The sequence below is a fragment of the Lagopus leucura genome, unplaced genomic scaffold (assembly GCF_019238085.1).
Source record: "Lagopus leucura isolate 7727_CA_CO unplaced genomic scaffold, USGS_WTPT01 Super-Scaffold_100002, whole genome shotgun sequence".
NCBI classification, from domain to species: Eukaryota; Metazoa; Chordata; class Aves; order Galliformes; family Phasianidae; genus Lagopus; species Lagopus leucura.
In genome coordinates this window covers 52,105,556-52,177,644 of record NW_024962263.1, presented here as the reverse complement: position 1 = coordinate 52,177,644, position 72,089 = coordinate 52,105,556, and the positions used below count along the sequence as shown (strand labels likewise).

Here is a 72,089-nt window from a genome sequence, read left to right as displayed (position 1 = left end):
ATATGAGGTATGCTGTCAGTAATGTATCTGGAGTCAGTACTGTCAGCAAAGCACTTCTTTGTGCCCTAAAATTGAAGTACCCTAAATAGAGCCCCTCAGACAAAAAAAAAAAAACAACCAAAAACAAGCAAAGCTTAGAGCTGCAGTAAGATTCTCAGGTCCTATCAGTATTGCTCTAATGTTTTTTTGCAGGCTGCTCCTTAGAGTTCCCACTGCAGGCAGCTCTCATGTATACCTGAGTAGACTGGGGTCTGCATGTCAGCAGTATGCCTCATCAGGGTCTTGAAGGAATAACCCATTTTGCACAATCATTGTCATGATGGAAGAAGAAAATGTACTGACTTTTTTTCCTTTTTTTTTTTTTTTTTTTTTTCCAGAAGACTCATATTCTTTGCAAAACATATTCTTTTCTCTACCTGGGACAAATTTGTAGAAGCAGATTTACTGAGAAGAATTCTGACACTTTCCTGGCAGTGATGCTTAGTGAAAGCAGTTAAATTTTTGCTGTAGATGAAATTTGTAAAAACTCACGAAAACAGTTTTTGAACTCATCCCCTAAAGACAAGTCTAAACAGAAATGTTAGGATTATAATTTTTTTATTTACTTCAGGCACTGTGTTCAGTGTACACTCCTTACAGTTTAATAGTAAAATAAACTTATAAATAAAATACATTAAATAGTAAATTGAATCTTCTTTTCACAGAAAAAGAACATGACTTTAACTGTTGCCTCTGATTTTTACCTTTCATAGAATCATAAAATAGTTTGGGTTAGAAGGGATCTTAAAGAACGTCTATGTGTTGTGGGCAGGGACACCTCCCATTCTATAGGGTTGTTTATGGTTCCGTCCAAACTGACTTTGAACACCTTCAGTAATGAGACAGCCAAAGCTTTGCTCAGCAACCTGCATCAGTTCCTCACCATCCTCTGAGTAAAAAGTTTCTTTCTAATGTATAATCTAAATCTACTGTGTTTTAGTTTGAAACCATTCCCCCTTGTCCAATCACAACACTTCTCTGTTCAACTTTTCAACAAGCTCCCTTTAGATACTGGAAGGCCACAAGGAGATCTCCTCAGAGCTTTCTCTTCTCCAAGCAAAGCAACCCAGGTCCGTTAGCCTGTCTTTGTTGGAGAGATGCTCCACCCCTTTGATCATCTTTGTGGCCCTACTCTGGACCCATTCCAACAGCTCCAATGCCCTTTCTGTGCTGGAGGACCCTGATCTGGATGCATTGTTCAAGATGGACCTCACAAGTGCAGAGCAAGGATGGACAATTACCCTTCCCTGCTGGCCACCCCTTTTCTGATGCAGCTCAGGATATATTTGGCCTTCTGGGCTGCACAAACAAACTGCTGGTTTGTATCCAGCTTTTTTCCACCTTTGCCTCTGCAAAGCAGCTCTCAATCCTTCCATCACCCAGTTTGTATTGGTGTTTGAGGTTTTAAAATTGCCTGAACAGGATAGCTGTCATGTGACTTTGTCAGGAGACAGTTTTGCTTTTAGTGTTTTCAAGTTGAAGTCTTCTCCAAAATCTGGCAAGAATGGACAAAAATGGCAGATATGCCTGTTTAGCCCAATTCCCCTGAAACAGGTAGAAGAGAGTCAAGCGTAAAGCTAAGGGCTTTACTCTTTACTGTCATGAGCTACAGATCATTCCCTACCATCATTGGTAACAATGAAGGCTCACGATACAGAAACTATTAGAGGAAATCAACAATATTTAGGGCTCTCTAGAGTAGCAGAAAACTCTGTGCTAAGAGGAGATCTAGACGTGGTACAATCTGGTCATTTCTGCTATATAAACAAACTTTTGTTTTTGTTTCAGTGAGTGCAGCAGTTTCAGAGAAAGTTCACAGGCAATTTTCATCGAATGAAGCAGCATCGAATGAAGCAGGGAGTTCAGGCTGTCATATCTGACAAAACTCACTTTCAGTGCAATGATTTTCATATACTCTGTCTCCTAAATGAACTTTGGATGCCTGTCATTTAATTTCTTCATGGTATAATCAGTTAAAAGCTGCTTCAGATGACAACTTAATGAAGGCTGATCTTGTGAAAACAGAACTGAACAAGGTGACAAGAAATTAGAATGCTATTCTTGGTTTCCTGCATTTTGTCTAATTCTGAGAAATTTGTTTAACCTTGCCAATCCTCACCGTACTCTCTTTAAAGTATGGATAATGATACATGCCTATTCTACAGAGACCTGGGAAGATAATTATTTTTACATTGAAAAGCTGTGGGAATGAGAAGTATCATTACTTCTCTCTTATTTAATTGTATTAAAATTATCCTTCAACTTCTGTTAGAATCTTTGGCATTAAACGTAACAGAAGTGGATAGAAGTAATGAATGCCATGGTCCTTTATTTTCTCTATGGATGTAGGTGTTTGCATATGTGAGATGACTGGCAGATCTAGGACCTTTTAGAAATGCAGACCATATCTTCTGTTGAATAGAGGAAGAATCTCTACCAAATTCATATAACCTTTTGAGTTTACATTCTTCCCAGACAGTTCTGGGAGCTTTTGGTCTTTGCGAGCATTATGGTGCTGCTCTGGTATTTGCACTGTGAAGAGAAGTCATCTAAAAATAGGCTAAAGGAATCAGTTCTCCTAGCATTAATGTCCCAGTTGGAAGAATAACAGCAGTAGGGTGCCAACTAAACACAAATCTCTCTGCAAGATTTTAATAAACTTTCCTTACTATTGTGCTGACATAAATATTTCAAAGGTGGTTTTGTGTTTATTATGATTCAATTTTAAGATCTATCCAAGATTTCACTGAAAATTAGTAACAATTATGACTCATGTGACATATCTCCCTCCTTTCTTTATGCTAAAGACCATGTTTCTCAAAGCAATTCTCATAAAATCAGAAGACATGTCAGCATAAAGATTACCACAGACATCAGAAGGTCAGAAGCCATTTGATCTGTTAAAAGACAACACTGATAGCTGAGATACATGGGTGAGATGCAATAATAAAAATATATAATGATGTCCCTGACTTCAAGAATTGAAGTGTTACTGACCTTTGAAATATCACTACCTTTGGGTGTTACTGGCTTCTACTTTAACAAAAATAAATTGTGTGTAAGAAGAACCCTTTAAATATCATTACATATTAGCCATAACGAAAAATGTTTACCAGATTTCATTTTCATGTATATTTATAGGTTTTGATGTCTTCAAATGCAGTGATGTTGAGTAAGCTGGTTTAAAATTTTTGAATTTCAAACTGCTAATAAGTCAAATTTTATCATAGCATCCTTGGAAAGTAAATAGTATGCCTTCCTAAGAAGGCAATTAGCATTACTCGATTGCTGGTTCTTCACCTTTCCATGTTGAATGAGGAGTGTGCTTCATTTATGTAACATTACAATCCATGTGGCTCAGTCACAAATCCACGTGCTTATTAAAGCCTGGGTTCTCAGTATGATTCTGTTTTGAAATCTAGATTCTGACTGAGATGTATGGTTTTGCTCCTCTGAAACAGCTGAACTAGTTAAGCAAAGCCATACAAACACTACAACCATGTACTTGGTTTCTATTGCAGAAAAAGAATGATTAACCTGTGATAAAAGAAATGAATTCTAATGCTTGAAGGGAATCAGTAAATGATTTAAACAGAGGTTCTGTTAGATTGTTCTTACATCTTAATCACCAGGAGAAGGAAAAGCTACTGCTATTTTCTCTGATGATTCTTCCTGGCTACAGGCTAGAAAGTCAGAATAAAAGAAGGTAATGCATTGACATTATTAATGTCAATGATAATAAAGATAGTAGGAAAGGAAAAGCCACAAAAAGCCTTGGGGTCACTTAGCTAGGTGATCATGTAACAGCAACACACTGGTAAAATACAAGGAATTGAAGCCACCCTGACAGTCAAGCTCTAGAGGGCCCAGAAGTTCTATATAGGAAACTTCACAGAAATTATTAAACATCTGGGATAAAGATGAATTGAGCTCTAAAGTTGCTTCTGTGCAATAACAGAAAAGAATAAAATGTAAGCTGGAATTAAAAAAAAAAAAAGCATAAAAATTGTTCAGAATTGCTTTTAGATCTTTACGATACATCTTTCATTGTGAATTACTAAAATCTGTTTCTACAAAATAAGATACTTCTACCATTTCCTCTACACAGCTGAGGTTCAGGAAATAACTGCAATTCCTCAAGTCCTTTCATTTATTTATTTGTAATAAAAAGTATTCTTAAATCATCCTTTAAAGAAACTGGTGACGTTTTGGAAGGTAGAAGACTATCATAAAATATATGAAGACAGTAGCCTTCAAATAAATATATTTTGATGTTAGAAGATGTGTTTGAACAAAGCAGCGTGTAATTAAATAGCCTTAGTTATGTGGGTTTTTGGGGGAATGGTTGGCTTTGTTCTTTCATTAATTTTGTTCAGCTGTTTTTTTATACATGCATATAGTTTCACTTTTAATTATAGAATCATATGATTCTATATAGAATGGCTTGGGTTGGAAGGGACCTCAAGGATCATGAATCTCCAACCCCCCTGCCACATGCAGGGCCACTAACCTCCATATCTAATACTAGACCAGGCTGCCCAGGGACCCATCCACTCTGGCCTTGAACACCTCCAGGGACGGGGCATCCATCCACAACCTCCCTGGGCAATCAAGACAAACATCATTCATTGACTACAGTTAAGTCAATTCTGATACAATTTAAGTTTTTGTGTTTATTGCCACAGCTAGATTTCTTTGTAATCTACAGTATGCTTTTAGGTCTGTTTTTTCAATATGTGATATGTGAAGCACTAAAGCACCTCAAAAAATAGCTATATACAGACCTTAAAAAAGGAAGAGACAACAGAAATAATTAGTGGGTTTTCTCTAATATCAACTTCTTGTTGCCTATGCCTTATAAAATATTTTTACACAAATGTAGATTCTGACTGAGTATATCTTAGAAAAAGCAAAAAAAATACAACAACAGAGTTTTTAAAAGCGCATTTCTTAGGGAAGAAAAAAGAGGCCTTTTTTCCTTGCCTTTTTTCTTGCTTCAGTAGTAGAGAAGTAAGTGATAGAGAAGCTAACTTGGCACATAAAATGTATAATTATATTTTTAGCATATTGAAATTTCAATTGTTTCAGGATCAGATTCTGCAGTTGCTATTATGTGTAGCCTAATACTAATGGAATACTTTTATACTGTTCTCAAGCTATACTGAAGACTTTCTTGCAACTGAAAGGCTCAACACACAGAATTAGAAGTATTATGTAGGCATAAACTTAGTCTAAGATGTAGTCCCATTTATTCCAGGCTGCTGTTTTATTTGATGAGAAGTTCCAGCCTTTAGCAGATGAATTTTCACATTATCCAAAAAGACAATCAAACAAATCTTCCTCTCTCAGACCTGTGTTTTTTTCAGTGAAGTTTTTCTTTTCATGTAATTGTATGAAAAGTTAAAGAGGGATTTAAGGACCTTCAATCCTTGTGAAGGCGTATAATTGTTTTATTCCCAAATATTTGATTATTTAGTTTTTAACTCCTTTGGTAGAAAATTGAGAACTGTCAGGAATCAGGATGGAACATGATTTAAAGGGTGGAGACTTAACATGCTTATTCAGACCTTCTAGAGTACAAAATGTTCATTCCTGTTATTACATGTAAGAATGAATTGGCTTCAACAGGATCTTTCACTAGCTAGCATCTTTCCCTTATTGCATACAGCTTAACTCAAGACTTGGCACAAACACAGGTTTGCTTACTTGACCTTGTCTTGAACATTAAGATCCATGTGTTAGGCCAAATGAAACAAATGAGAAAAAAAAATCACAAATTTACTTGTTACCACAGCAGATCATATGAAACAATCAGATTTTTGTTTGATGGACCTTTAATATGACTAAGCAGTACAATGTTAATCTTGTTAATATACATTGCACTAACATATTTACTGAAAAGTGTTGCCTGCCAAATTAAAATGTGGAAGAGTTCTATTTGGGCTTGATACTTTGAAAAGCATGATATCAGGGCTGAGTGCACCAATTGGCCTTGGCAGGCCTGATGAGCCGCACCGGGGACCTCCACTCCCAGTTCTGTCCATGGTGCCAGGAGATCTACTTAAACTCAGGTTGCTCTACACTACTACCTCCATCTCTGTATTGTTTGGATTCCCTGGCTTCACCTTGGCTCTGGCTTCTTGCTTTGCTCTTTTCTTGTGATTGCTGGGTTGCTTATAGTAGTGTTAGAAATGAAACTAGAGATGTGGATTTTTTGACACATTAACAATATGCAGACAGCTTTTCTCATCTTTCCCACTTAAAAGTAGAATATAAGAAACAGATACCTAATGGATACTCTTAAGTGAATGGTAGTACTTGAAAGACTCTTAAATTATTGCATGTAGGTTGGTTGATTATCCATGGAATTATATATTGTTCCACATTTAATAAAATCAGGCAAAAATACAGGAAAGCTCCCAGCATCTGTTAATTTCAGAATAAAATTCAGCTATTAGTTAAGATGCAAAATATAGTAACTTCCTTCTAACTGACTCATTTAAGTGAAGCTCATAGACTATTTGGCTTCAAAGTATTAGTCATGATGAGTTATAATTTTCTCAGTTTAAGGGTTGTGTTGCTTGTAAAAAAATAGCATCATAAATTTAGCATAACACCCTCTTGATTTAAGCAAAGAACAACAAAAAAGTCTGTTGTTGACTCACTGTTACTTACAGCTAGATTAAAATCAATACAATTTCTTGGAGAACGTCTTGGGCTTGCAGTTTACAATCCATGAATAGGACAGAGGTGACACTTTCTGCTGAAATATTCATATTGTGTTGTACTAATATGCTTCTGAGACGAGTTACAAAATGCTAAAGGAATGCTGAAGGAAGATGCATCTTTTCCCATTAGAGTCATGGAAAAAAAATATTGTAATTGAAGCAGGTGTTCATAATTTTTTTCTTAAATGGCTAAAAGATCCCCATCTGTAAAATATCTACTGATGAGATACAAGACAAACACTAGTCTTGGTAACAATTTTTTTTTACTTTTATTTTTTAACATTCAATTGTGTAACTGGATGTTATAGCGTGTCAACCATTCTCTGTATCAATGTGCTATGTTTATGAAAAAAATTATAAATATGGTTATATAATTATCAGAGATTCCAAGCCACTGGAACCCTTCCATTATGATGTTCTCAAATTTGCTCCTAACAGAAGAAGATGAAGGCCTGGGCAGTAAATTGGAAAAGTAACCTGAAAGAAGTTCATATAGTAAATAGATCATAAGAGAGATATCTTGAGGCCAATGGCAACAGATTCCAATTCACTTCAGACATTTTTATATTTCAGTTAAAAAATATGCGTATTTCTAGCATGTGCTTTCAATGTTTAAAAATATAAGCTGAGAATAACTTATGTTCTGGCAGCTGAAATTATTTCATACCCCTGGCTATGAGTCATTCTTTGCCAACACCCAGTAGCACTCCCAACATGACTGCTCCAGAATCTGAGAATACTAACACCAGCCTAGCAGAGGACTCCATGACAAGTGAAGAAAACATCTTGCACTCTCCCATCCAGATGTATCATTTTGGCTAAATATCACTGCTATTCCTGCTTACTCAGGGCTGTTAAAAGAAAAAAAAAAAAGAAAAAAAAAAAAAAAAGAGTTTCTAAGTTTCTGCTATCATGTTTCCTTCTTGAATAGGACAGATGATAGTTGTGATGGCTTACATGAAGCATGAGATTTGGGATGCATGGTAGATTTCAGACATCCCAAATAAATGTATGTGACTAAAGACCCAGCACATTTTATTTGGAACTGATTCTATTTGCTTTAGAGGAGCACAATCACAATCCACAGAATGTGTAAGTGTTCAAAAGCTTAATGCAACTTATGTCTGAGAAGAGAGTATTTCAGAATCTACAGCCATGATAATTTCAGTTAAAAAAAAAAAAACATACCTTTGGGACACATTATTCTGATCTTAAATATGATCAACATACAACCACTTGTATCTAAGACTTATCCTGGGTTTGTGTATCCAAACTGCAGCAGGCCAAAGATGAAGAGACACTACAGCTTGCAAAATTATATCTCATCAGTCTTACAGGTAAGATCTATCAAGTTTCATCTGTAAATGTGGCACCCTACAAATGTGACTAAACCACTTCCAGAGCCAGGTCACACAAGAAAGCAGTGTAGCTGCATTCCTGCTTCAGAGAACCTCATCAACAGCCTACAGAGCCAGCCTGATCTTTTCCTAGGTGTGTAACTGGAGGTTACAATATGACATACAACTAGGCAGTCAGACAACTCCATTATAGCCTTACTGTCAGCGGGTTGGTGCTGCTTACACAGCTGAACAGACTCAACTTGGCTTTGGCACTTTGTGGAAGCTTCCTGGGAACTGGAGCACTACCTACTATAAATCATTGGAAACAGCATAGTAGTTGTTGGGGTATATAAGAGAGCAATGGAAAAACAGAAGAGAGGCTGCAATATATAAGAGAAAAGAATTAATACCTGATACATGTTAAAAATACAATGAGCAGGCCAAACATTTAAGGTAAAATGAACTGTTTTTCAGAAGTGATTTCATTACTTTTCCTTCTGTAATTCCTCTTTGTAATTTTCTCGAGTGCAGTATTTTTGGTTTTGAGACACTATATTAATGTGGGAATACTGTCAGTCTAGCTAAGCTTTTCTTTTAGGAGCACCTTAAAAATTAGCATATCTATCTAAACTGCTAGAAGAGAGATTACCCCATCGTTAACTAACCACACATGAATGAGACAGGTGGACAGAGACCTCACAACAACTGTAGACCTCTCTCCAAGCACTTAGGCATAATGTACTCAAAACTTATATAAGGAATGTACCTTTGTTCTGTTGGGTGTGCACATTAAAAAGGAAATATCCTCTGGGCATCCGGGGCCTTATTTAAGAATGCCTGCTTCTTACTACCCACATTTGTTTTAAGGAGTTTTGTTTGGGTCGAGGTTTGTCTGGCAACAGGAAGACCAAATGTTTGAGACAGGAGAAAAACACTACAGGTCTTCTGCATTTCAGAGCACTCTTCCTGAAACGGGCTATGCCAGTGACTACACATGATACTGTCTGAGGTATGTGCTCACTGTATCTTCTTCCCAGAAATAATACATGCTATAGAGAACAGAGGACAATATCTGAAAAGTGTAATTGCTACTTATACAGCACATGCTCTGTGTGCTCCACAACTGTAAAATGATCAATCAAGGCTTGTCAAGAATGAAAATCCACAAAAATAAAAGAAGGCAATGAAATAAAATAATAGGGGAAAAAATAAGAGCTCAGTGCACATACTCTTTTAAAGCATGAATATCAGGATAAGGCATATGAAAAGAGAGCAACTGTAGTTTTAAAATGCTTGATAATCAAAGCTGAAACAAAAAAACAGAGTAAGATTAGATTGAAGGAAGGAAGTCTAGCAAGGTTGGGGAAACTTGAAAAAAATTAGTTACATGTAAAACAAATAAGAAACAGGATGTTGCACTTCATAAAGTTACACAAAGTTAAAAGATTTAAGCACAAAAAATATAACAGCTTTCAGTGTAGTTTATGGTATAAAGACACTGTTTATTTTGTGGAGTAGAAGTAAAACAGCAACTTCTGATCTTCAAATGAATCTAAATGTTCCACTAAGTGTGAAGTCAGAAATAAATGAACTCTTCTTATCCTACTTGCTGCTGTTGGTGAAGCTATTTGTTCAGAGTTCCTCAGCTGCAACGTTTTCAGTTTCTAATGGGTGTGCTACATTAGCATGACACAAGAAATAGAGACTGCAACTACCATTAAGTGAAAACCGGTAGTCCTGCCATCACTTTAAAGACACTTTTTTTTTTTTTCCAGCTTCACTGATATAATAGCACATAATGGATGTTTTCAATCAGATAAAAGACAAAAGAAAGAAAAACATTCGATTTTCAAGAGCTGGTAATGCTGAATCTTTCATAATTATTTCATTCGATTGACCACTAACAATTGAAGCTATTTGATGGAATAGAAAATCTTAACATTTCCCTTGTTTAAAAATAACTTTCAATTTTTGTCTTTTTTTTTTTTTTGTTGTTGTTTAAATTACATTGTTTATAAAATATGTTTATAAACAATATAAAATCATGTCACCCAAGTCAGTTCATCTAAATACATAGAGGGCACCCAGGGATAAAGCTTTAAACAGAAATACAGCTCTATAGAACAGGTTATCTGGCTACATATCCATAGTATCTTAAATGAAACTCATATTCTATGTTCACTCATTACTTATTACTTTATCACTTTATTATCACTTATTACTTTTTGGGGGATACTTCTTATGTGTGTTTTTCAGAACACGACAACCCAATAGTAACTACATCCTGTTTTACTTTTCTTATTTAAGCCTACGCCATTCATAAAGTATTAGTTGAAATCTCAGGCACAAGTAACTTTTCATTAGAAAGAGATTTTAATTGTTTAGTTTTCAAGGCCAAAATCAATTACTTCTTCCAACAGTAAATATCCATAATTAAAATCGTTCTGGGATTTGTTTCTATTTTTGTACTCTATGTCTTTTTCATTCATCTAGAAGAAAAGCAGTAGATTTAGGATAGATAAAGGAATAAATTTTTTAGAGTGGGGGTGGTGAGGCACTGGAATAGGTAACCTAGTGCTGTGGTTGATGCCCTGATCCTGGAAACTTTCAAGGCAAGGCTGGATCAGGCCCTGGGGGCAACCAGATCTAGTTGTGGTGTTCCTGTTCATTGCAGGGGAGTTGCACTAGATGGCTTTCAGAGGTGCCTTCCAATTTTGAGGATTCTATGATTCTAAAAGCAAATGTAAATGTAAAAGCTAGAATGAAAAATCACTCTTTCAAAATGATAATGATTTGTAAGCTTTCAACATTGTCTAAAAATGCATACATGCACAATAATGTGACAAAAATGAATGGAAACATAGCTTAGATATAGGGTTTGTTTGTTTGTTTGTTTTTTAATATCCTTCTCCTTATATAGCCTTTCCATAACTAAGCAAGGGAAAAAAGAAATCCTTAATTAGTATGGATATTACGTAAGAAATGCAACAGAACATTATAATGTTTTAACCTTATTGAAATTTGAATGTATTGCCGAACATCAAAAATATTTTGAATATTTTTACAAAGCCAAGCTTTATAGGCCATTTTTGTTATCGAATATCCCTGAAAATAACATTTCAAGACAAAATACTCATTTTTATATACTTCCTGAGGCATATGAAAGTATTTAAAAACAATTATGCAGAACCATGGAACATAAAGTTGAAACTGACTCAAGGCAAGCCACATTACACGTAATGATATATAAATGATTTTTATGACTTGAAATGTGCACAAAAATAAAAGCATTGTGAACTACACATTATTTGTTACTTTCATGCCAACAGGATTACATTCAAGGGATGCTATTTGCATCATTCTATTTTTAAGCTGTTGTCATTTTTACGAAGGCCAGCATGTAAAAGAGAAAGTTTTTTTCCTGTGGAAATGTGGTATTCAGTATACCTAACTACTCAATACATATGGCAATCCTTATTTGGAATGGACTATGAATTGCTGTGTATATCCGATTTTCATTTCAGTGTAGTAGCAGCTACATTTCTGTATTTAACCTTAATGATTACTCGTGGCAAATTTCAAATTTATCTATAAAAATGGAAGTCTAAAGTACATGTATTTCTATTAGACATGAAAATGCTTTAACCTTTGCCAGCAGCACTGAATGAAGACAAACTAGATTCATTCACCTAGTTCATATTTTATTTGTATAATCACAAAAAAATAACAGAATATCAAATCCTGAAAGAATAAGGAATGCTTTAATTTGAAAAAGTAAAAACAACAAATAAACACACAAAAACCCAGCCCAATCCACTTCCAATGATTATTGAAGTTTGAGGGGCATGTTAGCTTAAACAACCTGTTTTTTAAATAAAGGTGAAGGGATATTCTTAAATTAAGAAGTGCTTTACATGGGTTTTGAACTCAGTTAATTTACACAGAACTTTGGCAGAGTCTATCACATAATACTTAAGCTGACATATGTTTTTAGGAATGTTAACTTACAGTCAAATGAAAAGAAAGGATATCCAGTTTATGCATGTGTCAAACTTAAAATGATGTGGCAATAAATACAATTTGCATCCAGATTCAAGCTATATACTGCAACAGAAAATATGTGCCTTACTTCTGTTTTGAAGATGGGTGACAGGAATTAGTAGAATCATATGTGCTTGAGTAGAATATTCAGTTAGGCTTGAATATTGAATCTTTTTTTTGAGCTTTGAGAGGGCAGAATGACCTTCCTAAAACAATGTTTATGCCCACTGTGAATGGAAAGAAAACAATATCAGTTCATGCCACGATAATTTGCGAGAAAAAAAGTTATCAGAAAAAAATCTTTAAAATCAAATGAACAAAACATAACCATAACTTCTGTCCTGAATGAATATTAAGTGCACTTTGTCTGACAAGTAAGATATCGGTTATACACAAGGAGATCTAGGAAGATGATGAAAAGAGAAGGAATGAAAAGCAGGAAATCTTCATGCACAGTAGGCAAGAGCTGATCAGTTACAGCAGTAACAAAATAGCTACTTGACCAACTAAAAATAAAGAATTATTTCTCATTCTTAGCAGAAACTCTCCCCAGTATATGTGTGCAATTACCTCCACCTTAAACTGTAGCTATCTACAGCCACTATAGCAGGCATCAGCACTCCTCCCCTCCCCTCCAAGTGACATTCATTCCTGGCTGCTTACCAGCAACGTTTTTACCTAATTCATTTATCCGGGCTTTCACTTAGAAATCCTGTTCCACCAGCACTCAAACTTTGGCTAAAACTCAAACCCTTACACCTCTCGGCTGCGTTTTGCAACGCTTAAACCACTCCAGATTAAAAAGTTTAAATGTCACCGAGTTACCGACGTTGCAACTTTAATTTTGTAGCATCTGTACAGGTTTTTATATCTAGTAGCCTTAAATTTCTACAAACTGTATATTGTCTGCATATTGACTGGCACATCCGAGCTGGATGCCCTCTCCCTGAGGATCGGGAGGCCCTTCCCAAGTGGGATCTGAGGAGGTGACACTCTCCCTCTGAGCTTGTCACAGCAAGGTCAAAATCCTGTCGAATTAGCAGCCTCGGAGAAAGTGGAACGATGTCAGACGGGCATCATACATTTTGCACACTTTTACAAACATCAGGCCTAACAAGTTGTGCACCCCTTGCCCTCCCTGCGGGGCCGGCCGCTCCAGGACTCCCCTCCGCCCTCAGTGCCGCTCCTCCGCGTTCAGAAGCGTGCCTGCTTCCGACCCTCGGCCGCACCGCGGACAGCGGTGACAGCGGCTACAGCAGCGCTACGACCCCGACCGATACCGGCCGGCCCGTAGGAGGCCGTTGGGCGCTACGGTGAGTATCCCTACATCCCCTAGCGACTGATGACGACAGCGTTAAACACCCTCCTCCCATTGGCTTTCGGACACGCAGAGCGTGACCTATCAGAGAGCAAAGCGCTGCTGCTTCCCCCTCCCCCTTTAAAGCCGGCACCGCGGCGCGGAGGAGGCTCGGCTGCCTGCGACGGCGGCGTCACGTGACCTTCTGTTTACATCCTCTCAGCTGTTGGGGCCCCTCCTCCCCTTGCGGCGCCTTACACCAACACAAACAGCGGCCGGAGCTTGCCGAGCCCTGCGCTGCGTGGCCCGCCGGCCTCGCTTCACTCCGTGGGCGGTCGCGGGAGCGGCTAGAGCGCTCCTCCGCTTTACTTCTGCCCTGAGCGGGGTGTCTGCCGCACACCGGGTGAGTGCCCCGCGCACGGGAGGAGGAGGCGGCAGTGGGGCTCCCCGTGGCTGTGCTGCGGGGCCGCTATGGCAGAGCCGGGACGGTTTGGGGTGAGGGAAAACGCAGCCCCCCTTACCACCCCTCTCCTCCCCCCCGCGTCCGCGACTGCGGCTCCCATTGTCCGTTGGCACGCAGGCGCGTGGGGGTTGGGCCGGGGGGGGGTGGGGTGGGGGGAAGAGGTTGTTTTCGCGCAGCCGGGACGGGCCCCGGGCTAGCTGACGCCTGTAGAGGTTGGGAGAGCGCTGTGCCCCCTCCCCGGCGCCTTCTCTCGTGTGTGCGGTGCGTGATCTGCGGCCTGAGACGGGGTGGAGGGGAAACCGCAGGTGTGCGGGGCTGAGCGGGACGGGGCGAAGGCCGCGGCTGAGAGGAGCGCCGTCCCTGCGCTCCGGCTCCTCCCCGCTGTGTTTTCCTTTTGTTTGGGTGGAGGGGAGAAACGCGTTTTTTTACGTAAACGCTGCCTTTCGACCCGCAAGCTCCGGCGGGCAGCGCTCGGCTCTGCGGACGAGAGCAAAGGTAACGGGGCCGCTCCCCGCCTGTGCCGCTCCCGGCTCTGTTTACATCGCTCTCCGCTTGGGCGGGGGGAGGAGCGGGACCTCGCGCCGGGCGGCCTCCCCCCTTCGCTGCTCTCTCCGCCGACACGTCCCCCGCCGCCGAGTTTGCCTCCTCCCCTCGTCCCGCCGCCCTATGCCACGGCGCGGCCGTGCAGGGAGAGTGGAGGGAGGGATCTTGGCATCTGTCTGATACGCAGTTAGTAGCCGAGGCCTGCTTTGTGCAGCCCGGACTTTGAAAGGAGAAAGGGAAAAACGAAACATCCTGCGGTGAGAACAAGCAACTCGGGTGGTGAGCAGGATTCATCCTGAGGGAGGAAAACATTTTGGGGGGGTCTGCGTGAGGGAAGAGATGGATCTGCTGCAGTGTGTTGAAGGTGTCTGTGTCCTACCAGTACTCAGTAGGACCTGCACAGCTGCTGTCCTTAGCGGGTGTTCTTTCTGTTTGACAGGTCAAAGTTAAGCACAGTTGAGCTGCACGCTTAAGCAAGAAAGTAAGGCTGCTTCTGGTAATGAGCAGTAAACTTTTCAGGTGCACAGAGAGGATGCTTGGATGAGGGCAGTCAGCACTTGAACAGATTAAGAAAGATACCAGTTTTTGTTTGTTCACTCTGTGTAATGAAGTGCTTTTCTAGATTGAAAAATCTATGCTTTAAGTTTGTAGATAACAAGAGTGCATTGGGAGAGTACCTTTGTAACTGTAATTCACTATTCTTGCAAAAGAATTACAATATGTGATACTTGCCGCCCCTCCCTTCCCCTCCTCCCCCAACTCATACTTTATTCTGGGCCCTAAGCAGACCATCTCTGGAATGAGTCAAGCTTGTATAAATTGAGCTGCTTTCAGCAGAACTCCTGCCTCATTTGTTGGAGAAGTTTGAGAGGTGTTTTGGGTGTGTAGGTGGACAAATGAGTCAAAGATCTATCAGTGTCTTAACTGACTTTGGGTAATAAAGATCATGTAACACCAGGAACATACGTTACTTGACTGTGTTCAGAAAGCTATGAGAGCTTCAGATGGAGATGGGCATATAGCCAGATGTGTTTGACAGCAGTGAATGTGCCTCAGATACGCAAAGAGAAACAATTAGATGTTGTTGGGAGCTCTGCAGTGAAGAGTGTGTCATGAAATTGCAGAAATGGATGAGCTAATTCTGAACTTGCACTCAGAACAACCAAATGTTATCTCTGGATTTGTGCAGGTAGAGGCTCTTTTCCCCTGCGTTGTCTCAGATCTTCACAGTAAACTCTTAGTCATTCTTTCTCTTAATTGGCTTTATCAGTGGATTTTTTTCATCCAACCTCAAACTTTTTATATTGTTATTGTGACTTGATCTAGATATTTGAACAGTCCATTGTTATTTTGAAATACTAGATTTATTAGTTAAATCTTGCCATTTTTATAGCCCTCATGTTGCCAAATTGGTCATTTTTATTCCTTAGGCTTTTGTTTCATTGTTGATGACTACCCCAAGCTGCAGCTGCTCCTTTTGTAGAGGCTTCTGCCTCCCAAGAGTCTAATAATAGGATCGAACTACCAAACATGCATTGTAGTTCTCCATGCTTGTTCTGGGCTGCACCAGAGCAGCCGTCTGGCTGCGTTTCTGTAAATTTGGTGAGCTGTTGCTTTAAAATATTGTGAGTTCAAAAGCCTAAAGTTAAGCTTAGCATAGATATTGATGGAGGTGAAAGTCTCTAAAGGGCATGTTGCTTGTAGTAACTCTTCTGGACAAACTTCAAAGAACAGTAATACAGGGACCAAATTTCAAGTTCCTATTGTGAAACATGATTGATAATGCATTTCTTTTCTTTCAGATGTATTCCCAAAATTCAACATGGACAAGTTTCTGAAAGGCTGCATAGAAAAACATTTATGCCAGTAGTTTTAAGACTCCTGAAAAACAAACACGTTGAAAGTAATTCTGAAATTGATGAGAATGTTCATTGTGTGCTGAAGGACAGCTGACAACACAGTTGTTTTTGGAAGACAAGCATCTTTACATGTAACTGTTCATTCCCCATGTTATTCTCCTTGTCATTAAGGGCTTCACAGATCTACTGTTTTACTCTGTAGAACAGAATAATAGAACTTGCAAGCAATTCTCTTGCTGATCAGTAGTTATCTCTGTGTAAGAGAAGTGGCTCAAAATCTGCTGCACTTGGTAGTCTTAGGTGCAAGCATAATTGTTTATCATCTACTTTATTTTACCTACTTAAAATGTAAATTCAGAGGTGAGAAGAATGCTTCCCAGTGTTTTGCAGATGAACAGTTAGAAGTGTGACTTGCCTAAAGGCACTCTAGAGGTCTTCCAGTAGAGTCAGAAGGTGGTCAACTGAATCAGTTTCTAAGCAAGGATGTGGGTTTTTCTAAATGAGAGCTCTTGTAATGTGTCTGTTTTGTAAAAGTAATGATCCCATTTCTTCCCTATTCTCCTATGGAGTTCTAGACAGTAAAGTAGTTCATGTGAAATAATATGGATACAATTATGTTAAAACATCTGGAAATAGCTCCCGTGCTCCATTTCTTTTTGGGCTTACTTGTGTGTTCAATATATTATTTAGAGGCTTCTGCCCTGTTGAATGTGAGCTGTTACAGCAGTTGCTGCTGCTGCATTTAAGAAAATTGGGATGGACTTCCTGAGCCTTGAAGAAAAGACAGAATTTGTAGCAGTTCAGGATGTTAAATGTCGTATTCCTCCGCCAGGGATTGAAGAATTAGCTGGCTTCCATTCAGAACAGTAGTACTAGTTTTCTTTTCCTTTTGTCCTTCTGGTACATCATGCCAACTGGTTTCAGAGTTAAGCTTGCTACTGCAAAGTTGGCAGTGATGTTAACTTGTGACAGGGAGCCTGAAATCCCAACAACTGTGTTTTGGATTCTTAAAAATCTCAGCAGCAAGATGTATACCACTTCTGAAGAGAAGCTTGTTGAAAATGTTGAAAGTAACAAGCAAAAGTGAACTGAAAGTGAAGATATCTTTATCTGGATTAAGCACTAGATTATGACTGTGATAGGTGACTTATCAAGGGTTGTTATCAGTCCTTTAAATTGATACATGAAAATATAAGCCATCCCTCATTGTGAGGAGGAAGGCAGTACTTAAGAAGTAATCATAAGGCAGTTTAAAAACAAAACAAAACACCAACACCCTGCAGCCCCAGAATAATTCAGAGGTGACATCAGGAAGTCACCATGGTGACAACTCTGCACGTTCTGGTGTGTTCTCTGGTGGGGGAGTTCTGGGTAGGGGAGGTGGCCATGAATGGGGAGTAAGCTGTTCCAGTTAGAGGGCTGCCTTGGGGCAGAGAAAGAGCTCGGAGCCCACTACTTAGAAATACATTTATTGAAAGCTAATCTTGGAGTTCATCTCTGTTTTGTGTAGTATTTAGTGAAGAAAGGATGTTAAAGTTTAGTTCAAAATGGAGAACGTTATGTTGTATGAGTTGCAGGAAGTTTGGGGTATTTGGAGTGTTGTTTAATCGACTTTTAACTATTGAAGGTTATAGTTCCTTAAGCGTTAACCAGTGCTCCAAGTTTTCTAAAGGTATTTGCTCAGAATAATGCTGCAAACCAAATGCTTAATGTGATTTGCTGTGTTTCTGGAGGACAAGTGGAATTACTGTTTTTAAGTGAGGATTTAGAGCTGAACTTGGTCTTAGAGAGCAAGTGGTTTGTTAGCAAAATGGAATGCCTGAAAGCTTGTAATGAAAATAGCTTCATGTTTCAGATATGGAAAGATACTTACCCTTCAGCAGCTTTAAATAGATGTTTAGTATCGTTATTTGAGTAGTCAGCATGAAGCTTTTAGGTATGACAGTGTCTACTGAAGGCCTACATTTTCCTGAAATTCCAGCAAAAAGGGGGAGGGTGGGAGCAGGGGGGTAGAGAAAGTAATAAGAGGATAAATCCAGGTAGCCTTGCTGTTAGGCATGCTTTACTGGAGATTGTTTTTACATATTTTTATTTTATGTATATACAGGCACATAAAGTACACATGCACGCACAACCATCCAGTCATGTGGCAGTGTAATGATTATATTTGGTCCTATTCATAGAACCTGGAGTGCCTCTGGGTTCTTTATTTATTAGGCCTCTTTGGCCTATGACACCTTAGAGTACATACCTGGTTCCTTTTCCAGATCCAACTGTCGTGTTCCTTTTGAGGGATACGTCTCTGTATGCAGTTGGAGTGCTTCTTAGTGGTCTTAAATCATGTTGCAAGGACAGGAATCATACAGAAGAGGTGTCCATTGTTACTTCACACCGGCTGTTGCAGTGTCATAGACCAAGTAGCCCAGAGTTAGCAGGAGCATCTGAAATAATACTGGAGGTCTGTGTTTAAGCACCTGAATCTCATCTCAAGTATCAACAGTTTGTTGGTATTGCAAAAACTTTTATTTGTGTAATTTCTAAATAGCATTGCTTTTTAATTCTGTGAATAAGGACTTTTCCTTCCTTATATATATATATTTTTAACAATTGGCTCATTATAATCTTTAACGATAGGTGCATATTTCTAGCAGTGAATTAAGCAATTGTGAAAACTGTTCAGGATGAGCAACAGCAACTTAGTGATAGCAGGTAATGTTCCAGCGGGTGGCATCTGACTGTGATTGGGAAGCTTTTTTAGCTGTTGTCTACAACTATTAATTTAGACTTAAAGATGAGAGGAACAGTTGAATCAGGTTTTTTACATATATAATAGTAGCTTAAGATGTACTGAGAGGTGGTATGCAGTAGTACAATAGATACAGAATACATGTGTCTGAATGAATGTTACTATTCTAAATGTTAATGTCAGTAAAAATCTTAAAGCAGAACAAACAGCATTTAAAATCAACTTCTGTCTTCAGAAGTGAAAGGGATCTAAATTTCAAAGAGAATGTCTCACTGATGACCTCTTCGTTATTTATTCATATCTTTTTATTTTAAAAGTAACACAAAAGTTGCTTCTCCAAGATGAGCCAAGTTCATTATATATATGTTTTCCACATGTTGAATGCTGAAATCATTGGAACTTCTAGTAGTAATAGTCAGCTGGTAAGTTACACGCAGATTGACATGTCTGTGGTATCCCTGTTTCAAATGTAAAGCTTGGTTCCTATAAACAGTTGTTTTAACATTGGAAGAAGAATTAGGATTGTGGTTGGGAGAAAATGAGAAGTGGTTACTATTCTGAGAATTTGTGTTATTTCTGTACTATTATTTTCAACAGATAATTCAGGAATCACCATGTGGTTTTCTTTATATATGGTTTCTATAAATATCTAAGGTGTGGGGGGCAGAATGGCGAGGCCGGACTCTTTTCAGTAGTGAGTGGAGACAGGACAAGGGGAAATGGCCGGAAACTGCAGCATAGGAAGTTCCGCACAAATGTGCGCAAGAACTTCTTTACAGTGAGGTGACGGAGCACTGGAACAGGCTGCCCAGGGAGGTGGTGGAGTCTCCTTCTCTGGAGATGTTCAAGACCTGCCTGGATGCCTACCTGTGCGACCTGCTGTAGGGAACCTGCTTTGGCAGGGGGTTGGACTCGATCTCTGGAGGTCCCTTCCAACCCCTACAATTCTGTGATTCTGTGATTCTTGACAAATGTTTGAATGCAGAGTGTTGGAGCCGCTGTCTTGGTAGTGATATCTTCAACATGACTTTTTAGTTGTAGGTACAGCTAAAATGCATGGAAATGTAAATTGCTGAAAGAGTGAACGCCTTAATCCACCAATGACAGCAGCAAAGCAAAAGGTTAATATCTTGCAGTGCTAATACCTTCAAGTAGTTAGGAATGCTATGAATACTTCTATCAGGCTGTCGGTATCACTGAAGGAATTGATTTATTTTGGAAAATCTTGAGGCCCATACTTTTCTTGTTAGCTCTTGTTGTTGATATTGAATTCTGGCAGGTGGGATTTGCTGGCTCTTCTGCTGCAGCATGTGACTCTGCTGTTTATTTTCAAAACTGTCCTCCTCTTTACCCTTTTGAGAATGAAATGTGGTTCTGTTTTCATTCAGTGTAGTCACTTACTGTCTATTTTCTTAAGCATTGCTGTGTTCTTCTACAAACTCTAAATTTGGTGTAATCGCAGTCAGGTCAGTGAAACTGGAAGGAGGAGACAGACCAGTTGCTGAGCCTTTTTTAATAATTTCTGTGGAGCTGACAGTTTGCAGTGTTACAAATCCCATAGGCTTTAAGTCTCTTATTTACCTCAGTTAATTATAACTAAGACTCATTACTGTCGAGTTTTCTGAGATTCTAAGATGTGTACTGGAGTAGCTGAGTTCTCAGGAAAGTCAGTGTAGGATTTAGCTTGGATAAACTGGGGTTGTTCGTGATATAACTAAGGCAGATTATGTGACTGTAGCAGCCTCTTGTGTTACATCTGTAAACTACACCTGTGTCAGGTGAAACCCCTGTGTTTATATCTGTAACGGTTTGACTGGGTAGGATTATGGGAATGAACATGTCCCAGTGTATAGCTGCTACATCAAACAATAAAAGGTTCTGAACTTCCTTATCTTGGTAAAATATTTGTATAAATATCTTGAAATGGTCACTGAGGCATTTCCAAAAGCTCCAAATCCTTCTCTAGACTGCACCTGCTGTTAGTCCCATAGGTAAATTCTAACTTTGGAGCCATGTTTTCAGTGGTACTTAATTCTTATCTTGAGATGAAATAAAGCTATAATGCGTTAAAGTTAAAAATGTGCTTATGTGTGTTGGCTCTTAAGGAAGTGCTGTGGGGGTGTTTGTTCAATGCTTATAATGTTTAAGAGCTATGAAAATCAGGTGTGCCTGAAGTTGTTGAGAGATCAGAAGTAGGTCAGAATATTTGTAAAGGACAGGTAATTATTTGTAGAATGTTTCAAAGTACTGACTACTTAATGGGCTTTATTTGCGGTTTGGGTCAACTTGGTCAAGTTTGAATTCTTAGTAGTTCAAATTTAGGGAACATGTATTTTAATTTTGTGATCTTAGCGGTAGAAGCTTGACAGTATCTTAGACTATGTGGATTAAAACAGTAGTAGGATATGCAAAACAACAATACAACAAATAAGTTGTAGAACGATTCCCATTGTCTGCTTCTCCCTTGTCATTTGCCTTTAAAAGAATGCTCTAAACCTTGACTATTGTAAATGAATGTCAGCACCATAGTAAAAGCATTTCTGTGCTCTTAAAGGAATTGTGAAGTACTTGAGTAAGTGAAGAAGAAACAATCTTATAGCTATCTTAAACAAAGCAAACACAAAATCTTAAAAATAACCAAACATAGAATGTGGCTAATTAGAGATTCTTTTTAGGGTATGATTTAGAAAGCAAACAGAAATCAGTTTCTTCTAAATTTATACAAGCTTTTAAAATATGTTGGAACTTAGATGAAAAGTGTAATGTCACTGTATTTCAGAAAGCAGTTGCAGTTTTTTACTGGATGTAGGTACCTGTTATTAAGCTATATTTTCAGAATCTTGCATCAAAGTGTTTCCTTCTGAAACAGTCTCCTTAGTCATAGAGGTTTGTTTTTTTTTTTTTTTTCTTGCAGTAGAACTTTAATCCTGATTCAGTTTTTCATGGCAGTAAGGAATGAATATTACCTTCAGATATATAATTAGGCACTGATCACATGTTGTTTTGCCATGCTCAGTGGCATTAAGCATTGGGACGTTAAAGAGGGCAAGACATTTGCCATCATCAAAACAGAATAGGGTTTGATTTGTCTGCTAGTGATGCCATCTTCTGAGAAAATTCAAGTGAGTAGACTTGGGCAGATTGCATTTGTGAATGTTAGAATAACATTTGAATTACTACTTTCAAACAAGAAGCCATCAGACGTTACTTACAACTAAGTTTCAGCATTCAGTCTGGGAAGTTAGGGACTGGATATGTCTGTCACTTGAGCCTTAATTTTAGGCACCCATGGCCAGAAGTGTGTGTGTATTCTCAGAAGACAGCCCTGAGCTCATGCATACATAAATGCATAGTTGCACATATGTGTTAACACTGGCAGAAAACACAGCTTTAGTGCGAGTACAGGCAGCACCAACTGCTTTACCCTGTTGCTCTTTCTGGATGGTTAGGCTGAATGCTAATGGGAAGTGCTAGTGGAGTCTCCTTCTCTGGAGATGTTCAAGACCTGCCTGGATGCCTACTTGTGTGACCTACTGTAGGGAACCTGCTTTGGCAGGGGGGTTGGACTTGATGATCTCTGGAGGTCCCTTCCAACCCCTACAGTTCTGTGATTCTGTGAAATGCATGCATACATACAGTGTGGATTGCTCAGTTACTGGGGTTAAACACCAGTTCTACCTATAATGGGCCATTGGGTCTGCTTATTCCCTGTGTCTTTGTATGCACGCACCTATCAGGAGTCCTCTACCTGTGACACCTGAGGTTCTCCAACACTAGGCTCAGACCATTCCCTCCAGCAACTGACTCCTCCAGTTACCCTGCTTGGGTACTGACCCCTACCCGTGGTTCCCAGGTGGCCTCACATACCTGTGGGCCAGTCCAGTTTGGTGCTCCTCGTGACCTGACCTGCATATTCTTACCCCCTTCTTTTCTGAAACCAGGGATGACACTGTTTCCTATGACCCTTTGCCACATGGGCTCCAGTTGCTGCTATTAAGACTTCTGTACATGCAGAATAGAGCCTTATACTCAGAACAAAGGGTTAGGAAAAAGTGAGAAGACAGGACAGGCAAGACACACTGACAGCAACCTGCTAGTGTGACCTGTCCTTCTATCACCTTAGCTCTCTGTATTTTCTCCCCAACCCCTTTAATCCTTGCTCCTTCCTTAAACATTCCATAACAAGTGTGGTGCAGTTCCCATATGCTGTTCCCCTGTCTCCCTCAATAAATGTGAGGCCCTGTAAGCAGTACCACTTCTCTACCTTCAAGGTGCCATGGGGAGGCCCAGTGATGGATGAGGTGGAGCAGTCAATGGCTCTTGGTGGAGCCCTGGGAGAAACTGCAGCAAGCTGGTTGGTTGGGCTCCCCTGCCTGATAGTGTGCCTGCTCCTCTGTGTAGCAAAAATATTTTTATTACATAACCTGACAGGAGTAACTTTGATAGGTACTGTCAAATAATTGGTATAATTATTTGCAAGTGTAGTTGAAAATGTGTAGTAGAAGTGGCTACTAGGCTATATAGGGGTGAGTTAAAGTGATATTGTTACAGAAATCATACTGCATTTCCCAGTGTGCTTTTGTTCTTGTTCGTGGCTTCGTGCTTTAAATGGAAACTGGGAGAATGCTAGAACAATCACTGGAAACTTTGTGGAACAGTCTTTTATAATGGACTTCAATGACAATACCAGTGCTCTAATTTTCATAAAATAAGGAGCTGAATTTTGTTTTGTTTTCCTGGATAGCTCTTGCATTTGCATAGGGACTTTTTTTGGGTAGATTTATAACATACATTCAGTTCATACTTTATTTGTAGATCTTGAACATTGCAGTAAGTCAGTGATTTAATAAGAACCACATGGGGTAGTTGATCTCCATATAAAGTAGGCATTAAACATCTTAAAAAGCATAGGTTTGTTATGGACGAGGTTGAGCCCTTAAGTAATTGCTATTGACATGTGAATAAGCATGCATATAAAACCATTTGTGTTTCAAAAAATGAGTGGATCCAGTGTGGGGCTTTTGGAAGCTGGTAGTAGTGAAATACTGATGATGAAAGGCAGGATGCAAGAGTAGGCTGTGCTCATACATGCTTCTTGAAGATTACGGGCCCAAGTAATAAAGTAGCTGCTTAAAATATGCTGTTGTATTGTACTGCACCATTCTAAGAATTTAATAAACATGATCAAAACTTGAAATTCTTTATGCAGCGTCTGATGGAGGGGTACATAATAAAACTTGACATTCTTAGGCTGTGGAAGTAAACATTTTGATAGTATAGTACTGATTTGTTTATGGTGTTTTTGCATGCTATTCAGAATTATGTCTGAAGACCGCAAAATACAAATGTTCGTAGTATGCTTCAAGTTGAATTGCTGATTTTTATGATTATTTTTGAGAGTGCTGTAAATACATAGCTTTGAGATGAGGTTTCAAGTGTCAGGAATGTAACCGTCTTCTATTTTTACTCTTGACCTCATTTCTATTTTCTTTTGCTAAAGGCAACAGGCCTATGTTGTTCTGTTGCTGCTGGAAGTGAGTTATTTAAATAACTTGAAATGTTTATGCACAATAAGCTTTTGAACTTTAGCACTAGCTGAAGTAGTGAATTTTCAGTCATAAGCCACATTTATCCTACTGAAAATTATATGAACTGTGATTCTGTGACTTGATCCACTTAAGACTGTAGCTGCAGAAGTTGCATTTGTGTTAAAAGTTCAGGAGATTGTTTCAGTTTGTGTACTAAACCTGCTTTGTATTTTGAAATGTGTATACCCTTTTCCTTCTGCAATTGACTGCTTTAAAGAGGTGAAGGAATATCACTTTACTTTATGGTGTCTGGTTTGCTACCTTCTGTCATCACCACAAACTAAATTTAAACATTTTCTTTCATGAAGAGAAATGCTTGCTTTTAAAACATTTAATGTTTGATTGTTTCAGCTTCTATAAGCCTGTTTGCAAGGAGTATTCTCTGTTAAATATTGTTGAGCAGAGCTGTTTGTTGTGGTGATGAGTTTTGCAGCCTGGCCTTTCTTAGCTTGCTAATTTCTGTAAATACAGCAGTTTTTCTTCTGGAAAAATAACCAAACAGGTGCAAATACAAACTCAATGATTGTCAGACATCTGTATACATTGAGAATGCATATCCACCTTCTGAAGTCCCCTGATGATTTAGTCTTGCTGGTGAAGAAGCCAACATTATCTGATACCTGCTGTTTCTGTGAGTCTTAGATTCTCCGGAGTGTCTGTATGATACAAAGCAATAGTCTTTCAGTTTTTACTTGATAGACTTAAAATAGTTGTAACCTGGGAGCTGTAGGCACACTTAACCAGGAGCTGAGTCCTTCAAAGAGGTTGCACTATAAGAGAACTGTTGCTGGGTTGTTGCAAGGACTCTGCTGGATGGAAGGATCAGGGCTTTTCTCTGTCACACTGGGGCACTGAGTTAAGTTGACATGTTGTTTGAGATACTCCTCTGGGACTTTGCCTGGTCTCTGGGACATCTTACGCTCCACAGAGATGAGATCACTTTATGCAGCATCATGCAAACAGCAGGATCAAGCTGTAGCTGACCTTCCCTCATTATGCATGGTATGCATGTAACTAATCTGTATTTTGTTAGATTGTTCTATAACAACTGATGTGTAGCTGACTGCTAATGATAAGTGTCAGGGTAGCAAATTTGTTTGGATGACATACTACTTATCCATATATTGTGAAAAAGCGTGTCATGCTGTTCTAGTCCATTACTAGGCAAGTGAGACAGGTTTCTTGTCTTTCTGCAGGTTATAATTAAGAAAGGTCATCCAGGGGCCTGGAGGATATTCTAGGATGTGAAAACAGGAGCTAGGTCTCTAACCATAGTGACAACTCATAAACAGACTGAAATAGAGAGCACAGTTGAGGGCTACCTCTCTGAGGATATAGAGCTACTTTAGTACTCTTCTAGTACAGATCTACACCTTCAAATTTCAGGAACTAGCCTGCACTTGGGAATTCACCCCAGTACTACCGTCTGCATTGTTGAATTTGTGGAAGCACTGAATTCATTTCTTTCAAAGTAGGCATTCAGAACGAGTTTGTGGTGTCACAGCTGGGAAACTGTTTTAAGAAGAAACTTCTGAAGCCTGAGGTGGGTTCTTTTTTGTCATCTAGATTTTAAGCAGTAAAGAGAACTGAATTGGATTATGGTGGTAAACCACAAATTCAGAGTTACACTCAGGAAGTATTGGGATTTTTCTTTACAATATGAAGGAATGAATTTTCAGATCTTAATCAGCAAATCTGAATACAGGCCTGGCACATAGAACTTGTGTGTAGAAAATGCTTATTTTGGCATTCAATCTTGTCACTGTTTGAAGAGGGTAGGTCAAATTTCAGGTGAGGAAATAGGCCAGTTTAGAAGAAAACAGTGAAAAAAGAAGTGTCCCAGCCTAGAGAAAGGAGAGAAATTTTGAGGTGGAAAATCACCAAAATTCAATTTTTAAAAAATTTTAATTAAAAAAAAAAAAATTCACAGGAGGGGAAAACAAATTATGAAAGTTAAGAGAAAAAAAAAAAGGAAAGAAATTCACTGAATGTATACACTGAGTGTATTCAACAGCAGAGATGGTCCAAAAATTGTACCACCTTGTGTAACTCTGAAGGTGGAAGTAACTTTACTATGAAATCTGCACTGATGTCTTTATCACTGCTCATACATTCATGGAGCCATGAGCCTCAGTGCATCTTCTGAACACACCAAATACCACATGCAGTAGTGCAGGTGACTGGAGAAGAAGGAAGAAAGTGAAAGTAAGGGCATACCTGGAAACTTGCATAAACATCTGTTGAAGGCCTGATCAGGGTTTAAGCTTACACCAGACTTGACAAACGTTGTCTGCCCAAGTAGGTCAATGCAATTCAGGTTAAGTCAGTAGTCATAGCTGTTTACATTCATTTGGCTTAGCTTTAATCCTGTGATCTGTTCCTTTTTCCATTGCTCTATTGCAAAGAACCTTGAAGTATGCTGTGAGTGGTGTATTAAATTGGAGGATTGACCATACTTGTTTTTGTATTTGTTGAACTTGAAAAGTTTCTTGAAATGATCTACATGGACAGCAGGTTAGGAGGGAATGCTCTTGAGTGAGACGAGCCTACTAGATTAAAAAAAAAAAATAAAAATGGTTTTTCTACTAGTTTCCCTTAAGTCACTGACAGTATGCTACTGTACCATAAAAACAATAATTTTCCTCCTTTCTAACCAATTTGAAGTGAGAAAAGAATAGCTGTGGAAGAGGGCAGTTCAATTAGCAGTTACTCTTCCCAGAACATCTAGACTTCGTTGCTTCTAGTTGTGCTTTAACGAGAAGACATGAGTACAGAAGTTCCTAAATGTGTATGAAGACTTCAGTCTTTGTATCCGACTGTCTATTCTGGCTTTTTTTTGTCATCTATTACAGTTGCTTCCAGCACACAGTTCATATTTTGATTTTTCTCTAGTATTTGCATGACGAAGGAAATAGTGTTGTAATTTCTCTGTGGTTTGGAGTTGAATTGCCCCTGCTAATGGCACTTCTGCAATACTTGATGCAACAGGGGAAGATAAATGGAAAATGGAATCCTTTGCTCGTGGAGAGTCATTAGAGAGGACAAGAACAGGCAAAATATGATCACATTTCTATCAGTTTTCTTACGACTTTGACTCTAGTAGAAGCAGATTTAGTACTTGGTTGCCCAGCAAATTTCAAGCATCTGCTGATGAGATTAAAGTTGCTAACTTCTGCCATGAGGAAACACTGTAAAATGGACTATATTTTTTTTTCAGTGCTTTGTGTTGGGTCTGGTTAGTTTTCTCCTCTTGCAGGGGAAACGCTTTTCAGCAAATTTAACAGCTGGCTCCTGCATCTAATTTTACTAATAGCTTTGTGGTTTGTTTTTATGTCTTCTGTGTGCTGTTTCCCCAGAAGAAGGAAGGCTCAGCAGGAAACTTTGCATGTCCCCTTTGAACTGCAAGGGAAGCATTGCAGTCCAAAGTGCGATGAGAGAATTTCAGAGATGGTATGTTAATGAAAGTAAGATTTTCTCAGAATGCATTGGTTCTGAGGAGCAGACTTGAAAATATGAGTAATGACATCTATTATACTTCGTTTTGGTTTTCATCCTTTGAGACTGGGTAACAGTCAAGGTGGGCTAAAGGACATGTCAATATTACAAAATGCTATAGATTTGATATTGTATGGATCTGAAAAAGGCAAGATTTTGTTTATCAAATTAATTGAATAACTTTCCTATGTGGTATTCAGTCTAAGACAAGTGTGTGGGCTTTACTGACCTGAGGAATTAATCTAAAATGTAAATACACTTACAAAGCTTTTGAAATGTGCAGAATTTGATTAAGAGCTGGCAAATAAAGCTTGGCAAAGCTTGTACCAGTTACTGACTTCTCAGATAGGAGTGCAGGGCATGTAAAACAATTAAAATACGCTCACGATATGGTTAAAATAAGCTCGTTAATGTTTCTTAGATTGACATAGCCCAAGAACATGTGTTCAGTTAATGTGACAGTATTTGTTTTTGTGTTTTTAATAAAAAACATGGCCCAGAAAACAACAACAACAACAAAAAACCCAAGCAGTTAACCAAACTAGAAAATACTTAAGATGAGGAATTCCAGTAAAATTGATTACAGGCAAGTTAGATGCATGTCAAAGGTATTGTTCAGCAGTTATGTGACCTTTTACAAAAGCTGAAAACTGTTGACCTTTCATTTTTACTGTGGGCATGAGAAATGTTAAGGTCAACTTGTAGAAATTTTTAAATAATGTAGAGTGAGAAATTAGATTTTTAATTAGTTTTAATTAGTGAATGAACTTCTTAAAACTTTGTTGACATTGTAATTCTTAAACTATAATTTCTTTTGGATACTGTATTCCGGGGATTTCTAAGACTAAAGTTAATGATTGCATTTCATTAATTTTAGGCAGCTTTCTCTTTTATGATCTCTGTATCTCTATGTAAAATAGTAACTAGAATGTTAGTTATGCTCTGCATCTGCAGATACTGCGATTTAGGTATCTGTACGCTCCACAGAATGCTTTCTATAAGCTTTGCAATCTATGTAGACTACTTTTACCAGGTCGTGTTCTACTGTGCTTGTTTTGATCCTCGGTCAGCTGTCAAAAGCACAGCACCTGGACTAACTTCCCTTTTCTTTTTCCCCCTCTAGTGTCTACCAAACAAACCTGTGGGATGGTTTCTTTTCCGTATTTAAAAAAATAGAAAACGTGACTGTGTGTCTCTTTCTTCTGTTGGAAGCAAGTAATTTTACTTTCATAAGGAAAAAGCTTATAAACAAGCATTGAAAGGAAGTATTTATGCCTTAACAGGATATTTCTCTATAGCATATTTCATTTTTCATGAAAAGACCATAACTTGGTGTGTTTTCAATGCATGTCATCACTTGAAAGTGTGGTGCCACTGTAGTAACTAACTTTTACTGTCGGGTAATCCCAAGAACATAAAATTAGGCAATACCTAAATAAATTAAATGTATTACTATAGTGACTATCTTGAAATTAGCAAATGTTTTTGGTGGCAAAATAATTTCATGTAAAACAGGAGATATCATCTCACAGAAACTATAAGGCTTTATTTTGAGAGAAAGGGCTTTTTTTCTTCAGAGTAGTTTTGTTTTGCTTGCTCAGCAATGGAATACAGAGTTGGTGAAGTTCTCCATCTGCTGGCATGAGGCAGTGAATGCATTCTGCAGGTAGGGCTGAAAGTGATGTTTCTTAACTTTAGCAGCTGCATTCATCTTTCAACATAGCAATCAAATTTTTGCCTTTAGTTAAAAATCTTTTGAACTGGATCTCTCAGGGCAATCAAGAATCTCTTAGAGTGAGGGGATGGCAAGATGGCTGTTGTTTTAGTAGTTATTAATTTTAACTAGTTATACTGATTTTTGGTTGGAATAAAGTTGATTTTCTTCATGGTAGCTCATTTGATGCTGCTTTGTGGGTTGATGATACTGTTGATGACACTGTATTATGTTTTGCTGAGCAGTACTTACACAGAGACACGATCTTCCCTGTTGCTCATGCTGTCCTGCTGGTGAGAAGTTGGGAGAAGACTCAGCTGGACAGCCTACCCAGACTTGTCAAACAAGTATATATGTAATGCCATATGGTGTCATGCTCAGTACAGATGGGCTTTTACAAAACAGGAATTTGGTGGATTGTGTTGGAGTAATTTCTGATAAAAGGTTACATTTGCTTCAGAAATATTGGAAGGGAACTACTAGGTCATAGCCTGAACCAGTGACTGAGCTCCTGGTGAAGAGGTGTGTCCACCTCTGGGTGCACAGGTGCAAGCAATTTATCTGTGTACTGAAAGGGGTGGAACTGGGGTCCACCCCTCCCTGACCCTAATTTAAGGGCTGGTAGCTGTGAGGGAAACATCTCTGGAGATTGCTTCCCTCTGGGAGTTTTCAGCAAGCCCTTGCCTTTGGAACTGAGTAGGCTGTTCTTTTCTGATTACAAGGTTTATTATCAATACGTTTCACGAATCCTTCTATTATTGATTGGAGACAATTTAATACCTCTACTTGCTTGATACACTTATGTTCCTCTTTACGTGTTTTAACATACTACTTGTGATTATACCTTTGGAATGATACTTTTAGAAATAGCCAAGTCTACCTTTTATATTGAAATACAATATTTTATTTCTTCTTGAGAAAAGTCTCCCAAATACTGGGAGAAACAACTCGTGTTCAAACTTAGGTTGTATGTTATGTTTGATGTATTGTTCAACAAATAAAACTAGGTAAAAGACAGGAGGGAAGTAAATTGACAGAAGGACTAAGATTCTTTGTGTTTTTTTTTTTTGTTGTTATTTTGGTTGAGATGGCATTGTAAGTAATATTAGTAACTAGCTCATTTTGGGTAAGCTATTCATCTAAAATAATGTTTTTTTTTTTTTTTTTTTTCCAGTATTCAGTTCCTATTTTGCTGATAATTTACATAACAAATCCGGATGTTAACATTTTGCATTAGAGAATGCAATGGTTAATGTCATAACTGCATAACATAACATGGATAAAATACCATTCTGAAAGAGTTACTTTGAAGTGAGTGTTCTAAGCAGAATTCCTAAAACTTTCTGGTCACTTAAAATCTGGCAAGCTAATAAAACATTCTAGGTACTTAAAGAAATGGTACAAGTTTAATTCCTTTAGATCCTTTAGGAGGATTTCAGTGTGGTTCCCAGTTGCTGAATCCAGAACAGTGCAGTTTTCTACACTTGTATTCTGGTTCAGCACACAAGTGAATATCTGAAATGCATCTCACGGTCATTACCAACTGCCTGCTTTGTCTTCCACTACGCCGTTGGTTTTTGAGCACGTTAGCTCGGTTTCTTTAAAATTCAACTATGTTTGTTTATGCTTCATCTGCTGTTTGGTATTCAGTTTTCAAAACTGCTCCAGAGCTAGTCCAAAGCTGGTTGGCCCCACAAATGTAGTAATGGGTGAGAGTCTCTCAGTACTTTTTTGCAGTCCATATAAACTCTAGTGCTTGCTAATGTAGACAGACAGTGAAATATTAAAGTTAAGCTGAAAACCATTGGATTGTGTTGACACAAATCTGAAGGGCAGATGTTTTTTTTGACCGAGTATGATGTCCAACTATAATAGTTCTCTAAGTGATCCAGTGCAAACAGTGTTTCAATACCCTCTAATAACTGTTGATTTATTTTTCTAAAAGCTCAATTTATATAAATTTATCTTTTTTTTTTTTTTTTTCCCCTTAGGATTCATTTGTGATGTGCTTTTGAAAGAACAACAAAGGATCTGTTACATACTAAATGCTTTTGAGAAAATTCTCCTCCTGATGTATTTTGCAAACTAATTGAATCACCATAGAAATTCAGCATGGGAGGAGCTGTGAGTGCTGGAGAAGACAATGATGACTTAATTGATAACTTGAAAGAAGCTCAATATATCCGCACTGAGAGTGTGGAGCAAGCCTTCAGAGCAATTGATCGTGGTGATTATTATCTGGAAGGATACAGGGACAATGCTTATAAAGACTTGGCCTGGAAGCATGGAAATATACACTTGTCAGCACCTTGCATTTATTCTGAAGTCATGGAAGCTCTGAAGCTTCAGCCTGGATTATCTTTTCTAAATCTGGGTAGTGGAACCGGGTATTTGAGTACAATGGTGGGATTAATATTAGGTAACTTTGAAAATATTTATTTTAATACATTGCCACTGCATATTATTAGAATATTATACAAGCCTTGTACAACTTGCAATTCCTTAAAAGTAATAATAATGATACACAAAACTGGATTTTTGATGTGTGTTTTTTACAATATTGTATGTTATCTACAGGCTGTAGATGAACTGTTATCTACAGATGCTTCTGTCCACTGGCATTTCACAGAGCGTTTTGGAGGAAGTTCTGCTTGTATTTCTGTAGCATAGAATTTTAATACGAGAGGAAACAGCCTTTCATTGCTCAGAAAGGAAAAGCACAGAGGAGCAATCTGAGGGCTGAAGTTCTAGTTTGCATATGTACCATATTTATGCCATTTATGGAAGAAATATAAATTATGTTGCCTCATGGCTCTTGAAGAAACTTAATTGAAAATTAAGTCTCCATCCATGTGCAAACAACCTACCTTTAGAAGAAAAAATGCTTTAATTTTCTAACCTCAATATGATACTTAGAATACAAAGCATTTACGCTAAAAATTGTTTTTATTTTACATATGAATTTCATTATATTTCTACTTACTTCAGTACATAGTTCTTATAGGTGCAATTTTAGTGACTATTAAATGGATGTTATTTGTTAAAGAAAGCCTTCTAGCAGGTTGGGCATTTTGTTGCGTGTGTTGAAAGACACACAAATCTGAAATGTGAGAAGCTGGTTTGATTTCAGTTTTTATCATTCATTCTCACGTAAAGAAATTGTCCCTAATACGTACGTAACAAATTTCATTTGTTGGCATTTCTGGCATTGTATTTTGTTCCTGTTAATAAATGCAGTGGCAAAGGTACTGTTCCCTTGTAGAAACAGAAATTATGTTCATTAACATGTAAAAATTTAAACTGAAGAAATCTGCTTTGGAGGGTGTTTCTGTTTAATATGAGTTATTATGAGTTAAGTTCTGTGCTAAGAATACCTGTGTAGTAGTATTCATACATTTCCCTGCTCTGTGTAAAGCTTTGTTCTTTCAGTATTCTTCCTGAGCTGTGATGTTCAAGATGTTATGTATATCGCGCTTGTATTGATGTACTTGGCCTTTTTTTTTAAATGATGTTTGGTTACCTGTTGAATGCTCCTTCACTAGACCCTATCAAGCAGAGTTCTTGTCTTTCAGAATATATGTGGAATTTAAAAAAAAAAAAAAAAAAAAAAAAAGAGAAAAGACTTGTCTTTGAGCATTAGATGGGCTGACAGCCCCCTAAGGAACACAGTTAAGCTACAGCTGTTCCTTGTTTCCAACTCAGGTGCTGATATATCCTTAGTAGTGCTGAGGAGCCTGGAGCGGTAGCTGTTCAGCTACATTTGGAAGCAAGCTTCTCATGTTTCCATAGTACTTCATTTTCTTATTTTCTGCTCCCATTGATAAGATCACTAATAATGTGTAATAATTCTTCCTTATTTTGGTGTTTATTTTAAACGATGGAGTAAAGGAGTAGAAACAAATATGCTTCTGATAAATACGTATGTTGCTCCAAAAGTAGTACATCCTACTTATTTCCATAGAAACTACAACAGATACAAAGAGCACAATCAAGCTATTCGGTAGAGCAAATAGCGGCAAAACACTATTTTTCAGTATGGTCATCACCATTAGCTATGCATTTTTTGCCAGCGATGAACAAGAGTTTGCATGCAGTGCTCTCAACCTGCACCAACAGAGATGACCTGTCACTGCTGCTGAAATGCACCACCCGCCACCTCACTGTGCTCATATCCACTGTTTGGTCTCCATAAACATTCAACAAGTATCAGTGAATGTCAGTGGAAGCCATTTTTTCACTATGAAGGAGTTCAGTGATGCACCTTTGCTTCATATGCACTTCCATGTCAGACTGCTCCTCTGCTGCCACCCGTCTCACAACAACAAAGCAGAGCATGGTGGGAAGGTTCAGTCTCTGACGTAACACTGATATCTGCCTCTGTCATTGTGGGCCAACATAATAAAATGGGAGGTGTTACTTTTGGAGCTGACCTTGTGTATGTATATTTAAAAGCCCACCTGTTTTTAAACAGTTTTCAGTGTACAGTGTGAATAGTAACAGGGAACCATGTGTTCTTTGACAGTAGGTGGGTATCTTCCAATTTGATAATGTAGTGGGTATGTTTTTGCCATGCTGTCAGCATCAAAATGAGATTAAATTAGCAAGTGATTTTGGAAGTGGTATACACTACACTGCTAAGTATAGTGGTGTGTGAAAAAGAAAACTTCTAAATAGATTAGATTAACTGTTGATGCTATTAAAATACATAGTTCAAACTAGATGGTGGAATTATATTTCAGCAGTTGAATTCTGCTGAAAGAGAATTCAGTCTGGAGAGTAACATAGAAGTTGGTTTCTGGTTTTTAAAATGAGTGACTCCTTGGCATCTGCAAATTTACTAATGAAAGAATAGAATCTACTTGTATTTCTGTTCAAATTATGGTTAATACGGTATATTACAACATGACATTATGTTGCATTCGCAGATTTGAGACTGTTGGGGCATTTACAGTTCCTTAGTTCTTTTTTTTTCTTCAAAATTGAGTATTGTAAGGACTGAGTAATTTTGGGACCGGAGGCATCAATGTGTTTTTTTATTTTATGAGACTAAAGGCGTGGCAATTATAATAGGAGAAAGCATGCGTTGGATGCTGCTGCATGTTACAGGACTGTACCTATGCTGGTTAGGAATGTGGTAGGTTATTATTGTGCAAGGGAGCATTAAATAAACATCACAAAAGATACTGTAAGAGGTATCTTTTATAATACGATGGATGATAAATTTAAATAGATGTGGCTGTCAGCAGGAGTTACGTGTTTTCACAAGTTGAAAGATCTATCTACCTCTTGACTGACCTTAGAGAGGTCTCATGAGCAGAGCATATAGCTTGGTTTTATTTTATCTGGTATGATGTGTTATGTTAAGAACTGTCATTAGTAATCACTTTAGTGATGTATAGTAGGTTTTGGTATGTTGGAGAACAAGTTTTTTTAGCAACTGTTTTTTGTAATTAGTATCTTAAGAAAACTATTTGTTTGGAATAATATCTTTGAGCTAAATACTTAAGCAAGGTTTAGAATTATAGATTATACAAATTTAATTTTTTTCTAATATTATTGATATTTGCTTGCTTTTTTTTCCTCTTCTCTCTCCTTTTTCCAGTTGTGTTCCAGTGACTAAAGTATCTGGGTTATTGACTATATATTAAATATAGAAACATCACAGTGAATGTGACTGATTCAGACACTTTCCTGATATAGAAAGTAGTCATAGTGTCTCATGATTTCTTCTTGTTCCTGGAAAATAGCTTTAACTTCTAGCATACAAATGAACTTGGAAATGTATTTGGGTTTGATTGCAGGATCAATCAGTGCTGCAGCTGTAGTAGTATTGTGATGAATGAACATAATGTGGCCAGTTGCCACGTTCTAGGTGGAAGTTAAATGCTATCTGAGTAAAACAGGAGCAGACTTCTGCAAAATAGAGCAGATGTAATTGTGGGAATATAATACGAAATCTCTGAATTGTCAGAAACTAAGAAAACGTTTCAAAATTTGAAGAACACAGTCTGAACTAAATCATAATTATTGTTGTCTTCCAACTAAATAATTTGTTGAAAAGGAAGTTGTTCAGTCTGTAGTAAGTCAAGCTTTTCTGCATCCTTACGATGAAAAATTAGTTATATAAAACTGTTTTGCTGCAATTCTATTGCTGTTCTTTATATTTTTTTTCCATCCTTTGACTTTTTACCTTGTTTTGTTTCCTCTTAACCATCCATAATACAGATACAAAAATATCTTTGCCTAGTGTGTTTGAAGAATTCAGTGTTTACGTGATGTTAGTACTTTCACAGGCAAAAGTACAGTTTTGTTCTATGTGATTGAGCTGTGACTAAAGAAACTGCTGTTTTTATTTACAGGACCTTTTGGGATAAATCATGGAATAGAGCTTCATTCAGATGTGGTAGAATATGCCAAGGAAAAATTGGAGAGCTTCATAAAATATAGTGATAGCTTTGATAAGTAAGTATCTCATTTGTCTGGTTCACTTTGCAGCAACTTTTTATTTTAACTGACCACATCATTGCTCATAAACTTAGAGAGGGAAGTAGAAGAATGGCATCACACATGGCAAACGGTATTTGTTACTGCAACATAGAACTTCAGTTTCTCGGTCTAGTTCACAAGGTAAGTTAAGGCTTAGGAAAGAAGGCTTTGAAGTGTGACACTATTCTTGCTGTGTAGTACTTCACAAAATTGATCTTGCTGCATTTTGGGAATGTGTGTACATGCACACACGTGTATATACTACATGTACAGGCATATATACGTGACGTACTATGCGGATGTCTTTTACAGTGCAATTTGTATCTATTAAGTCAGTTCTTATTACGTAATTGGACATCTTTTGGTACGCAGTTAACTTCTAATTTGCATCTGTTGGTTTCAGTGTCTGATTGTATTTGTTTTTTACCTGAAGACGTGGACTTAAGAGTCTCCATCTGCGCTCAGGCACCACCTGCTCTTCCTGATTTATCTCAGTTTTATAAGGCTTTGAACCTTACTGGTTTGACTTCCTGAACCATTTTTTTCATTAGTTTATAAGTTGTCCATAAGAATGCAGAACTTGGGCCTCTCTGCCCTTTCAAAATGGAAAACTGTGTTCCAGCTAGGTCTGTTATGTGTAAAAACTCTTCACGGATAATAATTTCTCTACCAGTAATTGTAAGGTAGCTGCTGGAAATTCAGAAGAATGTTTTAAATTGTATTCATAGCATAAGAATTGCATGTCCTTACCCATCTTCTCTTGCTCAGAGGGGAGCAGAGAAAATTCTTTTTATCCTCTTGCCTTTGTAATATCTTTTAAGAACTACTGTGTATTTGATTTTCTTAGTTGGAACTCCGTCTAGTTTTTCCTTACACCAATCTTCTAGAACTTTCATCTGACAACAGACCATCCTTTTTCTTCTTTTACATAAAAGAAGGCTCTTATACTTGAAGTAGAGTCATCGTAGAGCTAGCTGTAATTAATTGTATTCAGTTCTGTACTTCTAGCATTAACTAGATTATTTTAGTTGTTTAGTTGGAAGAATGTTGGAGGGACACAGAACTAAAACTGTGTCATGTTTTAGTATGTATATATTACTATCATCGCCTCAAATTTAATACAGACTTTTACTGTTAGCTGATATTAATACAGAAGTGAGATCTGTGATCACTTATGATCATCATTAATACTACGTTAATTGCTCTTTTAAGTAAGATGCAACTGCCTGCTAATGAATTCCTGTGTGCGCCTGTATTCCTGTATATGTATTCTGACACACAGAGGGTTGACTTGGACTGAAAAGTCTTGCCAGTTTGGTAATTAATACTTTTGCATACATGATGAGGAGAAATTGAATTGGAAGGGAAGCAAAGAAGTACACCGTTGTTAAACAAAATCAATCTGATTGATTTATGTGAATAAATACCAGAAATGTACGGTTTGTATTTAAAAATTTGCAAGTACCGGGAGAAAAGAACTAATCCCAGTGTTGCTAAATTTGGCATAACTGAATGTTTGTACATACACTGGAAGGAAGGAAGTGAGTATGTGTAATACGAGATGTAAGTATTCTCAAAGCAGAAGAAATGTATTTTCTGCTAATTTAGAGATCAGCTCTAGAGACAATATTCTAAATTATGCGTTATGTACACTGATAGCTAAACTGGTTTTTAGTTATATAGTGTTATACAGAGGAGGAGTAAAAAAAGATTAGTGAATATAATTTATGCTTTCACTAGTTTACATGTACATCACTTGGCATATACTTTTTAATAATCTACAACAGAAAAAATATAAAGCACTGGCTATGGAAGCATCCTCCTCACCAACCTAACAAACGTGTCTCTTTAATTTTTTTTGCATAAATCTACTTGACAATAACTGAACTGCTGTTCACGTAATACTGATTGACTGCTTGGGTTTTGGATTTAGTGGAAGGTTTTGTAATTCCTTGTCTGAATAGTTAATTATGATTAACTGTATTTTAATATAGTTACTGAAGATGGTATGTTTTTCTTCTGATTGACTGGCTCATTTATGTTTATATATAATATTTTCTGTATATATTTATATCAAATATATACAGTATGTCTTCACTTTTAGTCTGCCTCTTAAAGTAATGTACTCTAGGTCAGTAAAGCTAGTTTTGATTATTATTTCAGGAAATTTTTCCTGAATTTTGGCTTGTAAAAGAAATATATGAAATATACTTACTGAAAGTTGTGTGGACTTCTGCTTCTGAACTTGACTACTGATTTGATTTGCTTAATACATGGAGGAAAGATCCTCTGTCAAAAAGAACTCTTAAGGTGTGCAGTGTCTGCCTGCTGTTGAACACTGGTGTGTACCTAGAAGACATGCATACTGTTTGAAATCTGATTTTGTCTGTCAGACTGGTATGAATGAAGCTGATTGTCTCAATGAATGTATGCATGTTTTGAGGAAAAATATCTTACACCTGTGATCAGCTTCTAAGGAGGTTCATAGGGTATAGAAGGAATACAGAGAGCACATGTAATTGAGATCTGCAGATGGGAATTCTGCAAAACCCTTCTTCCCTTTCTGTGTTCTTCAGTGGATAATATTCTGCAGTCTGATCTGAGTATTTGAAGAAGTCTCTTTCTTAAACAAAAGTAAAAGGGCTTTTACCTTAAATGTAGATCCTTCAAAATCTTCAGCTTGGATCCTAAATAAATACTTTAATTTTGTTTGTCGTGTTCTTTCACTTGAAGCAGTAGACCTTTATCTTTGCATCTGACTTGCAACATGAAGCTGGGTTATGATGATTTACTTTTTCTCCTGATGAAACAAGGTGTTTTGATGCCACTTTTCATAGGGAATGATACAGCATTGTGTGATATAATAATGCTTTTTTATGGTTCCTGATAAAAATGTTGTTTAAATGTAATTACATGTGGTTTTTTTAATGATTGGGGTAGGTACTTGATTGAAGTCTGGTAGCAATGTAAAAGTAACGAGGTAATAAAAAATCTGAGATACTCTTTGTTTAAAGGGCAGTTTATCCTTCTATTAGTTGTCTGTTGAACTGTTCATTAGAGGAAAAGCTTTTAATACAGTTATTTCAGAAAGACAAATAATTTCAGTAGGCACTTGTATCTGTATCCATATCCCACCAATCTTTTAAAAATATTTTTTGTCTGAATTGAGATGGAGTTGTTTCTTTGAGAGGTAAAATACTGCCTTGGTTTTATTTGGTGTATATTTTCTAGTAGAAACAAGGGAGATTTGCCATCGTCTGGAAGTATTGTTATGATTGAGGTGCAAAAGATTTTAGGTGTAGATTAAACGAAATACTCTTGAGTTGAAAGTATATATATATGACTCTCTTTTGTACTTTAAACCTTGAGTAGGGAATGCATGCCATTTAAGGGGAAAAAAAAAATTCCTTAAGAAGGCTATCTGAAACACATTGTGCAAGTACCAGGCCCCACTTCACCTGTTTTTATTGAAGGGGAATGTGTTGTCTTTTCTGCTCCCAGTCAACTTCTAGACCTAGAATATCCACCTTGGAGAGAGAGACACAGGGCAAGGCTAGGTTGCCCATCTTCTAGCACCCTATCAAAAACCAAACCTGGGTAAGCTGAAGTCCCTGATGTGAAAGAATCACCAAACCTTCTCAAGATCAAAAGAAACCACTTCAATGGTAAGTTGCAAGAACCCTAGTACTACTTCTGGTATAACTGTTATGGGTTAAACTTCTTTCTGAAGTCCTATAAGAAAATTATTGGCATTGAAAAATGGCTTAATTTTCCAACAAAGTATTTATTTGTCTTTGTTGAAATTCAGGGCTCCTGTAGAACACTGCAAGCTCACTTTCATAAAAGTAGAGTTGAAGTTGAAAGTTCCTTGTATATGCTCAAAGAAAAACCATTCTTTGCTGTTCAGCTGGATAATGATAGCAATAAAAATCTGTGCAGGACAAGTAACCTGTCTCAAAGCCCCTTGGTAGCCTTTCCAGTTCATATTTTACTTTTAACTTGTTCTTAGATTTGGTTAGTGGAAATTTTGTGCTTTTTTTTATTGCTCTAGCTAGAAAAACATATGACAATAAGAAGTTCAGAGGGATTCTTTGACGCTGGAAATTAACATTTTCAAAAAGAAAATCTGCTTTTGAAATGTCTCTTTTTCAGTTAGAGGTATTTAAGAGAAATAATATACATAAACATCATAAGCCAGGAGGCTCCAAAAGTGGCAGTCGAGTTTACTGCTTTCTAGAAAGAAAAGAAAACTGTTTTATAAGTGTTTGAGAGTTGGAGCAATCTGTATTCTTGCTATCTCTAAGTGCATACAAAATCTTTTAGAAATAAGACAAATTCTGTGGTGGACACTACCTTCTTTGGAAATCTGCAGTTGCTGCAAGTTTTGATAGTATTAAGAGCATTTGTTATTACATTAAAGTAGTTGAGAAAAACAGCAATGGATTGTTGCTACCAAATCAAATCTATAGCTTCACAAAAACTCTTAGTATAGAATATGACAATCTTAAATCTATAAAACTACCTTTTCTGCTTCAGTACCAAAAAAAAAAAAAAAAAAAAAATACTTCTGTCTACAGAAACAATAAACTGTTTCTGAGGGGACTTGCATCCATGAATTTACTAGGGTCCTGGTGACAGAGTGAGGTGATGAAACATTTTTTCACCTCCTTTTTTTTTAGGAGTGCAGGTTTCTTAAACTTCACTGTGGAATTGATTTAAAATATATATATTCCTTCAGTGTACTACTTTGCTTTTATCATCAAGATTTTAGATGTAGTACCTAATGAAGTTTAAGTTTGTTAACTAGTGCTGAAGAGAGAGTAAGATTAGTCGTAGTATTTTTAAGGTCCAGCATTCTAACTTTTCTTTATAAATAAGAGCAGTGTTTTTTCATATGTTTCAGTGAAGCTGATGGCTATTAGAAATTATAAACAGGCAAAGGTAGCTGAAGTTGCCCAATAGAAGCACAAAAGCAGTTTTATTCTAAAGCTGAGATAACAGAAGTGAAGCTGGAACGCATTTCCCACTGGCCTACAACATTACCTGGATGAGAAAAATGATCAGGAAAAAATTATTGCATAAAAATTTAGTCAGCACTGCTTCTGGCTATTTTAGTAATCCTAATAAAATCCCCATTATTGCAATTGTATGTAAGGGGCTTAAAAGCTGCTACTATAGATAGTAACAACTGTTTTGTTATAGAAGTTTTTATACTTTTGTTTCTGTTTATTCTAATGTTCAAAGAGTACATGCAGGAAGTCCCAATAAGTGAAATGCATGTAACTTTTCAGGGAAGCATGCTAGCAGGCCATAAGAATGCATTTATACATGAGCCATACTTGTTAAGAGCTTTAATAAATACATAAGTAAGACAGAATGAAAATAGAGAAAAATACAAAAAACAAACAAACAAAAAAAAAAACAAGGAAAAAAACTTGCTCTCTTGTCATTCTGTTGTTCCATTTTAATAATTGTTCTTAGTATCTAATGTAGTTCTTAGTGATAGGATCCTAAATGAACATCACCACCAGGACAGAATATGGGAAATATTTATTGAGAAATGTGAAAATTTATTCCTATACTCTGCAGTATATTAGAAGCATCTTTAAATCTGGTTGTTACTTGATCTAGAGTACTTTTGCAGTAAAGTAAGGTGAAAAATGCTAACAAGCCATTCTGTGGATGTTGTGCATTGCTGTGGCATGGTATACAGAAAGTCATGTTTCACCTTCAGCTGTAGTTTTCACAGAATATAAGACTTATGTCAGTTTAAAAAATGAAATGGATTAAACAATCTGGAAGTTTCTTTTAAAGTTTCTTTCTGGCTTTAGGTATACTTGGAGTAAGATTAGTAAATTATGAAATTGTTTTATACAGAAGAAGCCCTGAGAGTATTGTTCTTTTAACAAAAATGAATATGAGTTGGAACTTCCTAGATTATTTGTAGCTCTTCATTCTCTGAGGATAATCACAGGAGATACTTATTTTTCAGTTTCTATAGATGTGTTTTAAAAGGATGGTTTTTATGGTGGTCAAGATGGTTTAGAAGATCCTTGCCCATCCTAAGGCATCTTTTAGCTGAAAATAATGGATTTAAGGGAAGTTTGATTTGAAGTTAACTTTGTGTACTCTTCTTTTAATTCCCTACTATTGGTGAATATGTTTTAAAACACAAATTTTCCATGGAAAAATTGTTCCAATGTAGTATCAGCATAGTTCAAATGGCTTGCTGTAACAACTTGGCAGTCTTCTCATTGAACAGTAGTTCTTTGTGCTGTAAGTTTATTTGTTTTGATCCTCTTGCCCCCTCTGTCAGTAATAAAAATATGCATTATAGTGTATTTTATTTTTCCCTTTTTGGACCTGCTGAGAGGGTTACTGTGTATTTTATTTTATTAAAGAGCCTTCTGGACTGTTAGAGGGGAGAACAGCTTGATGACACTTGTCCCCTTTTGTATGGGTTTCAGTTGATTGAACACAAGGAAATGATTGTGGATGGCAAACCAGCATCCTAAATTCATACTGAAAGGGTTTTTCTTTCTGTAAGGACTGAGCACCAAGCTGAGATGGAAGTGCAATAAAATAGGCAGAAGTGTGCTATTAGGTGGTATCCTTGTATGAATTTTAGTGGTTAAGGAGAAGTGTGAAATGTAACTGGAGAAATGCTGACTTTAAGAACTGCTTTTTCTCTGTGCAAAAGACAAATGTCAGCAGTTCAAATAGTTCCTCAGTATTTTTATAAGCATCTTACAACACGTTTCACTGTTCGCTTTAAACACGAATCTGTGGATTTTAAAAGTTGCTTTTTATTCAAAGTATGTGATTTTATGCCCAATTTTATTAAACTTGAACTTGATTCCTTAGAAAGGAACATCTCTTAAAACACAACTCCTTACCTCTAGTTTGATCTTGAAGAGATGTCAGGGTTAATAACACACTACATCCATGAAGGCTGTACAGGCAGGAGAGCTTAGCCCTTGAGGGATGCTGTACTCCTCAGAGCTGGAAGTAATTGGAAATTAGATTGTCTGGGTAGGTTATATGATAGGAACTACCAATGAATTACCTTGGGAAGAAAACTTAGTAGGATTACTAGTGTTTACATATTTTGTTACCACATGAATACTAGATTGGTGGATATGGATACAAGAGCAAATAATTTCAGTCTTAGTTCTTCGCTAAAAAATGTGTTTTTTTTTTTTTTTTTTTTAATGGAAGCTCATTTTATCCCGATAATAGTGTTTCTTTGTGTTGATACCTGTGGAGATTCTTAAAAGAATGTGTGTAGTAATGAACTATTCCTTACTTATTTTCTTAATGTGCTGTGATGAAGACAAAAACACTATTTAAATCTTACAGGTAATTTTTGATACTTACCTGAAAGAAAAGTGCTGTGCCTGTATTGAATCTGTAAAACTTCAGTGCTGGGGGGGATGGACATGAAATGCCTATCCTTGAGGGACAAGGCAGAAAGGACAGAATCAGGTTAACGCACTTCACGTACTTGAAACTGCTTTACTATCTTGGTCCACTGCTAAACAAGTTCTGTATGAAATTAAATTTATCTTATGGCAAATGTTCATTCATACACAGGAACACAGTGTGTTATCTGTACTAGAAACTCTTAACTTCTTTTCTTTTGGCTGTTTTCTTGCAGGCAAAATACCAGATTCAACTGAAGAACTGGATGTGATTCAAACATCTATATGTTTTTCTAGTTCTTTACTCTCAGGCTTTTGGGTTTTTTTTGGCTTCTAATCTATGGAAAAAAAAAATCATGTTTTCCAGATATAATTGTACCCCGGCTATTTAACTGTGATCATCAAAATGTAAATAAAACTTGCTGTTTCTTAAGTTGTTTTCATAGTTCCATTTCAAATTGGTAACCAAGTGAAATATTACCCCTCCTTGATTGGTAGCTTATGTATTTGCCAGTACTGCATGTTAAGGCACTAAACCATTTCTTTTCAACACAGTCATTACTATAATAAAAATAACTCAGTGTAACACAGAAGGAAGTTGAGTATCTGATATGTTTTCATATCCTGGAGGTAATGGTATTGAAATTACCTCATTGGATGTAGTATCATAAGGGACTGATGGAATTTGGATTTAAGATTAAATTCCATTGTAAAACAATGTGATTGATGCTGTTTTCTTACGTTAAAACTAACAAGCTTAATATACTGTTGGTAGATATTATTCTCATTTATTTGCTAAAACTTGTGTTGAACTTAAAGATCGTTCCCTGATCAGATGGTCAGAGGCTTATACTTCAGTGAAGTAGAGCTTAACCTTGCTCATTTTGGAAATGGATTGGGAAAGTCAGTGATACAAATTCTATACATTGTATTTTAGTCTTTTGGAAGATAATTACTTATTACTAGATTACATAGATACCACAAAATGATACATTTATTTGTCAGTTTCCTGATTCTGGGATGTGTGTATAGTTTTGTGGTAACAGTCAAAGATTCAGGGGGTGAGCAAGGAGTCTTCATTTCTTCAGTGATGAAGGTTTACTTGGAGTGCAGAGGAGGAACTGAGTTCTGTTGTTTTACAACTTAACTAAATTTGAGAATTCCATAATGCTCTAAATATGAACCTCATATGCATTTTTATTTCTTGTGTTTTGACACTGTTTATATCATAAAACACAAAGCAGGTAATTCTGCAGGCAGCTTGAATGAACGGCACTGGCTTTTGAACTCAGGTGTTACTTTGACTAGATACAGCTTAAAATCTTTTCCACCCATTTACTCCTACCCTTATATAGACTTCTGGGTAGAAAGATGTGTATGGCAGTTCTATTACTATGTGATATAAATGGGCAGTCAGCGTACTACTGTAGGTGTTATTGCATTGCCAAGTGAGCTGAGTCCCTTGTTTTCCATCTGAAATAAACTGAAAAGATGTCTTTCTGAGTTGCATGTACTCAAGTTAAGACTACTGTGAGAAATGAGTCTTTCAGGAAGCTCTTACTTTTGACAAATAGATTTTAAACTAGCTGGAGCTACTGGAGTGAAGAAGGTCATTTTTGAAGTAGTAGGCCTAACCACTATCTCTCTGTCTTGGTAATAAGCCTTATGTCTCCACAAATTTGTATTAACATAGTCCAGCCTTAGTTTAACGCACCAATAGGCAGACATAGTCTCTAGTGCTTAGCCTGTCTTGATTCTTGCAGGTGTAATGGGAAACTTATTCATTGTTGTTCTTGTGTACTTCTGACTGCAAGCTGTAGGGCTAAATGAGAAATTCTTTCCAGCTTTTATTGTATTTATAGGTCTCTATATATAGCGTATATTTTGTCTGGGAAATGTTTTGTGTTTTTTTGTCTTGTCTTTGCTTTCTTGGGAATTTTGTGTTTCTGTTTTAAGAGGGTGCTTCCAGTAGAAGCATTTTGGGAATATCTGGTAGTAAGATTTTGGAGGAGCATTTTGAGTAACAGTGTTATGAAAGTTGTCGGGTTATGCAACATCAGTCTGTCTTCTGTTGTTCTAAGTATATAACTTAGAGCCAGTGACTGCTATCCAACGTGGCGTTTCAGAGGAGTGCCTTATTACTCACCTCTGGTTTTTATTGTACTTTTGAAGCCCACAACGGTACTTTGCTTAAATTTTCAAGTTAAATCAGTGTGATGATGCTTTACTTCAGCTGTAGACAACCTGAAATTAAAACTGTACGTTGAGCTGTCTGACTTTTGCTAAATATTGAAAAATGTGTGATCCCCCATGCACTTAAGAGATTTCACTGAAGAAATAATCAGTGCTTTGGGTTTCATTTTCTTCTGAGCATTTAACCTTGCCAAATGTACTTGTAGATATTTCTTCTTTTTTTTTTTTTTTTTTTTGAAATTATTTCAACCACAGTTCATTTTTGCTGTCTGCTTGTGTGCAGTTGGCTGCACTCCCCACCTGCCACCTTCCTTTTTTTTAATCTGTCAGTATTGATTGTAGCTTTCACTTCTTCTATTGGTCTTGGATGAGGAAACAACAGCATGGACCGTCAGCCACATTGAGCGCATAAGGCAGTTGCAGTGGTTAGTCAGTAAGGTATTCTGGAGTCTATATTTGACTAGTCAAAGAAAGAATTGAATTATTTTCAAGGTCGTGCACCCTATCTTGAAAACAAAGTGCTTCAAGCAAAAACATAGCTTAATAAAAGACTAATTTGTGAATGGTAGGGTTGATAGGGGAGTCAGCTAAGCCTTATAGGCAGTGCCAGGTTTCCGTGTAACTGAGATGATTATTTGCATGTCAGGTGTTGTACTGGGATTGCCTACTGAAAGCCAAATCAAAATAATTTTTGAATGTAAGCTGTAAAGCTCATAAGATGGCTCTATGCATTCAAAGAAGTATTTAGAAAGAACAAGTTATTCATTCTGAGATGAAGTTGAGAGGCATTAAATTTGGTACTGCCAGATGACACTTGTGAACTACTTCTGTAGTTTTAAAGTTTTTCCAAGAAAATCATAAATCCTTTCTGTGAGCACATGTGTAACATCTCTTCTTGAAATGAGGGGGGAGAAGGAGGTTTTTGACTGAATGTTGTTGGTGTGTGTGTGTTGGAGAGGGGGTTTGTGTGTTTTTTCACTGTTTTTTAATACAAATATATGAATTACATTATGATGCATGAACATCTTAACCAGAGACTTGCTGCAAAGATGTGAAAAATGTCAGAAAATATCTCTGTAATGGCGAACATATGCAGCTTTGGCAATAAAGCTCTACAGTGTGCACCTTTTGCTATTTTATGCAGTGTCAAGAGAACTTAGTCTTTGCAACTTCTGCTTTCTACTTAAGTCCACTCAAAAGCAGTTATGTGACTTTCATTTGCTTAAGAAAATTAGAACAGATGTTTCTCAGAATTAATCTTTTTTTTTTTTTTTCTTGCTTTGTGTGTGGTCAGAACTTTTCTATTAAATTTTTTTTTTGACAAAAACAGATTGTTCTCAAAATGGAAGGTGGGAGATGTAGAGGAAAATGATTCTTAAAATAACCTATATTTCCTCTTTTAAAAGTGAGAGGGAAGGTATTGGGAATTGGACTGTTACAACATTTATACAATATATAACCTAAATATTCCACAATTAACATCTGTCTGCTTTAAAGGGACCTGACTGCATGCCTTGTTCAGAGAAACATCACAAGTCCGATTGCTTACTGTTAAGAAGCCTGGTGTTTCTTTCAGGCTTTTTTGTTTTTATGTGATGCACTCGCTAACTTTAAAAAAAAAAAAAAAAAAAAATTTAATCCTTCATTGAGCAGAAACAGCACTTTGTTTTCTGTTTAATATTGCTGTGTTTAATGCCGAGTGTTAAAATGTGTGCTAATCTTTCTTTTCTTTACGTAAGGAAGATAGTAAAAATATTTTTGTTTTTAACTGGACTGGCTTTTCTCAAGAAAGCTGATTTTATTTTAAAATGCCTCCTCTTTTTGCTTTCTTCTCCTCAGATTTGAGTTCTGTGAACCTGCCTTTGTGGTTGGTAACTGTTTGGAAATAGCCTCAGACAGTCATCAGTATGACCGGATTTACTGTGGAGCTGGAGTCCAGAAAGACCATGAAAACTACATGAAAATTTTATTGAAAGTCGGAGGCATTTTAGTAATGCCTATAGAAGATCAGGTGACTTAATGACAATTTCCCCTTGCTATCATATAGTATGAAAAATACATAATTTAAGCAATGTTTTAACATGTATAGTTGACAGAGTTGAACATTAACTGTTGTTGTCTTTACTCAGTGTATTACTGCAATTCAGCAGGTGTTTTTGCAATGCAGTCTTGAAATTTTTTTCCTTTAAATGGTGGGAAACTGCCAATATCCTGTTTATCTGTGATAAAACTGTTTTGTCTTCCATGAAGCTAGTACTCCATTCTTAAATATTTTAAGTATACTATGCTAGTCCTAGTACTGCCTTGAAATCCTTGCCACACATGTTCAGTTAATACTTTAACACAACATAAATCACTCTCTGAAACAGGAAAATTGATTTTATGTTTGTAATTAATGGTAGGAGAAATGAAAACGAATGGAGGAGAAGACTTATTTCCAGCAATTTTCAGTATTGCTTTCTTTGTGTTAGATTAGACTTTTTCCAGACAGGTGTATTATTTTAATAATACTTCACACTGTTATCACTTTTCATCCTTAGATCTCAAAAGGCCTTACAAAGGTAAGTATTATTCTCCCTGTTTTGCTAATAGGGAACCAGGGAACAAAAAACTGATCTATGTGGATGCTCTCTTGAATGTAGATAATTACTAAATTATTTGCTGGTAAGCTTGCTGGTTGCCTTCCAAAAATAACTATATGTTTACTTTCTCAGAATATCCAAGTGATTTAAATGTGGTCTGTGTCATTGAGTTATATAAATACTAGAGAAAGTATTTATTGGACTAAGATACTATCAACTGAGATTGATTGCATATCTCAAAGGTAGTCTAGGTAGCAAAATTAAAACTGTCGTTAGGTCTGTCTTATATACAGATAGTTAGCACACTAGAGACTGTAAGACATAAGGAGATGCTAAAAGATCTGGGTTCCTCTAACCTGGAAAGAAGGGAGAAAAAACATAGGGGGGGAAAAAAAGTAACAAAACCAATCACAGACAAATCACTCGGCTACAGAACATCTTATTATTTGATTCCTGGGGCATTTATGTGGTAGGCAGGAGTCAATTTTTGCAGATGCACAGGAAATTTAAATAAAAATGTTGTAGTTGTAGTAACAGTATTCTGCCTTGATAGAGGGAAAACCTTAGGACTTCATTTTCCAGTTGCATCTCTCCCCACTGCAGAATAGCCTTCTTCAGTACTCCAGTGACAGAAAAATATTTCTAGGAATATGGAAGTGCTGGCTATTTAGAGAACAACCTTTACAAATTAATTTTAAAGTTAATCAAAATTGCACTGTTTGAACATCAGCCTGAATTGTATTGAGTATGACAAAACTGTAACCACTTTTTTTGTTGTTGTTGTTGTTGTTCTTATGCAGCTAACACAAATCTTGAGGACGGGACAGAACACATGGGAAAGTAAAAATATCCTTGCTGTTTCATTTGCCCCACTAGTGCAACCAAACAGAAATGACAATGGCAAACATGATACTGTGGGACTGCGTAAGTGTCACTTATACTGGCTCCCTTTGGTTTGGTGGGTTCTAATAGTGCTTGCTGGTGTTACTCTAGAAGAGGAGAGGCTATCCTTTACATATGTGTGATGGAATAGGAGCATAGAACCTCACATAGTGGCAGCTCACTGATAGTTTGTGCTGCTGGCTTTGCTGTATGCACAATCAACATCTCAGATTAAAATGGTGCATTGTTTCCAGCTTACTTTGCCAGACTTCTTTTCCTTTTGGATTCAGCTTCTTTTCCAATGAAATACATCTAACATACTGAGCTAATACTAGGTTTATCAAAAGTACTGATGTTCAGACAATCTCACAGAGGAAAAAAAAAAAATTCCTCTTCTCTCTCCCCTCTGGAAATGGAAGGAACTGGTTTACACTGCAGCTATGGTACTGCAGAAGTTTAATAGCTGAGTTGTCCTTATGTCTGAAGCTGATGATTCTCACTGTCTTTAGTAGTCTCTTATATGGGCTTTCTGTGTGACTACACAAAACTTCAGTTAGATTAGGAAGGGCATTTAGAAAGTCTCTGAAAGCATAGCTGTTGCAGAGATAAGATGATAGCATGATGAGGAAAAAAAAATAGAGGCTGGGAAAGGTACAGAGATGAAAATTTCTGCTACCACAGACAAAGCTAGGAGTAGTATCACATAGGACTTCAGTGGCACCCAGGAATTTAAATAAAGCCAGCAAAGAAACTAGACAATAACAGTTTTCTCCTGCTTTGTTCTGTTAGCGTAAGGCCAATGTGGACTAATTCTCCTGTAGTATTTACATGCCTCTTGCTTCTATGCACAATTTTAAATGCAAAACAGAGAAAAGCCATTCAGAAGTCTAGGATGCCATATCAGGTTGCATCAGTTGTAACTACTGATCTGATTATTAATTTTGAGGTATATGTAAGCTTGTGAAGAATGGTTCCTTACTAAAAATCATAGAAACATAGAATGGTTTGGGTTGGAAGGGACCTTTTAGATCATCTAGTTTCAATCCCTCTGCTATAGGCAGGGGACACCTCCCTCTAAACCAGATTGCTCAAAGTCCCATCCAGCCTGGCCTTGAATGCTTCCAGGGAGGAGGCATCCACAGCCTCTCTGGGCAACCTGTTCCAGTGTGTCACCACTCTTACAGTGAAGGATTTCTTCCCTGTATCTGCTATAAATCTACCCTCTTCCAGTTTAAAACCATTTCCCCTTGTCCTGTTGTGACATGGCTTCTTCAGGTACTGGAAGGCTGCTATAAGGTCTCCAAGGGGCCTTCTCTTGTCTAGGCTGAAAAACCTGAGCTCTCTCAGCTCCTCCTCAGGGGGAAAGTGTGCTAGCCCTCTGATTATCTTCATGTCCCTCCTCTGGAGCTGCTCCAGCAACTCCATGTCCTTCTTGTGTCAGTAGTTCCAGAACTGGATGCAAAAGTCTGGGGGGGGTATAATAAAAGCAGAGTAGAGGGGGCAGAATCATCTTCCTTGACCTGCTGATCACACTTCTCTTGATGCAGTGCAGGACACAGTTCACCTTCTGGGCTGCAAGTGCACATAGCCAGCTCATGATGAATCTTTAATCAACTGACACTCCCAAATTCTTCTCCTTACGGCTGCTCTCAAGCCATTCTCTGCGCAGCCTTATCTGTGTTTGAGATTGCCCCAAACCTTGCACTTAGCCTTGTTGAACTTCATGAGATTGGTGGACTCAACACTCAAGCCTGCTGAGGGAGCATCTCTTCTCACCTGCACCACTCAGTTTGGTGTTGTCTGCAAACTTGCTGTGCATGTACTTGATTCTACTGTCCATGTTGCCTATAGAGATGTTAAATAACACCAGTCCAAAAACGAATCCCTGACAAATGTCACTGGTATCCACTGGGACGTTGAGTCTTTGACCAGAACTATGAGTGCAAACATCAAGTCAGTTCCCTTGTCCAGTGAGTGGTTCATCATTCAAATCCATTTTTCTCCAGTTTGGCTACTGGGATGCCATGCAGGACAGTGTCAAATGCTTTGCACAAGCCAAGGTAGATGAGATCAGTTGCTCTTCCTTTATCCAATGGTGCTGTAACTCCATCATGAAAGGCCATCAAGCTTATCAAGCTTGACTTGCCCTCAGTGAAGCTGTGTTGGTTACCAACATTCACCTTGTCTGTTTTTCCCATGTGCTTCAGTAGGGCTTTTAGGAGGATCTACTCCATGGTCTTGCAAGGTCTAACTGGCCTATAGTTCCCTGGATCTTATTTTTTTTTCCCCTTCTTGAAAATGGGGGTTATGTTTCCCCTTTTGCAGTCAGTGGGATCTTCACCAGACTGTCATGAACTTTCAGATGTGACGGATGGCAGCTTCATCTGCCACTTCCCTCAGAATCTGTGGATGGGTCTCATTGGGTCCTTTGAACTTGTGGACTTTGTCCCGTTGATCTTGTAAGAGACCAACTTAAGAATTTTAGAGTTCTCTATTACCATTCTCATATTACAAATTCGAACAGTATAGACCAGTAGCATTTAGAAGTGAGCTGCAGTACAGTAAAGGTGTTTCTTGTAAGTAGTTTAAAAGAATACTCTTAAAATGACTGTGCAGTTAGAAGAGAAAGAACGGAATAACATACAAATATGCTATTACCTTGCCACTACCATCCAATTATAAATGCATTAGGAAATTGAAGTTGCCCTGTGAAATGAAATCAGCAAGGTAATGCTTCTTTTCTCCACTCATGTTGTCTTTTTACTGTTGGCTACAACTGCAATCGGTATTGCCAGTATTAAGCATCTTTTTGGTCTCAAATTTTAATAACTAGCATGGAGTTTAAGTCAGTGAAAAAAAAATATTTAGTTGAAAATTCATTGAGTGTTTTTAAGCTGGCTCTGTATTGGCAATGTTTTTATAAAATTTATTTCCTCATTATGCTCATTTCCTCCTTTGCAGTAGTATCCATAAATTTTGTACTATTTTATGTAGGAACAAAAATGAGAAAGTTGAACAAGTGACAGGTTTGGCTGATGTAGTATCATAGACTTGCCAATATTTCCCACAAACCTATGTCCCTCAGTACAACATCTAAATGTTTCTTGAATACCTCCAGCGATGGTGAATCTTCCAGTCTGTTCCAGCACCTCACCACTCTTGGAAAAGTATTTCCTGATGTGCAACATGAATCTCCCCTGGAGAAACTTGAGGCCACCCATGAGCCTCCTCTTCTTCAGACTGAACAATCCCTACACCCTCAGCCTCATAAGGCTTGTGCTCCAGACCCCTTCCCATCTTCATTGTCCTTCCTCTGAACACTCTCCATGGCCTCAGTGTCTTTCTTGTAGTGAGGGCTCAAAACTAAACACTGTACTCAAGGTGCAGCCTCACCAGGTCTGAGCAGAGAGGGATGATCACTTCCTTGTTCCTACTGGCAACACTATTTCTGATACAAGCCAGGATGCCGTTGGCCTTCTTGGCCACTGGGGCACACTGCTGGTTTGTGTTCAACTGAGCGTCAGGCAGTACTCCCAGGTCCGTTTCCTGTACATTGTCTTTCAGCTACTCTACCTCAAGCTGTAGAGTTGCTTGGGGTTGTTGCAACCAAAGTGCAGGACCCGGCGCTTGGTCTTATTCAACTTTAATCCCACTGGCATCAGCCCAGCTTATCTAGATCCCTCTGTAGGGCCTTGGTATCCCCAGGCAGATCTTCCTCCCATTTTAGTGTCATCTGCAGACTTATTGAGGGTGCACTCAGTGCCCTCATCCAGGTCACCAGTAAAGATACTGAACAGAATATGCTCCAGTACTGACTCCTGGGAAACACCACTTATGACTGGTTGCCAGCTGCATGTGATTCCATCTATCACCATGCTCTGGGCCTGGCCATCCAGACAGTTCTGTACCTTTTATTGCTTTGTTTGCCTTGGAATTACTTGGCAATGGGTCATACTGGGCATGTTATCCAGCAGCCTGGCAATGCTTAATCATCATCTACTTATTGCAAAATATGAGGCTTTTGACTTTTTGTTACTTTTTTGTTGTTGTTCAGAAACTTTCGTGCCTTTTCTGCTACAAAGATAAGGGTGGCTTACTTGGTCAGCTGTGATGTTGACATTGTTATCATTTGGGTTTAGCAGGAAGAAGTATTTTGTGTAGAAGAGAGAAGGAAGAAAAGCACTTGCCTAAACCAGTGTGACATGGTAGGGGAAATGTTCCAAACAGCAGGAGATGGTAGGAACAGTAGGTCCCAAGGCATGCCATATTTGAAGTGTGCTGTCTAAAATAAATTTTTAAATAGTTGATATTCACTTGCACATCTGTCCAAAGATCTCTTAATAGCTTGGACTGTGTGTTTTCTCTGAAAGAGTAATCATATTCCAGAAGCCATCCTCAGTCCAAATCTGAGTATGTCTGGAGTAAGAGATGTTTTTCAGTAGAGAATATGCTACAGGGTTTGTCGGGAGCCCTCAATCTTCTCATTTCATTTGTGTATTTCATCATGTGCTAAAATTTCATTTGTTCTTAAACACGAATTGCACTGTCTTGCAACTAATGTTTTTGTTAGAGGGACATTCTGCTTACTGAGTATAACTCTTTCCTTTTAGCTCCGTGTGCTGTTAGGAATCTTCAGGACCTCGCTCGAATATATATCAGACGCACCCTTAGAAACTTCATAAATGAGGAGATGAAAGCTAAAGGCATTGCTCAGAAGGCTCCCCCTAAACGAAAACGCAGGCGATGTCGTAGACGCAGGATTAACACCTACGTGTTTGTTGGTAATCAACTCATTCCTCAGCCTCTAGATAGTGAAGAAGATGAAAGAATGGAAGATGATAACAAAGAGGAGGAGGATAAAGATCACAGTGAGGCCTTGAAGCCAGAAGAGCCTCCTCGAAATCTATTGAGAGAGAAAATCATGAGTCTACCATTACCTGAATCTTTAAAAGCATACTTGACCTATTACAGAGAGAAGTAACTTGTTTTAAGTAGAAGTAATGCCTACTGATAGTTCCTTTATTCTTGAAAATGTAGCATTTATTAAGAAATAGGTGGACAAATTATTATTAGTCTTTCATCAAGACTGAAGTACAGCGATAAATCATAACTTTATCTTTGCTACAAGGAAGACTTGCATTCAACAGTAAAATCCCTTTTTAAAAATCTATTTTTCTTTAAATTTTGAAAATGCTGTTTTAACTCGGATAGAAATATATATTCCATTATGCAGCACTAATCAATATTTTGCATGGTATGTCTTTTTGATCCCTAACAGATTTGTATTGATAATAGGATGAGTGAAATTTTATATCTGCTATATAATTGTTAAACACATGCATCCGACTTGAGCAGTTTGTCTGTATTTATTATTAGGGAACATTTTAAACATGCAGACACTTATCCTCTAATGTCAGTACCAGACCCTTTAAAAAGTTAATTTTACTATGGCTTTGTTGCAATCATTATTACTATGTTGGTATAAATGTATTCCAACAACACAAGTGCAATAAATGTGTACAGACACTGAATTAGCTGGCTTTAATGAAATATGAAAGTGCAAGTTCTGAAATGTCAGGTGACCCTACTACTTCTGCATTTATCTTTTGCCAAAAGATCTTGAGAAAAGTAACAGCTTATCCCAGAGCCTTAAAGAAACATCATATTGAATGAAAAGGAAAGCAATGCTTACTTCAGCTCTGCTTATACTTAACTCCATTGTATGCTTTCAGTATTTTAACTAGAGGCACTTCCTCACTTGTGAGATGTTTAGGACAGTACTTTTTGTTTATTTCTGCAGCTCATGGCATTGAGACATAATGTTTTGTAATACAAGATTGTACTTTAGATTTGTCATCTGTATTTACTGCTTTTAAGTAGAGGTAGAACTTCAACAAAATTTAGTTTGTATTGCTTATTGAAATAGTATAGTAAAAGTTAGAATTTGTTTGGCAAATGCACTTTAGTAAGTAGGTTTTATACTTAACATGCATCTCCAAGAAGGTAGACTTGTGCTAGCCTATATTTTGTTTCTGAGCATGGCTCTTAGCACAAAACTATTCATAAAATTGTATGCATCTTTTGGAAACCTATGAGTAGCAGTGCACCTGTGGGGATCCACGATAGTGCTGATTTAAATTGTTTTACAATTTTTCCTCTTCTAGTTGTGAAGTTACTTGCAGTTCTGATTTTTTTTTAACTTTGTTCTTAACATCTTAATTTCATAATTCTTTGTTGTAATGTAACCATGAGGCAAAACTCTGTTTATTAAGAATTTGACATGATGTGCATTAAAAGCCACAGTCATTGGAACAATCTGCTTGGACCCAGTGAAAAACATTCCTTATGAAGAAATATCCTGCACAATACATTTTTAATACTGATAATTTTTTTTGTGTGTGAAATAACAGACAATATAACCAATTTTTTTAAAACAGTAAATTTCCTAGTCCAAGTATTTATAACCAGCCAATATTAATTTGAACTAACAGTCCAGTATTGACTTCCAGATATATAAGATGAGAAAGAAGATGCATAACTCTATGACAGTGACCCTTTATTGTGCATTTCATGCTGCAGCCCCTGGTTGTTGTTTTTCTTTTTTTAAGGTACATGATAGTAATGTTTAAATGGAACTTCATGAAGGCCTGTTGTACCAGCATGTGGAGTTATTTTCCGCAATATATTTACAGTATAAGTAAACAATGCTATTTGAAATAAATACTCTGACTTCATTCTAAAGACAGGAAGAACTACTAAGAAATAATTTTCCAAAATAATGATACTAATAAAGTAGTTGTAATGCTTCAGCTATAAGAATTGAGCGTAATCTTGTTTTAAGTAGGTTATTTTAGATGGAGTTTAAATCATCTGAAGTTTGAGATGGTTTTTCTCTCTCCTTTTCTTGGGAATATACATCAATAAACTCAAGAAATTGAGATTATTGAATATCACTTATATACTTTAAGGACTCTATACAGGATGCTTTTGGAGAATAAACTTCTGCATTCTTTCACTCCTGTGTACTTGGAAAAATGGACAACGGATGATTTGTCATGATTATTCAGTATGTAAGTCTTTTTGCATTCACTGAAAGAGAATGTTTCTTCTGTGTTTTTATATGTGGATTTATTTTACACTCTTGAATTTATATTTACATAAAAAGGTAGAAATGCAAAATGTAATAAAACTTAATTTTTGCCATCTCACTTGATGGGGACGTTGTTGCAATAAAATGGTTTTTCTGGTGGTTTCTGCTTGCTGAATTCCTGTGTTTGTGTGGAAGTATTAAGCTATTTGGAATTTCAGGTGTCAGTTTATTCATAATTGGGACACTGATTTTGTAATAAAGGTAATCATTGAGTCTCAGAAATATTGGAAGAATAGTACTTGCTACATTTTGAATTTTTGTAGAGGTTGGAAGAGGAGATATTATTCTTGACACAGAAGAACTATTCGGGGCCCAAAAATATTTCCAAAGCACTTACGTAAAGAGTATGTTTTCTCTGAGAGAGCTCAGAAACTATGCTTCAGCTATGTACTCAAGAATAGTTTTACTCTCATTTCTAAATATTGAGATTGGTTTAACCCTGAACAGAGCTAATAGGTCAAAATAAATAGGAACAACTTTGAGGTAAGAATAGCAAGGGTGTTGAACAAATTGCAAGGTTTTAAACACACTGGTCTGGAGGAGGTATTGAGACCAACACAATGTTTTTGAAGACCTGAAGTTATTAATCCCATGTGTAGGTAAGACGACAAAGCCATATCAAGAATTTGAGAATCTGTTACATTTAAATGAATCGGAAGAGCTTTGTTCAACTGGATACTGACTCTTTTGTTTGTTTAGGTACTGACAACTCAATCTGCTTTTTTGTGTGTGTGTGTGCATACGTATTTTGTTTGTTTAACATACCCATCTACCTTTCCTCTAACCTGCTTTAGGATTTCATGTGTACTGGTCAGTTTCAAAACAAATAGGGAATTTTAAATGAATGTGCTCAGTTCTCATTTAAAGTAGTTTTAACTCACTGAGTAATAATCTGTCTCCTTCAGTTATCCGTATAGTTGATATAGGTTGAAATGCTTCTGTATTTGTTTGACTTTTCTAATCATGAAAAGTAGAGGAATCGTGTGCTGCATTCTTCCTGAAGTTGTACATAGAATTCCACCTTAATGACCTGGTAATTATTTTGACAGTACTTGAATAGTGTTAAGGCACTTCCTTAAACTTCTTTTTGAGAAGGTTCTTGGACTTTTTGGTGGATTGCTAAAGCTTTCAAGTTAAGCGATTCTTGATAACTTCCAGTAAAATCTAGGTTGATGGCTTGATAAATGCCTGCTTTGTTTCTGTAACTTTGGAGTGTACCATCATCTTCATGAATTCAAGGCTGGCTTGTTTAGCAGTAGGTTTGCACCGTGCTTATAGTCAGTTTTCTAACCAAGAATACTGATTTATCAGTGCTTTGTAATACGATGGTAATACTTTCTTTCTACAGTCTTCTGATTGCCAGCCTTTGTATTCTGTGTATTACTTTCAGAGATTGAGGGACCCTCTGCTGCTGCAATCTAGGGATCTGTTACACCTTGCCAGTGCTGGAGATAAAGCATTGAAACATTCCTTCTTCCTTCATGCATTCACTAGCAACCATGGTGAATATTGACAAAGAGAGGAAATAAAGCAGCTGTATGAGTGCGTGCTAAATATTTCCTTTTTTCCCCTCCTGAGTGTTCACTTGTCATTTTTCTGGCCTTTTGTTCTTAAGTGGAAAAGAATTCATGAGTTTCCTGATCTAAGACAATACAGAACTACTCTGCTGTGTATTTGAGTGGCCTGCCTCAATTGTTTAGCTACATATGTATGTTTGCCTCACACTTAGAAGTATTCCTTGCAGGCAAATAAACAGACTTTTGTTTCTTTCAGACATCCTTTGGAGGTCTTGCAATAGTATATTCTGTTTTAACAGACTTCTGTATACTTTGATTTTTGAAGTCTAGTAGTTTCCATTCATGTTGCATCTCTAAAAATCGTGACGTTTAAAAAAAAAAAAAAAAAATATTTCAGGATCCTTACTTTAGACTCCTACTTTCTGGAATTGTATTAGTAAATTTCAGATCTTTACTACAAGATTCTCTGAAATCTATAAAGAAAGCTATGTAGCTCTTGTGCACTAAATGATTTTCAGGTACAGTACCATCTATATGTCCATAACAAGGACTTCTTCTGTATTCTAATGTAAACCAACATGACTGAAGTTGTTTTCACTGAAGCTTCCACTTGATTCCTTATCCAGATCTAGAGGCTCACTAATCTCTTGTTAGCAGAGTGCAGTAGGTAGTTTTCCATCTTTGGAAGATGGAAAGAAGATGAGCAGTTAGAAGTGCAGGTGTTACAATTTTATTTGTGTTTTATAAAAGCACTTCTTTTGGAGTGATGCTCAGCTGTCATTTGTTTCCATCTTAAATCCACAGTTTCTAACTGCTCTATTAGGGTAACGCTGAATCTGAAGTGTGTGATCATTGAGAGGTGAAATTTGTTGATACTGCTGTTGTCGTCTTCTATCAGGATCTGCATGGAGCTGTGTGCGTTTGCAGCTTTCTTCATTGTTCTGCAGCTGTAACTAGTATTCAGACTCACCTGTATGTGGCACCCTGCATTTCAGATAGTACTTCTGTTACCCTGAGCAGTTTTGCCCAGTTCATGAACTGATGCCTGGGGAGCTGTGCGTACTTGGGGTCCACATCCCACATGTAGGTCCCATATCGCAATCCCAAACCTGCTTCTCCGAGTTCTGCTACTATAGAAGGCCAGTATTTCTGTGCTGCAGCATTGCATTATGATCATAAAAACCTCATCACAGAAGTGTGAAAACAAGCTTGACTATGACCTTGACTCCTGGGCTGTTATTATTTTGTATTCTGGGACAGGAGTAGGGATTAGGGATTAAAGGAGGGAAAATTTTTATAGGGAGAAGTAATTGGTAGATGAACAGTAACAGCAGATCAGTTTGTATATTCATATTAATTACACATATTCTCACATCTGTACTATCAAAGATCTTTGTTAGTGAGAAAGCAAGTTTTGCTCATCACTTATCTGATCAATGTAAGTATTTGCTATAACTTTCAATTACTTTTGTCTTTGCCACCAGTTTGTTTCTCTCTACTAAATGATAGTATTTAGGCAGGATTTACATGTTGAAATCAGTCAGAGCAAACTTTGCAGTATTTTTTACTTTTTGCTCTTAAATTTATAACACTGAGTTTCAATAATCTGATAGAAGTAATGGCCTTTAGCATGACATCCTACAAGACTAAATTCAATATTTATAATAGTTGTTTTAATTTGTTGTCTTCTCCCTCCCAAATTGTTTCATACAAAATGTAGAGTGTAATATATCCCGTAAAATTAAAAATGCTTTCTCATCTTGCTGTGGAATTGCATCAAGAATTTGTGCTTATTAAATTCTACCAGAAGAGGGCAGTATTGCATTATAGCAGATGCGGTGTGCTGACAACTAGAAGAGGCAGTTAAAAAAAAACAACAACCTTATATAATGCAACGTTTCTGAGCTAACTTGCTTAGATATATAGCTGGGAGGCGCGTAATCATTCTAAGTGATTGCATTTATGGTTTTCTAAATACTTGTCTGAGATGACTGTTTCAGAAGCTTAGTATAATAAATTTCTTTTGGGGTGCAATTTAATGTTGTTTGAGCTCTTTCCAGATTTTCTGATGTAGTTATAGCCTTTCATTCATAGAAAAGTAGGGTATCACAGTGTAGAAGCAATGTGATTTAAGTATTAGATGTTTTCATTTGCCCAAGTCATCTTGAGTTTCATACCCATGCTTACTTCGGAACTGTACATGAAGAACCTATGGCTTTGTAGAAAACTGCTGCAATCCATCCCTGTGCCTGACTTAGCAACAGCCACCTACTGCATTATCTACGCATGCTGTACCTAGCTGCTACTAGGACTGCTGCTCATCTGCTTTGAAGAGTAGTGTGAAGTGCAGATGCATTAACCCAGCACCTATTGTTATGAACTGTAAGAGAGGCAAACAGACATGAAGTGAATGCATATTAAATGTTATGAAGCATTTGGCATTAAATCCTGGCCACAGCGGTACGTTTTCCAGAGACAACAATGTAAGTGATGGAGGAAAGGGTGGACACCAAAGTGTGTTACCAAAGGCTTGCAGCGAGAACTTTTTCCATCCCGCTTCCTTAAGGTATGCCAAAAGCAGACCTCAGTCCTACCTTCAGTGTTTGTATCAACAGCCGCAGTGGTTGTCGAGCCTCTGGATTATGCAAGTTTTGCTGTCCTGAGAGTCCTACCACTGTCCTGGCAATTGCTGATTTACTTCTGAAATTTGGAATTAATACAAAATACTGGTTGAAAAGGCAAGTGTATTATTTAAAGCTTGAGACAAACAGATCTGTCATACTGTTTCCAACAGTGTGATCTCAGCATTGCTAATGAAGCCAGTGCTGAGATGAGCATTGGCAACAATCTTAATCAGACACGGTTTCAAATTGTCTTGAAAAATAAGACACGTACCTAAACTGCTGTAGTAGTAGTAGCAGGAAGAGGTGAATGATGAACCTTTCAAGGCCAGATTAAGACTTTGCATAGATGCAAAGCTTGGCAGTATGTATTTACTTAGTACACTATTGAAGAGAGGAACTGGAAAAGCTTTAGAAATACAAATATACAAATACTTTTTGTTGTTGGAGGAAAGCCTGTAGTTAGGCTGCAGCAAAATCATGGAATCATAGAATGGCCTGGGTTGAAAAGAACCTCACAGATCATCTATAATCAATTCTAATTGCTAGACCATGTGGGAACACATTTAAGCTGCTTTCTGGCCAAAGATTGTACGTTGTATGACATGGGAAAGGTGACAAGATCCATCTCCCGTGGAAATCCTCTACTACTTTGTTCCACAGCTCCTCTATTTCATTCCTTCTAAAATAATGATTGTGTGAGTATCTTCTGGAAAGCAGTAACAGCATCATCATCTTAATTACCTGTAGCTGGTGACTTCTTCTGTACCTAAGCATTGGAATTTTTCAGATTTTCTTTAACTCTCTTTCTCTCTCTCTCTCTCTCTCTCTCTTTTTTTTATTTTTATTTTTTTTTAATAATGTGGCACGGATCTCCATGACTTTATTTTGGAGAATCATAGAGTGGTTTGTGTTGGAAGGGACCTTAAAGATCATCTAGTTCCAAGCCCCTGCCTGTAGGTAGGGCCCCATCCAACCTGGCCTCCAGGGATGGAGCATGCACAGTTTCTCTGGGTGACATGTTCCAGTATGTCAGCCCCTTCTGAGTGAAAAAATTATTACTTATATTTAAAATAATTTTCTCCTCCTTCAACATCCCCTGCTACCCTATTATTACACTGTTTTGTAAAAAGACCCTCCTCAGCTCTCTTGTAGTTTAGCTCCTTCTAGGTACTGGAAGACTACAGTTTTCCCATGTCTTTAATTCTCCAAGCTGAGCAAGCTTGGTTATCTCAAACTCCCTTCATAGGAGAAGCTCTCTGATCATTTTTGTGTCCTCCTCTGGGCCTGATCTAACAGATCCATGTCTTTTTTGTGCTGGGGGCCCGAGACGTGAATGCAGTACTCCAGATGAAGCCCTCATAAGGGCAGAGCAGAGGGATGCAGTTCTCTCTCTGCTGGCCACCCCTGTTTTGATGCAGCCTAGGGTACCGCTGGCCTTCCAGGCTGCAAGCACATTGCTGGCTGACATCAAGCTTCTCACCTATCAGTATCCCAAGTCCTTCTTCTCAGGGCTGCTCTCAATCCACTCTCGGCCCAGCCTGTATCTGTGCATGGGAGTGCCCTGTCACGGGTGTAGGACCCTGTACTTGGCCTAGCTAAACTACATGATGTTCACTCAAGCCTGCCTCTCAAGGTCTCTCTAGGTGGCAGCCCTTCCCTCCTACATGTTGACTGCACTAGGAAGAAATGGTGAATGGTGCATTTCCAGAAGGGAAGAGGTACTGATACAAGTCCTCTCTCAAAGTCATGATGACAAAGATTTTGAATGAAAGTTCTCCTGTGACAGTTATCTATGCAGAGAGAATTTGTGGAAGTGAATAACAGCTATCTTTTCCTCTCTTTGGCTTCCATATTTGTGTCTAATTAATTGAGTTAGTTCATATATCATCATGCTGCTTGCTATGAATTTCATGCTGAGATACTTAAGTCATCTGAGAAGCATGGCTTTAGCAAAATAGCAGGACAGCAGGTCTCTTTTATGTATTTGACTCTTTTGAAAAACAATCAACCAACCAAAGAAAGCAAACTAACAACATGGTATTTTCCACCATGGAGCAAAATGTGTATTTGTTTGCATATGCTTTATGTTAGATTAATGTCTTTTTTTTTTTCTTTTTTCTCTAAAGATTATAGCTTTTGTAAGTCATTTGCCTTAAATGATGCAGCCTTGCTTTGTTGCTAAATTCCTTGGCGATTTCAAAATCAATATAAAAAGGGGTGATTGAAAAGGCTATTGAAAGTGGTCACAAACAGTAATGGCAAGGATAACAATTATGCTTCTTTGGCAATTTTTTGTTGTCAAAACAATTTTCTAATTAATGCTTAGGGACAGTAAAGAACAGGCAATAAAATCATTGAAGAAAATATCTGAACAGTAAACATCTTACTGTGTTATTCTCTGGAAACAGATGTTCTAGAGACGTTAGCTCCTTAAATTGAATGGAAATTCCTGTCTTGGATTTTCCTTATAGCATCCGTGCACTAACATTTGCAAATGAAACCGATACATCTTGAAAAGAGCAGCAGTCTACTGAGGAGCAACTGTGAAAAAGATGAAATCCTGATTTCATTGAAATCAATAGGAGTTATCCTATTACCTTTTATAAAGGTTTTCACTACTGTTAAAATCCTTCTGTTTCTGAACAGCTTATAACATAAGACAAAGAAAAAATGAAGTGTGTAGGAAAGGAATACAGTATAAAAGTACTGTCTAACCAGTTTCTTGTTATACATTTCTTCCTTGAAATAATTTGTTCAAATTTAAAGCAAGGCCTTTTCTGAATTGGTTTGAAGTCTGTGACATGGGACATTCATGAGGGCTATGAGCTGAGCAGATGAAGCAGAAAATGAGGAAAGGAAACAGTGTAACAAGCACAAAGGAGAGACTGGGTTTGTTCTGCGAGTTGGAGAAGGTGGGAGGAAAAAGGGCTAACAGCAGTGAAAGAGAAAATGCGAAATAATATTGCCAATATTGTATCAAGGAAGAGTAAGGTGCTGATTTTTGCTTGGGAACCTCTGGGGTTTTTTAAGTTTCTAAAGCCCTACCTTTTGGTTCTGGTAGGTTGATTTTCAACCTCCAATGATTAAATATTTTATTTTAACACCCTTAAAGGAACAAACTAAGGCCATAATCAGTTGTCTAAGCTGCCTAAGGAGAGAAGGAATGGAAAGACAAAGGTTAGGCTGAGACATTTCTAAATGTAGTTCAGTGGGAAGAAAGGCACATGGAGACACAGGAGAGAGGAGGGAAAAGTGATGGGAACTGAACAGAGCAGGGGCAAAGCCACAGAGTAAGAAACAGTTCTGTCTGGAAACAGGTAAAAGATAGGAAATGCACAGAGATGGCGTAGAGGGGAGGGTAGAGGGGAAAGGATAGTAGTTGCCCCTAAAGATGATTTGGGGTGAACTCACTGGCAGCCACAGGGTGCTGATACAGCTTCCAATTCCTGCTCACTCTGGGGTCTCACAGCCCTTCTCCAGCAAGAGCTCTCCATGAACATTCCCTCTCGCACAGCATGTTTCCTCCAGCCGGGCAGGGAAAACTTGCTGCTGTGGTAATTCAGTACTTCAGTGACTGAGGAAAGAATGAGCAGATGTTTGCACAATTTTTAAATGCTAAAATTGTAGTACAGGCATCTTCTGGGTGCGTGCTTTGGGCTTTCCATCTCAGTAAAGATGAATGTTAGGGCTAAACGCTTCTGGAGGGGCTGAGACAGCTGGGGCTCTTCAGCCTGGAGAAGAGGAGGTTCAGGGAGATCTCATTGGTGTCTATAGATACCTGAAGAGAGAGTTCAATGAAGAAAGAGCCAGGCTCTTTTCAGTGGTTCCCAGTGCTAGGACAAGAGGCAATGGGTGTAAAGTGGAACAAAGGAGGTTCCCTCAGAGCACTTCTGTGCTGTGCAGGTGATGGAGCACTGGCACAGGCTACCCAGAGGCTGTGTATGAGGTCTCCCTCTTCAGGAGCTGCCTGGCTGTGGGTCTGGGCCCCTGCTCTAGTGTCCCTGCTGCAGCGGGGGTTGGGCCTGATGGACCCAGAGGGCACTACCAGCCTCAGCCATTCTGTAATTCAGTGACTGAATGAGATAACCTATTCCTAAAACTATAAAGTTTCACACTCACCTGGCCCCAGATTTAGGGTAGAGATTAATGCCAAGTATTTTACTTACCTTTATATTTGCAGTTAAACAAAAGGCTGATGAGGACGGGGAATATCACTGTTGTATAGGGCCCCACAGGAGGCTCTGAATAATTACAGACCCTCTACGCTGTATGGGAACAATAGTAATTTCTTCTAAAGATGCTATTCTGCTTCCAGCAAAATGCAAAGCTGAAAATAAAGAGCTTGTCTGCAGTTTTTTATTCTTAAGGCTTTAAAGCAGTGCCTGGCAATTGGAAAACCTACACTTTATAGACAGTGTTCAAAAACTACATGCTGTGTGAATGCTGTGTGTGCCTAATGCTAGAATATGCCCTTTAGTGGATCTAGCCATAAGTTTCCATTTGGACCTGAGGAAATACCTTTCTTAGTAATAGAGATATGAGAAAGCTGGGGAGAATGCAATGCTCCTTCAGTGGTCTGTGGATGACCACACATGCCATGACTCCAAGCCTCAGTTTATCCACTGGGAAAACATGCTTCTTGTCATTGAACCTTTTTGGAAAACACTTCTATGAGAAGCACTGCTTCTCTGTAAGAAGAACCTTGTTTTTTAAAATGACATCTCACGTATGTGCATCTGAATTCTGGTCAGGGCAAGCCAAGTCAGGAAGCTGTTTTCTGCTGAGTTTATCCTGTTGGGAAGAAGCTGAAAAGATGGCAGTGAAAGACAGAAGGAGAAGCAAGAGAGAAAAAGAGAGGTTGCCTGCCCAGGCTGTGGGGAAATTGATATTGTTTTATACTGTGCTCATTTCTGTTTGCATCCATCCTAATGTAGATGTTCTCACTCGTAGCTGTGGGAGTGGACCATATTTGGAAACACTTCTCTTGCATGAAGCAGTGCTGTTAGGCACCTGCAACATTTGTGCTGATGCCCTGTAGACTTGCGACTGGGTTGCCAATCCTAGCTTTCATTCCTTTCCAGGGAGGAAGAAGCTCTCCCTATGCTTCTCCTGAAATCTACCTCACCCTCTTGAGTTCGAGTTGAGCTTCAGGGTCAGACCACAGGTAACTGCCTTGGGTTGCAAGAGTCTGAGTAGCAAAGAGATCTGGAGGGGCACTGGAAAGAGGCAAAATTGTCATAGTGCATAAGCAAAGTATTTCAATTTCAGGAAATATCAAAGGTGAAAGTGCAGCTGCTTCAGTGAGCCTAGTTCTTGCAGGACCTTCAGGCAAAATACAAGTCAGCAGCAGGACAGAACATTTTCTGCTTAAATAAGAAGTGCTGATTTCCCAATCCTTGCCATTTCATCACATCCTGCTCAGGTGTCCTGAATGAATAAAAAGGCTGCTGGATACTGTGGTAATACCTTTATTAGAAAATATCTCCAAACTTATGAAACCTGACTTGTATCTGAAGGTTTAGGCTGTGCTGATTCTCCTGGCAGCTAACCAGATATTTGTCTGTTCACAAGATAAGATTGCTACACTGTAGTTCTTAAAGCAAACTCGACTGCACAGCCAGTAATGGCAGATGTTTTTCAGCTTGATTACTTCTGCTGTCATTTAGTTAAGGTTCTTACATATAATTTTTGCTCTCCTTATGTTTGTACATCAGAAGGGGATGTTTGGAAATGCTTGCTTTGTAGGAGTGCAAATGAACAAGGAATGTAATGATTACAGCAGCATGGGATTATCAAATTACTGCTATTTCATAGGATGTGTTTGTACGTGATTATCCTGCCACCTCCCTGAGAACAACTTAACTCAAAATTAGTTTGATTGTAACTGATTAAAACTGCTGCGGGCACACACTCTCTGTTTGCTTGTCCATTTCTGTGCACGTGGGTTGGGTGATCTGAGTTGGATGCTGTGCTAAGTTACCTTCAGTAAAGAGTTATGAGGGTGTTGAGAACTTCATAATCACTGCTTTTGTCTTTTTAGCCTCAATGGCAATCTGCCTGCTGCTACTTTTTTTTTTTTTTTTTTTTTTTTTTGGATCCTACAAAGCAAGCAGCAGTTGATTAAATGGGTGAAAAATGGATGGCTGAAAATTACATGGGAATGAAAGAGCTTTGAGTTGAATTTGACCACAGTTCAATTAATCTCCTGAAATACAGCCTATTACTTAAAGCTGTTAAGCAGACAGTTTTATAGCCACAATGCTGTGTGTTGTTCCTTCAGATTTTCTTTCTTGAAGCTCAGGTCAATGAAAATTTCACCTCAGATCACCCGTTTATTTCTCCTAGAGAAGAAAAGAATGATTTACAGCCACAGCACCCACCCAGAGCTGAACAATGGAGGCTTTAGTAAAAAAGTGAAAGCATCTTTATATTATATTGAAATGCAATGATTTATTTGATGGTATCAAACTCATTTCTTTCACTGTTTGTACGTCGTCACTAATCATACATACATGAGGACCCCAGATGTGAAAGCTATTGCAAAGTCCATGCACCATCTTACAGCTGAAGGCCAGATCCCATCAGTGACTCCATGCAAGAGCTTCTCTTGTGAAAGTCAGCAAGGTTCTACCTACAGGTTACCTGTTTCCTGAACAATGTGGCTTCTCCAGTTGTAGTCAGAGATCAGGTGAGGTGCTGCCTGCAGGTGGAAGAAATGTGGAACTGTATAGAAAGCTGGTGAAATAGCAATGGAAAGATATTATGATATTATGCTATAATATCAGAAGCTAGTATAGAAGAGAGAGTGAAAAGCCTGTAGAGAAAATCACTGAAATGCTCCTTTTTTGCTCAATGCATTTTGCTATTTTGGTTTACTTCATTTATTTTTTATTATTGTCAAAATGTTGTTTAAGACCATCAGTGTTCCACTGCAAGTTCTATGCCCTGGGTAATTTACATGTGAATTTTATTTTCAGAAGTTGTATCATTTGAATGGACACCAGTTTCTTCCATGCTGCTGCCCATAGAGAATCCACATGGTTTCGTCACAGTGGTTTCCTTTGCCATTGGTGCTGAGTAAATAATGATTGTTTTACACTGAACTCATATGGGATATTAAAAGAGAATTAAGACCATGCACTGCATGCGAGTTGGAATATGCCTAGAAAATAAATTAAAATCTCTGGGTTATTTTGAAGTATTTAAATTAATTTAATGATAACAAAGGTTTGCAATATATTATAAGCAATACCTTGCTCTCCTGCCGTGTACCATTTCTCAAACCTGAAAAAGGATTCAAGTGATAAAAGAGCTCTGCTTTGTAACAGATCTGCTTACTTAACATAAGAAAAAGATTGCCCAGTGCTGCAAGTGTACCTGCAAGCACACTAGGGAAAGGGCTGTATGTACTTAATTGGTTCCGTTTGCTTTATTTATTAATTCAATCTATAGCCTTATTCTGTCAAAGTGCAGAGAAGTGGAGCTGTTTAAACATAAGCCAAATAAAGCAAATGCAAAGCTGCATCTGTTGGAATTCTTGTGCTTTATCTTCAGTAATAACCTGGTTATACCCATGGATGACATGGCATTGAAGTCCTTCAAAGAGCATGCATTCTGTTATCAACTTGAAGTGTAAAAAATACAAAATCTTTCACTACTTTAAATTGATCAGAAGATCAGAGATTTAAAAAAATCATGGTAATGAATATAGTTATTGTACGTGCAAACAGACTTCTGGCTAACAAAGAGTCTAACATTTTCTTGGTGGTTTCAGCTGAATGCTCTGTGTTATAAGCATGCTGATATGTTGTGCAATTCTCTGGTGAATTGTAGCGGTGTGTATATAAAATATAAATAACAACTACAGAAAGACTAAGAAAAAATAGGTGCAGTACTCAGTTATCATTTGAATATATGTGATACTTTCTCAGACAAAATTTTTAAATACTTTTTTTCCTGCTTTCTACTTTTATGTATTGTATGATGTATTTTTCTGACTTGAATTGTGTCAAATCTATATTTGATCTATTTATTACTTTCTTTTTTTTTTCCCCCCCCGCAGGTTGAAAAAATGAAGAGTTCCTGTAAAAAGATCTATTCCTGTAAAAAAAAAAATTGCAAATATTATTTGCAATAATATGTAAATAAATAAATAAAAAGAGGTAAACTCTAAAAGAATAAGGTTAGTCAAAAGGTATTTTTCCCTTTTGAAGAAATAATTTCTGCTTTGTCAAGAACAAAATAGGATTTTACCTGTGATTTTGCAGCTCTCATTCTGGCTGTTAACCTGTGCATTTTATCAGATCAAAAGAATTTCATTTCTCCTTAGTGGAAAAAATGATCACATGCAGCTTTGTTTATCGTGTCTTGGATGATATGCCCAGAGCTGCTATCCACTGTTATTCTTTTATCCAGTTATAAAAGAATAAACAGTTATCCACTGTTTATTCTTTTCTTTGTTTGTGTTTTTATTGCTCTTTGATCTGGAAACTCCATTTCAGTTTGGAGAAAAAAGAGGGTTTTTGTTGTTTGGAAGCACTCAGTTGTAGAAATATGGGCATGAAACTGATCCAACACCTGGTTTCATTAATGAAGGGTCTGCAGTCCTCATCTCTCTCTCTCCACCAGATATGTTGTTGAAAACTGCCACTCACTGATAGCCACTAAGGAAGGATTGTTTTTGGTGTATTAATCATGTCTAATTATGGACCTCACAATAGCTGAGCCAATCTGAACTGACTTTAGTTGACACACAGTCATGACCACATTCAAGTTGCTTTTGTGCTGGACAGTTTCTAGACACCGCAATAGCATCTTTCAGACAAGAACTTTTATAATCTCTAAAGCTGCCAGGATTCAAGGAGCATTTGGACACTGCTTTCAAACACAGAGTTTGGTTTTTGGGTTGTGCTATGTGGAGCCCTGGGTTGGTCTCAGTGATCTTTGTTGATCCTTTCCAGCTCAGGATATTCTATGGTTTTGTGATTCAGAAAGGAAGTGTAGATGGTGTTTATCCAGCCTAAAATCTTTGAGGTTTGGAGTTTGTCATGAACTTTGCTGGTGTCTTACGTCTTCAAAATTGAAAGGAAGAAGAAGAAATGACAAGTAAGGATACCAGATGTTCAAATTTGAGATCCTTCAGAAAGATTAAGTGACAGTTGGTATCTAATAATTTTTTGGAAAGACATGCCTAAAAAGTGTACATTCCTACACTTTAAATCTGCGTTTTGGAGTGTGGTATCATGAAAATGTAAATTTGCTTCAATATAATGTTTGTTGTCCTGGATTGTGTGAGAGGTTGTCAAATATATCTCAGGAGGAACAGGCATTTTTGGCAAATGTGCCCAGAAGCCAGTCGCCCCTGTGCTTAAAACTTAAGTATATGTCTGTTTACATCTTATTTTGTAGTCCTCAGTGATACAATTTGCCAGATGTGAGGTCTGGTCCCCCCTCCAGCCCTCCACCCCAATGTCAAGAGGTTCTGGAAGTATCACAGAATCACAAAATAGTAGAGGTTGGAGGGCACCTCTGGAGAACATAGAGTCCAACTCCCTGCTAAAGCTGGTTCCCTACAGCAGGTCAGGAAAACATCCAGATGGATGTTTGTGTTCAGAGAAGAAGACTCCACAACCTGGGCTGTCATTCCTAGTGCTCCTTTACTCTGACAGTAAGTACGTTTTTCTTCATGTTTGCATGGAACTTCCTGTGTTCCAGTTTGTGCCTGTTGCCTTTGTCCTGTCACTGGGCACCACTGAAAAGTGCCTGTCCCCATCCACTCAACTCCTGCCCTTTAGATATTTATAAGCATTGATTAGATCCCCCATCAGCCTCCTCCAGGCTGAGCAGTCACAGGCCTTCCTCATAAGGGAGATAGATGCTCCAGGCCTCTCATCACCTTCGTAGAATTTCCCTTGGGAGCCCAGGACTAGAGTTCAGGCTTAAACTTGACAAATGTTTTTAGTGAATGAATACAGCATGTTTTAAAACATTCTTCTCTTCTTTTTAAAAATATTTTGTCTTTGTAAATAATATTTTTGGTGAGGAATAGCCTAGGCTTTAACATAAAGATAGTTATCATTCAGAATTATTCTACATTGCAATTCCAAAGAGACTCATGCTCTTCACTTTCCCATCCATGCCTGTAAGATAGTGAGATGCATGCAAAATGAATATACTGGCTAAATTTCCGCTCACGAAAATATAGTCATAAAGATTTAATGCTATTTCAGCCACTAGGAATGTACTGAACCCACTGCATACATGTAAATTTATATAGAAAGACTGCCTGAATCAGTAATTATAAGTCAAACAGGAGGTCTAACTACATGAAAACATTTCAGAAAATTTCAAATATACCTCCAGCATGCAAAGTGGCCCTATGTATGCTTTCCAGATATTGAATGCTTTTGAGCTCGAAAACCTCTACAAGGTATAAAAGCAAACCATCAAGGAAAAATAGAGGATTGTTCCAGAATAATTTCTGGTAAACTATTTTCTGCTTTCCAGTTAGCCTTGTTTAGGCAAATTCCTTTCAAAGGTCTCTGTGTCTCATAGAAATATATCATTTATTTATTTATTTATTTTCCCTTGGCTGTCAATTTATTTTCTATTTAAACAAAGAAGGAAAAAACCCCAAAGATTATGGCTGTAGGATTCATCCTTTCTGCAGCCAATGAGGGCTGTCTGCCGATCGCTTCCTTTGAGGAGCCCTGAAAACAGTCATTTCACTTACTGCAGTTGTAGCAGTAATGAACTGCTCACAGCTGACGCTCGGGCTGTGCAGCCTGTGATTCATGACGAACACAGAATATAATCCCAGCATACTCAGAAACGCCACTTTGAAAAGAATTTAATGACACATTTCTTTTGCAATATTCAGACAGAAAAGACTCAAGTAAAATAAGTGAGGAGAGATGGATGGCAGGGGAATATCAGGACTTACAAGATAATGTGTTCAGTACAGAAAGGAAAATATTTTAGCAAAACTTTCTGATTTAACTGCACTTGTGAGACAATATATTACCTTTTCACACTCTCCTTGTTTTATGTATGTTTGTGTTCCACAAAATTAAACTGAGAACAGATTTTATTGTACACAATAGAGAGAAGTGCAGTTTATTTTCATTTTTATGTACTTCATTGGAAATTAGGTAAAGAATATTATTTCAGAGCATTATTCAAAAATTGTCATTTACCATGCTCACTGGTAGTAATCTATACAACTATAAACTTCTCAGCCCCTAGATATCAATTTTATGTGGCTATGAGCTCACTAGGAAGTAAGTTCCTTTATCATTCTTTTGCTTTGTTATCAAGCAAAGATTTTTACAAATTTGAAGACAGGTCCATTGAATATTTAAATGACATAAATGTTTTCTGAA

At 37.7% G+C, this 72,089-nt stretch overlaps 1 protein-coding gene across 7 annotated transcripts; it reads left to right on the top strand.

Moving 5' to 3' along the window:
• The first annotated feature begins 13,702 nt into the window (after nt 1–13,702).
• Nucleotides 13,703–56,682, top strand: PCMTD1 (protein-L-isoaspartate (D-aspartate) O-methyltransferase domain containing 1). 7 transcript variants are annotated; one of them, XM_042869524.1, is made up of 6 exons: nt 13,703–13,848; nt 31,845–32,272; nt 36,213–36,315; nt 47,793–47,964; nt 49,336–49,459; nt 54,028–56,682. In XM_042869524.1, exons 2-6 carry the CDS (start codon nt 31,966–31,968, stop codon nt 54,396–54,398), a joined length of 1,077 nt encoding a protein of 358 aa, XP_042725458.1. In that variant the 5' UTR covers nt 13,703–13,848; nt 31,845–31,965; the 3' UTR covers nt 54,399–56,682. The 7 variants fall into 7 exon arrangements, with proteins under 7 accessions (XP_042725458.1, XP_042725463.1, XP_042725465.1 ...); XM_042869529.1 differs by lacking the exon at nt 31,845–32,272 and adding an exon at nt 39,841–40,004 and having other exon boundaries at nt 13,704–13,848; XM_042869525.1 differs by lacking the exon at nt 13,703–13,848 and adding an exon at nt 14,641–14,730.
• Nucleotides 56,683–72,089: the final 15,407 nt, after the last annotated feature.

What these genes read in the sequence shown, in the direction of transcription:
- PCMTD1 (XM_042869524.1), top strand. Translation starts at nt 31,966, where the DNA reads ATGGGAGGAGCTGTGAGTGCTGGAGAAGACAATGATGACTTAATTGAT. An exon ending in TATAGTGATAGCTTTGATAA is followed by an intron (nt 36,316 to 47,792) that starts GTAAGTATCTCA and finishes TCTTCTCCTCAG; the next exon opens with ATTTGAGTTCTGTGAACCTG. An exon ending in ACATGATACTGTGGGACTGC is followed by an intron (nt 49,460 to 54,027) that starts GTAAGTGTCACT and finishes CTTTCCTTTTAG; the next exon opens with CTCCGTGTGCTGTTAGGAAT.